The sequence below is a fragment of the Papio anubis genome, chromosome 14 (assembly GCF_008728515.1).
Source record: "Papio anubis isolate 15944 chromosome 14, Panubis1.0, whole genome shotgun sequence".
Taxonomy (NCBI): Eukaryota; Metazoa; Chordata; class Mammalia; order Primates; family Cercopithecidae; genus Papio; species Papio anubis.
The window spans coordinates 91,100,466-91,165,466 of NC_044989.1; the positions used below are offsets into that span (position 1 = coordinate 91,100,466).

The window sequence follows — 65,001 nt, forward strand, 5'->3', positions numbered from 1 at the left end:
ATATGACCAACATGGCGAAACCCCGTGTCTACTAAAAATACAAAAATTAGCCGGGCGTAGTAGCACGCACCTGTAATCCCAACTACTCAGGAGACTTGCTTGAACCAGGGAGGCGGAGGTTGCAGTGAGCCGAGATCATGCCACTGCACTCCAGCCCGGACGACAGAGCTAGACTCTGTCTCAAAATAAATAAATAAATAACAAATTAATTAATTTAATTAAATTAAAGTCTACTATCCGAGGTAATGGACGAAAAAGCCTACGGAAGGGCAACAACGGCGGCGCCTGCGCAGAGCCGAGGCGAAGATGGCAGGGAGGGAGCGGGCTTGCCCAGAGTCGCGGAGGGCGGCTCGGCGCATGTGCGAGGTGGGTGGGGCTGCGCGGGGCGGAGCCTGTGGCCCTGGTGCGGGTCTGGGTCCGTCTTGTCGCGTCCGAGTTGTCACTCTCTCGGGTTATTACTCTGTAGCTTCTCGGCTCGCGAAAGGGAGGATCTGTCTGGGTCATGGATTTTGAGAATCTTTTCTCAAAACCCCCCAACCCGGCCCTCGGCAAAACGGCCACGGACTCTGACGAAAGGTGATCCCACATCTTTTCATCCTTTGAATGCAGGGGCTCAGCGGGACTCCGCCTCTTAGTTTCTTCAGGATTGGAGGCCGTCCGGAACCACGTCCGGGCCGCGTCGGGAGAGCCCGTGGGGAGCACGTGGGCCGGCCGGACGCCACCGTCTGACCTATAGAGGTCGTGCGGGGTCCGGGTGGGAGCAGAAGCTGAACCCGGGGCTCAGGCGTAGGCCGCCACGGCCGGGGCTACCGAGAGCCTGGGCGGGGGAGCGGGGTGGAAGCGAGAAGGCTCCAGGATGCGCCCCTTTCTCTGCACAGCAGCGGGTTAGGAGCCCGCTTCTGTGGTCCGGTAGCGTCTGTCTTTACTATTGCTTGTTTCCACGAGACCGTAAACTCCCAGAGGACACTGATTGGACCTTTTTCACTGACACATGCTAGGCTCTTTTCTGTAGAAAGGACGAAACCACAAGTTTATTAAAAGGTAAAGAATAGGGAATACTCTGCCATTAGTCCACCGATTGGCATGGAAAGACCCTAAAGACCACAATAAAGCAACAGACATCATTTGGACTTAATATTTCCATTAGGTTGGAAAAGCAAAGGAGACTTTTGGTCAAATGGCCCTAATTTGTAGATTTCATTTTTGGAGCAGTGCATAGTGCTTACACCCAGATGTTCACTTTTTATTCTTTGAATTTGAAATGCTAAAAACTATCTTTGTTCTTAAACCTACGTCTTTTATTTCCCTCAACTGAGATATATTTCCAATTATGGTTGATTTTACCTCTCGATATTGCTCAGCTGTTCACTCTATCTCAAATTTTAACTTATCATCCAGAGCTTTACCTCGTGCTTTACATGAAATCATTTAATCCTCAAAACAAACTTAAAGATGATGCTGTCTTTGTTTTACAAATGGGAAAATGAGGCACGGAGAGGCTAAATAACCTGCCGAGATTGCACAGTGTAAGTGGAAAAACTATGTCCAGGACCCATGATTTTACCACCAAGCTTCTCATGCAAAATGACTAAAATAAAATAAGGCCTATAAATATTGGAAAGAGACAAAGACTCTAATTACTTGCAGATGATATAATTTACTAAGAAAAATAACTGGAACTAATTGATACGTTGTAAAATATATAAGAATTCATCACCAAAAAAAAAAAAAAAAAGATAACATGTAAAAATCCCAACAGCAGCTATCAGTTTGAAAGTGTATTGGACAAAAATTCCATTCCTAAAAACTTGACTGCAATACATAAAAGACACTTGGAATTTTGCCAAAATGATGGGTGAAGGATGGTATGGAAGTATGGTGAGCTGTCCATATTATTTGCCCATTTTTCTTCTTTTTGGTCTTTTTCAAATTCTAGGATCTCTTATCTGAGAGTACTTTACTCCCAATTGTCATTTGTCTTTGCCTATGGCATTATTTTTCAAGGTATAAAGGAATAGGGATTTTGTGGTTTTGTTTTATCCAGTCAAATGAATCAGTCTTTTCTCATATGGTTTCTGGTTTTTTTCCTAGTAATTTGTGATGGGAGTACTTATTCATTCAAAAAATCGTATTCAGCTCCTGCTATGGCCTTGGGGATATAGCGGTAAATGAACAAGAGATGAAAATTTCTGTACTAATGAATTTACGTTATTAGGGGGAGGGGGAGACAAACAATACATAAATATATCGTATTTAAATACCCTGAGAAAATGAATGAAGGCTAAGGGGAAAATAAGTACTGGTGGGGTGGTAGGGAGGGGGCAGATTTTTTTATTTTTTTATTTTTATTTATTTATTTATTTTTTGAGACGGAGTCTTGCTCTGTCGCCCAGGCTGGAGTGCAGTGGCGCAATCTCAGCTCGCTGTAAGCTCCACCTTTCGCTTTCGCACCATTCTCCTGCCTCAGCCTCCGGAGTAGCCAGGACCACAGGCGCCTGCCACCACACCCGACGAATTTTTTTGTATTAGTAGAGACGGGGTTTCACTGTGTTAGCCAGGATGGTCTCGATCTCCTGACCTCGTGATCCACCCACCTCCATCTCCCAAAGTGCTGGGATTACAGGCGTGAGCCACCGTGCCCGGCCAGGCAGGTGTAGATATTTTAAGAAGGTAGATAAGGAAAGCCTCACTGATAACGTTGGTAAGTTTTAAAAACCTGTGTAGGGACCTGAAGGAGGTGAGGGGGTTTCATAGTCTAGAGGAGTGGAGAGGAGTCTGTGTAAAGGTCCTCAGGGGAAGTGAGCTTGGTGTGATTGCGTTAGGGGAGCAGAGTGGCCAGAAGGACAGCTGGGGTGGAGTAAGAGGGACTTGGAAGTCTGCGAGGTATTGGGGTAGGGTTATGGGAGCCCAATCATGGAGTAACTGGTAGGTGCCAAAATAAGGACTTTGGCTTTTACTCTGAATGAGACAACAGACCATTGGAGGGTTTTTCAGCAGAGTGACATTTGAAATATTTTAGCAGGGTCATTCTAGTTGTGTTGAGAGTAGAATGTAGGGGTGCCAGAGCAGCTCGGATTGTTGTATTAGTGGCAAGAAGTGGTCAAATGTGGGTATGTTGAAGATAGAACAAACTGGATTTCCTCCGAGATTGGATGGGGATGTAAGAGAGGAATCAAGATTGACTTTAAGGTTTTGGTGGGGATCTTGAGAGGGATAGCGCTGCCGATTTAAATAGCAAGAAGGATTAAGCTTCAGAGAGAAGAGTAAGAGTTCAGTGTTGGATGTTTTAAGATTACATATGTCTAGTAGATGTTCAGGTGGTTATGTTGAGTAGGAAGTTAGCTCTGTTTGGTTTTAAGAGGAGGAGTTTGGGTTAGAGACTTGGATATTGAAATCAGCTACATACGGATGATATTGATAGTGATGATATAGAAAGTGATAGCCTAGAATGAGAATATAGACACAGAAGAGAAGAGGTGAGAACTGACTTTTAAAGTTCTGAAGATGAGGAACCAACAAAGGAGACTGAGAAGTTGTAGCTGTGAGGAAAGAAGAAACTAGAAGAGCCCACTATCTCTGAAGCTAAGTAAAGAACATGTTTTACACAGAAGAGGTGGGTCAACTCTGTCCTATCCTGCTCATAGGTCTAATATGGGTGCTGAGTATTGTAGACCTTCATAGTGAAAGTAGACATCTATTTAGAATGGGCAGTGTTGAATAATAGTGTGATTGTAGGGCACATACTTGGGAGCCCTGCCTGCCTGCTGGGGCTCAGATCTCAGCTCCACCATGTATTAGCTCTGTGACAAGTTACATATCCTTTCTGTGATTGTTTTCTCATCCGTAAAATGGGCTTTTAGTATGTATGTCATAACACTGTTGTTTGTGATAAGTGTTACGTGCATGGAGCAGCATCTGGCACAGAGTAAGCATCATTCAAGTGTTGGATGATGCTGTTACTGCTATCGAGGTCATTATCGTCATTATTCCTCTGCCTAAGGAGAGGTGGCCTCCTATTCCATGAGGTGATTCATTACTGGAAAGTATAGCAATAAAGGTTCACAAGTATTTGGGATTTTTGGTTCTTGTAATGGTGGCTTCGGTAGAAGGCTCACAACTTGGTACCTCATCTGATGGATGTAACTCAGGAGCTCTGAGTCAGTGTAAACTGTTGAATTGGACAAAGCTGTGAAGCCTGAACTCCTGTAACTTTGAAAGAAGAGCCAGAGAGCCACTGTTCACATTCTCCTTGTGCTGTCAGTGCTTTCCCTTTGTAACATGTTTCCTTGAGACGGGACATATTGCCCAATTCCTTGCCTTTATCTGGTGTATAACTCATATTTTAATTCACAGCTTTTCCCAATCTTGTGTTCAGTAGTCACCACTTACTAAGACACTATTTTCTTCAGCTCCCTGTATCTCTAGTATCAACCATTATTTAGATACACCTATACATTTTATTGGCTTCTTTGTTCACCAGTTTCTTTTATTTCCCATCCCTCTTGGGTTCATATTTAGTTTCGCTGGAATATCCTCAAGTAATTGTCTCAGACTGTTATATATATGCATGGTCAACTTCTCAGTCCTGTAAATCTAAAAACAGTTCTTCTTTTCGTCTTTACACTTAAATGTGTTTGTCTCGCTCCTAATCTCAAAAGGCACTCTGCATTCTGCCTAAAATACCCTTCTCCCTCACATTCCTCTCTCTTCTTTGTTGGCTAACTCATAAGTATCATTTAGGCTCTGAATGCCTCTGGTCCCCAAGTCTGGGTCGTGTTCTGCGTATATGCCCCTGTACTTACGTATACCATATTGAAATAGCTTTATTTTTTTCTCCCAAGCAGGTAGAAAGCTCTCAGAAGACAGTGACAGGGTCTGTATTTTTCATTGCTGTAGTCCAGGGCCTAAGGCCTGGAGCCAGTTGAATTAATGGAATGATGGATGAATGAATGATTTATATAGCTGCTAATGCTTGAACATTAAGGTGGTATAATCTAAAATTTTAGTTTGATAGGTTATTCGTAAACATATATTGACATTTATTGGTCAACATAATTTTGTACATTACGTGGAGTATTTGGTGTGGAATTTGAATTTGTAATTTCTTTGAGGGTAAGGTGAAGACAAGCCAAAGCAGCGAATTGTAACACTGTGGTATAAACTCTTCAGGTTGAAAAAACCCTTTTGTGTTATTTGATATTTTTGCAGAATCGATGATGAAATAGATGATGCAGAAGTTGAAGAAATACAAGAGGAGAAAATTAAACTGGAGCACGAGCAAATTCCCAAAAAAGTAAGATTAAGTTGACAACTGTTTAAGTTGAAAACACATTTTTTTTTCTCAGTTTCACATGGAACAACAAAAAAAGAAAAAACAGATAGAAATGGATATGAGAAATTAATGAAGGATCCTACTTGTCTCATTTTAACCAGCATTCGGGACCCAGTTACTTGTATCAAAGAAACCTGGTTATATTTTTTAAAGAAATTATTATTCAATAACATTATTGTCATTTAACATGACCTATTTTTAATAATTGCCTTTATTTTGGTTTTTGTTGTTTCCAAAATGGATTGTAAACAGTTTCAAAAGCTTCTTTCAAGTTGGGTTGACATTTTTGAGGGTTATGATTTGTTAAGTTAACCAACCTTAGTGATTTATATAGCTTAAAGCCCGTATTAGTTCATTAGGGCTGCTATAACAAAGTACCACAGACCAGGTGGCTTAAGCTGGGTGTAGTGGCTCATGCCTGTAAATGCCAGCACTTTGGGAGGCTGAGGTGGGTGGATCATGAGGTCAGGAGTTTAAGACCAGCCTGGCCAATATGGTGAAACCCCGTCTCTACTAAAAATACAAAAAAAAATTAGCTGGGCATGATGGCATGCGCCTGTACGCCTGTAGTCCCAGCTACTAGAGAGGCTGAGGCAGAAGAATTGCTTGAACCCAGGAGGCGGAGGTTGCAGTAAGCCAAAATCCCGCCACTGTACTCCAGCCTGGACGACAGAGCGAGACACCATCTCAAAAAAAAAAAAAACCCCAGAACTTTATTGTCTCAAGGATCTGGAGGCTGGAGGTCCCAGCACAAGGTGTTGGCAGGGTTGGTTCCTTCTGAGGGCTGTGGGGAAGAATCTATTCATTCCTCTCCCCAGCTCCTGATGGAGTGCTGGCAGTCTTTGGTGCTGGCTTGCAAAAGTATCATCCTGATTTCTGCCTTCATATTCACATGGTGTTCTCCCTGCATGCCTGGGTCTGAATTGTCTGAATTTCCTATTTTTTGAGGCAGAGTCTCGCTCTGTCACTCAGGTTGGAGTGCAGTGGCACGATCTCTGCTCACTGCAGCCTCCTTCTGGAGTCAAGCAATTCTCAGCCTCCCAAGTAACTGGGATTACAGGTGTGCACCACCACGCCCGGCTAATTTTTGTATTTTTTGTAGAGACAAAACGTACGTGGGTTTTGCCATGTTGCCCAGGCTGGTCTCGAACTCCTGGGGTCAAGTGATCTGACCACCTCGACCTCCCAAAGTGCTGGGATTATAGGCCTGAGCCACTGTGCCCGGACAAATTTCCCTTTTTTATAAGGAACTCAGTCATTGAACTGGGCCCACTCTAATGACCTAATCTTAATTAATTACACTTGCAGTGGCCCTATTTCCAGAAAAGATCACATTCTGAGGTATTAGGGATTAGAAGTTCATTATAAGAATTTTAGGAGGGCACAGTTCAACCCATAACACAAATAATGTGTGTTCCTGTCTTGCCCTTCTTTTCTGTTTTTGAACATGGAGAAACCCCATCTCTACTAAAAATACAAAATTAGCCAGGCATGGTGGCAGGTGCCTATTACTCGGGAGGCTGAGGCAGGAGAATTGCTTGAACCCGGGAGGCGGAGGTTACGGTGAGCTCATATCGTGCTATTGCACTCCAGTCTGGGCAACAAGAGCGAAACTCCGTCTCAAAAAAAAAAAAAAAAAAATTGAGTTTTAACACACTATGGAAGAATGGGTTAAATTGTCACCGAGACTCATAAGACAGAAATATACTTTTAATAGTATATCTTTTACTTAGCTTGCTTATTTATTCATTTATTTATTTATTTTTGAGATGGAGTCTCTGTCGCCCAGGCTGGAGTGCGGTAGCGTGCTTGGTTCACTGCAACCTCCTCCTCCCAGGTTCAAGCAATTTTCCCACCTCAGCCTCCCAAGTAGCTGGGGCTACAGGCATGTGCCACCACACCTGGCTAATTTTTGTATTTTTAGCAGAGATGGGGTTTCACCATGTTGTCCAGGCTGGTCTCAAACTCCTAAGCTCAAGTGATCCGCCAGCCTTGGCCTTCGAAAGTGCTGGGAGTACAGGTTTGACCCACCATGCCCAGCCTCCTTAGCTTCATAAAAGAATACAGGACAGAAGATAAAGCAGGTACAGTATCTTCATCTTCTTAGAAGCCTCTGAGCTACCCAAGTAAGCAACTTCTTTTGCCCTCTGGGGCCTGTGTGGCTTCCAAAGATGAGAGCCAAGGTTGACAGCAAGAAATTGCAACTTCAACTTCCCACAAGTTTTCTCTACTACTTGAGTCACATAGGCCTCAGTCTTTTATGCCCACTTTTAGCTCCTCCAGTCTTTGTATTATATGTTATAACCTTGCACAGCAGACAGGCAGAAACAACATTCTACAACTGTCTTACGTAGTTTCCACAAAACAGTATTGTGAGAAGATGGACTCCTAGGTTATTCCCAACCAGGCTTGCTTCCGCACAGGCTCTTCACTCACAAGTACGTAAAAGGTCAATACATTATCAAATAAATATCACAGCTAATTAATTAACTTATTTTTGAGACAGAGTCTTGCTATGTTGCACAGGCTGCAGGTAAAGTGGCGAAATCTTGTCTCACTGCAACCTCCACCTCCCAGGTTCAAGCAGTTCTCCTGTCTCAGCCTCCCAAGTAGCTGGGATTACAGGTGACTGCCACCCACCTTGCCTGGCTAATTTTTGTATTTTTAGTAGAGATAGGGTTTTGCCATGTTGGCCAGGCTGGTCTCGAACTCCTGACCTCGAGATCTGCCCGCCTTGGCATCCTAAAGTGCTGGGATTACAGGTGTGAGCCACAATGCCCGACCACAGCTTATTTAAAAGAGAACACCCAGGTAAACACTTCGCAAGTTAAGAAAGAGCATTACCTCAGAGATATTGAGGGTTTGATTTCATACTACGACAATAAAGCAAACATTGCAGTAAAGCTAGGCACAGGAATGTTTTGGTTTCCCAGTGCATATAAAAGTTATATTTATACTATACTGTAGTCTGTTAAGTGTGCAATACCACTATATCTTAGAAAACAGTATATATCTTAATTAAAAATTCTTTGTTGCTAAAAAATGTTAACAATCAGCGAGTCATCATTTTGATGGCAGGGGGTCTCGCCTCAGTGTTGATGGCTGCTCAGGGTGGTGATTGCTCTGGCAATTTCTTAAAATAGGACAGCAGTAAAGTTTGTCACCTCAGTTGACTTCTCCTTTTACAAAAGATTTCTCTGTAGTATGTGATGCTGTTTGATAGCATTTTACCCACAGTAGAACTTCTTTCAAAATTGGAGTCAATCCTCTCAACCCCTGCCACTGCTTTATCAACTAGGTTTATATAATATTCTAAATCTGTTGTCATTTCAGCAATGTTCATAGCAGCTTCACCAGATACAGATTGCATCTCAGGAAACCACGTTGCTCACTCATAAGAAGCAGCTCCTCATCTGTTCAAGTTTGATCATGAAGTTGCAGCAATTCAGTCACGTCTTCAATCTCCACTTTTAATTCTAGTTCTCTTGCTATTTCCACCACACCTGAAATTACTTCCTCTACTGAAGTCTTGAACTCCTCAGTCATCCCTGAGAGTTGCAATAAACTTTCAAACTCCTGTTAATGTTGACATTTAACCTTCTGCCATGAATCACGAATGTTCCTAATGGCAGCTAAAATGGTGACTCCTTTCTAGGTTTTCAATTTACTCTGCCCAGATCCATCAGAGAAATCACTTTCTATGGCAACTATAACCTTAAAAAGTGTATTTCATTCTTAAGTAAGATTTGAAAGTCAATTCCTTGATCCATAAGCTGCAGAATGGATGTTGTGTTTGTGGACATGGAAACATGCATCTCCATCAGAGCTCTTAGGTGACGGGGTGCATTGTCAATGAGCAGCAATATTTTGAAAAGGGTATTTTTTCTGAGCAGTAGGTCTCAACAGTGGGCTTAAAATATTCAGTAAACCATGCTGTAAATGGATATACTGCCATCTAGGCTTTGTTGCTCCATATATAGAGCACAGGCAGAGTATATTTAGTGTATACACTTAAGGGCCCTAGAATTTTCAGACTGGTAAATGAGCATTGGTTTCACCTTAAAGTCACCAGCTGCATTCGCTCCTAACAAGAGTTAACCTGTCTTTTTGAAGCCTTTTAAAGTATTTTATTTGTATAAATTTACAGGGTGCAAGTGCAATTTTGGATTACATGCATAGATTGTAGTGGTGAAGTCAGGGTATTCTTTGAAGCTTTGAAGTGAGGTATTGACTTCTCTCTAGTCCTAGGTAACATCTTCTTCCAATATAATGCTGCTTCATTTACTTTGAAAATCTGTTGTTTAGTGTAGCCACCTTCATCAATGATCTTAGCTAGATCTTCTGGATAATTTACAGCTTTTACATCAGCACTTGTTGCTTCATCATACACTTTGTTTTTTGTTTTTGTTTTTTTTTTTTTGACACAGAGTCTTGCTCTGTTGCCCAGGCTGGAGTGCATTGGCATGACTTGACTCACTGCATCCTCTGCCTTCTGGGTTCAAGCGATTCTCTTGCCTCAGCCTCCCGAGTAGCTGGGACTACAGGTGTGCACCATCATACCTGGCTAATTTTTGTATTTTTAGTAGAGACAGGGTTTCACCATGTTGGCCAGGCTGGTCTTGAACCCTTGACCTCAAGTGATCTGCCTGCCTCGGCCTCCCAAAGTGCTGGGATTACAGGCGTGAACCACTGTGCCTGGCCTATCATGCACTTTTACGTGATGGAGACATTGTCTATTCATAAACCTCAAGAACCAACCTCTGCTAACTTCAGACTTTTCTTCTGTAGCTTCCTCAACTTTTTCCACCTTCACAGATTTGAAGAGAGTTAGGGCCTTGCCCTGGATCAGGCTTTGGCTTAAGGGAATGTTGTGACTGGTCTGATCTTCTATCCAGACCAATACAATTTTCTCTGTACCAGCAATAAGGCTGTTTTGTGTTCATATCATTAGTGTGTTCATTGGAGTAGCACTTTTAATTTCCTTCAAGAACCTTCCGTTTGCATTCACAAGCTGGCTATTTGACTTATGAGGCCTAGCTTTCAGCTTGTCTCGGCTTTTGACATGCCTTCCTGGCTAAGTTTAATCATTTCTAGCTTTTGATTTCAATAGAGACATATGACTCTTCCTTTCACTTGAACACTTAGAAGTCATTGTAGGGTTATTAATTAGTCTAACTTCACTATATTAGTGTCTCGGGGAATAGGGAAGCCTGAGGAGAGAGGGAGGGAGAGAAACAGGAGACAGGATGGTTGGTGGAGCAGTCAGAACACATGCAACATTTATTGATTAAGTTCTCCATCTTATGTGGGCATGGTTCATGGCACCCCTTCAAAAATTACAGTAGTAGCCAGGCGCAGTGGCTCACGCCTACAATCCCAGCACTTTGGGAGGCCGAGGCGGGAGGATCACAAGGTCAGGAGATCGAGACCATCCTGGCTAACACGGTGAAACCCCATCTCTACTAAAAATACAAAAAAAAAAAAAAAATTAGCCGGTTGTGGTGGCGGGCACCTGTAGTCCCAGCTACTCGGGATGCTGAGGCAGGAGAATGGCATGAACCCAGGAGGCGGAGCTTGCAGTGAGCCGAGATTGTGCCACTGCACTCGAGCCTGGGCGACAGAGCAAGACTCCGTCTCAAAAAATAATAATAATAATAAATAAAATTTAAAAATTACAATATTAACATCAAAGACCACTGATCACAGATCACTGTAATAGATATAGTAATAACAAAAAAGTTTGAAATATTGTGAGAATTATCAAAATGTAGCACAGAGACACAGTGAGCACATGCTTTTCGAAAAATGGTGCCAACAGACTTGTTCAACGCAGGGTTGCCACAGACCTTCAATTTGTAAAGAAATGCGTTATTTGTGACACACGGTAAAATGAAGGACATTAAAATAAGATATTCCTATAACTTTCTTTGTAGATATCTCACATCTTATATACCTTTTGTTATATTTATTGCTAAGTGTTTAATGAAACTATTGTGAATAATTTTTTAAAAGTATCATTTTCTGGCTGTTGGTTTCTCAGTGGTTGGCATACACACATATGTAGGGATGCATGGAAGACAGATTTTTTGAGTTCTTGTTCACATTTCTGAAAATATCTTGAATTTATCCTCATTGTTGATAGATAGTTTGGCTGAAATAGGATTAAGTTTGAGGTTACTGCTCCTTTGTCTTCTACTATCCAGTGTTACAAAGGTGAAGTCTTACCAATTTCATTCTAATATCTTTGTAAGTATCCCTTTTTTTCTGGAAGCTTTAAGGCTCTTCTCTTCATTCTTGGCATTCTTAATTCTATGAGATTGTGAATCTTTTTTTATTCTGCTTAGTGCTATTGTGGTGAGATTATTTACTTACATCCTTTTATACGAGACAGATCTCTTACTTTTTATCTCTTTTTTCTTTATATCCCAAGATATTTCCTCTGTTTCTATTTATCATCATTTCATAAATTACAATTTAACTGAGATCTTATTCTTGTTTTGATGGCTAACATTGTTTTTGAATACATTTTGAATATCTTTGTGTATTTTTTAATTTTCGAGTTCTTTTTCTCAAATGATGGTTGCTTCTTCTGGATCTGTTTTTCAGTCATTTTCTTGCTTTTTTGTTATGTTCTGTAGATCAGGGATTGGTAAACATTTTCTATAAAGGACAAGACAATAAATCTTTTAGATTTTTAAGCCAAGAAGCAAAATTGAGGATGTTATGTAGGTACTTATATAATGAAGGAGACAAAAAAAATTTCCACAACCTTTGATAGAATTCAGTACATAATAATAGTCGTTTTTAAATACATACTGAATAATCTTTTTGGTTCCCCCATTCCTACTAAATAAAATTAAAGGCCAAAACCAAGGTAAACATAATCTATCACAGGAGTCAGCCAACCTTTTCATAAAGGATCAGTTAGTGAATCTTTTCACCTTTGTAGGCCATGTTGTCTCTGTCACAACTAAGACAGTATGTAAATGAATGGATGTAATTGGTGTTACAGTAAAACTGTATTTACAGAAACAGGTAGTGAAGCTGAAAGTTTGCCAACCCCTGATCTTTCAGTCCAGAAGTTATATTTACAAGTTTATTCTATGGTGTTAGTGGGAAAAAGGCACTCTTTCTTGAAGACTTGGAGACAAGAAGTTTGGTGGCCTGAAGATATTAGATTGGTTGGTAGTCTTGTCTGGTGTAGTGAAGATAAGGTGTAATTGAGGCCATTGTTAGATCAAGAAACTTCCTCAGCTTGTTTGGATTCTTTAAGCAGGGAGCAAGTTCATTTTCTAGGCTTATAATTAATCCTCTGGTGGAACAACTCCTAACTTTGAAGTTAAACATCAGAAGTAAACTATTGCCAGGCACGGTGGTTCATGACTGTAATCCCAGCACTTTGGGAGGCCGAGGCAGGCGGATCACTTGAGGTTAGCAGTTCGAGACCACCCTGGCCAATATGGTGAAACCCCATCTCTACCAAAAATACAAAAATTAGCTGGGCATGGTGGTGCACGCCTGTAGTCCCAGCTACTCGGGAGGCTGAGGCAAGGGAATCGCTTGAGTCTGGGAGACAGAGGTTGCAGTGAGCCAGGATCGTGCCAGTGCACTCCAGCCTGGGCAATAGAGTGAGACTCCATCAAAAAAGAAAAAAAAAAGTAAACTGTTAAATCGGACCACCTAATATATTTTATAATAGCGAGTCTTCTGTTTTGTTTTTTGTTTGTTTGTTTTGAGTTGCTTCTTAGTTATCATGTGAAAGCAAATAAGGGACCAGACCCCAAAGTATGCTTTGAAACAGAATCATTGTCCACTGTAATGATAGGCATGCCATTTATTCCTGACATCAGAATAAGAGCCCTTTGATCCTTGGTCATTTTTTTAAAATAAACTTTCTGATTAAAATGTGTCATACATACTAATTATAATTATACAGTTTAATATCCCTGTGTCACGTAGACACATGTGTAACCAATACCTGAAAATTTTTATGCAGAAATTGCTTTAAGTCATCTGCTATGATCAGCTTGGGCTCCTCTAGGATTAGCTCCCACACCTGGGTTCTTCACCCTTCCGTGGGCACTTGCAACAACAGAGTTAGGAAACTTTCTGAAAGTGAAGTTAACTTGATTATAGAGAACAGGGTAGTTCTTTATTCCTTGTCATCATTGTTGCTACCACTCCTGTAAGTTATAGGAGAAAGACTAGGCTTTGGTAACTTAGATGTATCTTAAGTGTAAGTGGGTTTTCATATGGACCATTACAGTTTACTTGGTGTTTTACAAAATGATAAGTTATTGAAGACATTTAAAAGTACTGTCGATGCAAAGGCAGAAATGTAATGTGTGAACTGTAATACTGTAATCCTCTCACAGCAAATAATTAAGATTTGGGGGTTTAGATGTTTAATTCAGTCAAATGCATACAATGTACAAATTTAGAATCTTCCCTCAAATCATCTTTAAGGATAGATATGTCATAGTGGTTTGTTAGTTTGTTTTCAATTCTGGAAATGTTCAAATATATGAGTGGAGAGAATAGTGTATGAACCCCATGTACCTATTACCCAACTTCAACAATGACCAGTTCATAGCCAATCTTGTTTCTTCTGTATGGCCAGATTGTTTTGAATCATGCTAGGTTTTTAAAATTGAAGTTTTAATTTTTACTTAGTTTAGGCACTTTGGAAACTCTGCAGTATCACCAAAAAGTTCGCTGCATAGAAAATCAAGAAGTAAGGACTATGATGTGTATAGTGATAATGATACCTGCGGTCAGGAATCAGAAGATAATTTTGCCAAAGAGCTTCAACAGTACATACAAGCCAGAGAAATGGCAAATGCTGCACAACCTGAAGAATCTACAAAGAAAGAAGGAGTAAAAGATACCCCACAGGGTAAGAGTCAAACTATTTTATCATTTAAAGTTTATCTAGAGAAGCAGTCACAGTTGTCCATATATGGACAGAGGATTTTTCCTTGCACTTTCTCTCATGGTAAGACTGTGGTTTTCATGGATATTTATACCAGACATGAGCTTGCATGGCCAGAGACCTCATCTGAGACCTGGCCACTTGGTGCATTAAATGCTTAGTTTGTAGGAGGATGGAGGATGGAGGCGGGTTATCAAAGGCCATGTCTATTTCTAAAGGGAGAATGCTAAAGCCCTGGCCTCTGCATGTATGAAGGATAGGATATCCTGTTTGTATTGTTGTCATTTAAAGAGGAATTGACTGGAATGGTTGTATGTCCGACTGTAACTCAGAAATATATTATTCTGGATTACTAAAATGAGATTTAGCCATAAATATGAGGGTAAATGGCAATTATAAATGAAATTTTTGGCCAAGCATGGTAGCTCACGCCTGTAATCCCAGCACTTTGGAAGGCCAAGGTGGGTGGATCACTTGAGGTCAGGAGTTCGAGACTAGCCTGGCCAACATGGTGAAACCCTGTCTCTACTAAAAATAAAAAAAGTAGCAGGGTATGGTTGCACACGCCTGTAATCCTAGCTACTCTGGAGGCTGAGGCACAAGAATCACTTGAGCCCAGGAGGCAGAGGTTGCAGTGAGCCGAGATCGCACAGTGCAGTCCAACCTGGACAATAGAGCGAGACTCTGTCTCAAAAAAAATTAAAATTTTAATGCTGTCATTTTTTTGTGAGCCCAGGAGTTCAAGGCTCCAGTAAACTGTGATTATGCCATTGCAGGATGGATGGATAAATGCAGGGATGGATAGATAAATAAATAAAAACTTAATCTATTTAAAATGTTTTCAGTGAAAAATCTGACAGTAATATATGAGGTCATTTTAAACACTTAAAGCTTTTACTGTTACAGTTCCTAATTAGATCCATCATACTCTGAACACTTCAAAAGGATCTGCCTTAGAGCTTGTAAGACTGATTTTATTATCTTACTTTTTTCTTGACAATACCTTATATATTTTTTAAAACAATGAATGGAGAATCCAGGGTGTATTATCATAATTCTCTTTTTGGTCCCTTAATCCCAGAGCTTCTAGAAAGACTGGTCAGTATCACGCCAGTTTTCACTTATTGAGGCTTAGAGAAGTTTCCTCAATTATTGTAAATCACACTTCTTTTTTCCGTTTGTTTTGAGACAGGTCTCACTCTGTTGCCCAGGCTGGAGTGCAGCAGTGCAGTCATAGCTCACTGTAACCTTGAACTCCTTGGCTCAAGCAATCCTCCTGCCTTAGCCTATAGTCCCAGAGTAGCTGGACTACAGGCATGCACCCACCACACCCAGCTAAGTTTTTGTAGAGACAAGATCTCTAGGCTGCCTAGGCTGGCCTTGAACGCTTAGGCTGGCCTTGAACTCCTAGCCTTGAGCAGTCCTTCTGCCTCAGCCTCCCAAAGAGCTGGGATTACAGACATGAGCCACTGCACCTGGCCCCGTACTTCTTAAAAGTAAACTGCTATTGTAACTTTATGTCATTTTTTAAATTAATTTTTTACTTTTAGCTGCTAAACAAAAAAATAAAAATCTTAAAGCTGGTCACAAAAACGGCAAACAGAAGAAAATGAAGCGAAAACGGCCTGGCACTGGAAACAAAGGATCAAATGCTTTGCTGAGGAACAGTGGCTCACAGGAAGAGGTATAAGAACATATGCTTCTAGGAATTCCTGGCCCCTGCATGCTTTTGGACTTTATCTTACACTTCAGTGACAAGAAGTGCTGTGTGATATGGAGAGGTGGAAGCATCCTACAGAATCAGGGTTTTCAGATGAAGATGTCCTTTTACTATCACTGGGTTCTCCGTGTTCTTCCTTCTTATTGCAGCTTTCTTTTTCCCACTAATTAGCTGCCAACACTACTTTAAAGCCTTAGTGTTCTCACTATTGTTCCTGAATATATGCACACAAGCTCCTTGATTTTTATTATTTTTATTATTATTCTGAGATGGAATCTTGCCTTGTCACCCAGGCTGTTGCAATCTTGGCTCACTGCAACCTCCACCTCCCGGGTTCAGGCGATTCTCCTGCCTCAGCCTCCTGAGTAGATGGGACTACAGGTGCGTGCCACCACGCCCAGCTAATTTTTGTATTTTTAGTAGAGACAGGGTTTCGCCATGTTGGCCAGGCTGGTCTTGAACTCCTGACCTCAGGTGATCCACCTGCCTCGGCTCCCACCACCCGCCACCTCCCTAAGTGCTGGGATTATAGTCATGAGCCACTGTGGCCAGCCTAGGCTCCTTGATTTTTTTTTTTTTTTTTTTTCCTTAGTATTATACTATCAATGACTCTGGAAAAATGGGAAGCCAGAGAAGATCAAATAGTCATGAGGCATTTCAAAGGTCACTGAGTCTTACAAATTTTTTACTATCTAAAGTCCCTCATCCTGGCTCCTTCTGGAAATTAAAAATGAGTATTTCTGAGCATTGGCCTTACCAAATCTCCCCACCTTCCTATATTTTGATTTTGTTTTTTAGAAGTTCCTTTTCCTTGGTCTGTAGATGTAATCAGGGTAGAATAATAAGTACCTTTTCTGGATTCCACTTTTCTGAGGGCTTTTAACTGGATGGCAACCTTTTTTATTACACTTGGTTATAGGGGACAAGGGTAAAGGGTGGTAAAATATTAGAAATGCCAAATATTCTAGATTGAAAAGCATTTATATACAGTCTATCCCCTGCCTCCACATTTTATGAATGAGGAATCTGAAGCCCTACGGTTCAGATAACTACCCATAGTCACACAGGGCCGAGCCAGGACTAGGATTTTGTTTCCCAACACCCTGTCAGTATTCTCTTTTGATTTGATTTACATGGCTCAAATGATTATTCAGCCAAAGCTGACAGCCCTCCTACACAAGGAACAAATTCTAAACATACATAGTAGAATTTAGTAACATTACCAAATAAAACAAAAGATTTAAACTGGCAGATATTTATAAGACATAAATTTGATGGTGCTAAGTGGAAATTTGACATTATTGTAAATGACTGTACAGTCAGCTCCCTTGTTTGCACATACTGTATTCCTAAGACTGTATTCAGAAATTTGGTATACAGAAGCTATAAGCTGTAGCATAAGTTAACATGTAAAAATTACCTTATGTTTCTGAAGAGCTTAAATGCATTATAAAATCTCCTTCCTTTTTTTAATATGAAAATCTCCTTTTATACCTTTATCACCATCTTTGATGGTGTATTGCTACTTGTATTTGTTAATTTGGGCTGATAAGTGTGCCTAACTCACACCCAGTGAGCATCTCATTGAAACTATAGATTCTACTGCTTTTGGTTCACTCTGATTTCCATCTTTGTTTCTATCACTGTAAAGATCTTTGTTCTTAGACTTCATTTTTTAATCATAAATATTATCACTTTCTTTTAAAAAAAATTTTTTTTTTCTCCCTGAGACAGAGTCTTGTTCTGTTGCCCAGGCCGGAGTGCAGTGGTGCAATCTCGGTTCACTGCAACCTCCGCCTCCTGGGTTCAAGAGATTCTCCTGCCTCAGCCTCCAGAGTAGCTAGGATTACAGGCATCTGCCACCATGCACGGCTAATTTTTGTAATTTAGTAGAGATGAGGTTTCACTATGTTGGCCAGGCTGGTCTTGAACTCCTGACCTCAAGTGGTCCACCCACCTCAGCCTCCCAAAGTGCTGGGATTACAGGTGTGAGCCACTGCGTCTGGCCCATTTAAAATTTTTTTTTCATTCAGTTTTACAAAATAAGGGTAATGTATAATAAAATATACAAATCAATACAAACACTGATATTCAATGATGGAATGCTGTTGAAACTGACAAAACATTCATTTTTAACCTGGTGTACTGAAATCCAAATTTTACATATGAAGGCCAATTTAGAAGAATCACCCTTTAAGGCTTTGAAGTTGGTTTAAATAATTTTGTGTAACAGAATAAAATATTTAATTTTCTGTTTCTTACATTTAGTTTTTTGTTTTTGTTTTTAAAGGATGGTAAACCTAAAGAGAAGCAGCAGCATTTGAGTCAGGCATTCATCAACCAACATACAGTGGAACGCAAGGGAAAACAAATTTGTAAATATTTTCTTGAAAGGAAATGTATTAAGGTATAAAAATGTGTAAGCAAAAATCTACTAAAATGTAAAACTGCTCTTTCTGTTTGATACTTATCTAATTCATACCTTTAGGTTTTTAAAGCTGTTTCATTCTGGAAAAAATTCAGTTAGAAAATTTTAGTGAAGTATTCTTTCATGTTTAAAAAAGTAGCCAAGCCTGTAATCCCAGCACTTTGGGAGGCCAAGGTGGGTGGATCACCTGAGTCAGGAGTTCAAGACCAGCCTGGCCAACATGGTGAAACCCTGTCTCTACAAAAATTAGCCAGGTGTGGTAGCGCATGCCGGTAGTCCCAGCTACTTGGGAGGCTGAGGCAGGAGAATCGTTTGAACCTGGGAGGTGAAGGCTGCAGTGAGCTGTGATTGCGCCACTGCACTCCAGCCTGGGCGACAGAGCAAGACTCTGTCTCAAAAAGAAAAAAGATAATTTTTTTTTTTAGTGAAGTATTCTTTTATGTTTAAAAAAGTAGCCAGGCCAGTAATCCCAGCACTTTGGGAGGCCGACGTGGGTGGATCACCTAAGTCAGATAATTTTTTGGGTTTGTTGTTGTTGTTGTTCTTGTTGTTTTGAGACAGAGTCTCAGTCTGTCACCTAGGCTAGAGTGCAGTGGTGCGATATCGGCTCACTTCAAGCTCCACCTCCCGGGTTCATGCCATTCTCCTGCCTCAGCCTCCCAAGTAGCTGGGGCTACAGGCGCCCGCCACCACTCCTGGCTGATTTTTTTGTATTTTTAGTAGAGATGGGGTTTCATCGTGTTAACCAGGATGGTCTCGATCTCCTGACCTCATGATCCGCCCACCTCGGCCTCCCAAAGTGCTGGGATTACAGGCGTGAGCCACCGATAATTTTAAAAAATGCTTAGTATTTAAAAATGTTTGGGGCTTAAGAGAATTTTAAGCAAATATATGTGATGTGGTTATAATTTATTAACAATTAGAATGTGCTACCTCTAAGACTTTGGTTCTTTCTGGAATCATTTGCTTATTTAAAGTTTAGTAGGAATTAAATCATAATGACTATGAGAAATAATGGCTTTTCCTTGCTCCTTCTTTTGGCTTAGGGAGACCAGTGTAAATTTGATCATGATGCAGAGATAGAGAAGAAAAAGGAAATGTGTAAGTTTTACGTACAAGGATATTGTACCAGAGGTGAAAACTGTCTGTATTTGCATAATATCCTTTATCACAAGATATAGTGACTTTATTCTTTATAAATATTTACATGAACATTTTAAATGTGCAAAATTTTTAATGAAACCAGTGTTTTAGCTATACCAAAATGATAGTATTCAAGTCCAACTTAGTATCAAAGTGATTAAATTGTACATGGATTTTTTCATAAGCAAGAAAAGAGGAATTCTTTAGAAAATCTCTCAAATGATGATTCTTTCTGTTCAACATGGGTGATATAGAGGGTCCATGAGACCTCTTCAAGTCCCAGAAAGAATATCACAATTTCTACTGTGACATTGACTAATTGAATCTATATTCAAATAAGCTACTTCATAAAAAGGCAGGGATTATGTAATTTGGGAGTGCCTGTTTTCTGTGTATTCTGTACTGTGTAGAAATTAATTGTCCCTTAATTTGTAGAATAGCCTTAGCTCTTCAGTGCAAATGGCACAGACAAGTTATAAAAACATGGAATATAAACATTTTAGGTTAATAGCACCTTTAGTCATCACAAAATTTTTTTTTCTTCAGGCATTCAGTATAAGGAGTATCAAAATGTAATTTGAGGATTGTTTTCCTAGAAAACAATATTGAAGTTATATAGATTTATTCTGTTGTAAACAAGTCTAATGTACAAAGGATCCAGATTTGTAAGATATGTTGTTTTTGACTTTGATTCCTTCACCCCCAAAGGAATGCTTTAAAAATGATCACATTTATCAAGGTATTTAAAATATATACCCCTTTCATATATGAAACATGCCTGTACTCTATTACAAGAATGGATATGAAGGAAGAAAATGTCCTGTGATAGCCATTAAACTTGATTTATGTATGTAGTCTTTCTAAAATTAGATTTTTTAACGTATTCCAGTTAATTTATTATCTCATACTTTAAATAGAGAAATCTAGTTTCTACTAGTAGGAAAGGTCTTTTTCTTTTCTTTCTTTTCTTTTTTTTTTCCTTTGCTCTGTTGCCTAGGCTGGAGTGCGGTGGCACAATCTTGGTTCACTGCAACCTCCGCCTCCCAGGTTCAAATGATTCTGGTGCCTCAGCCTCCTGAGTAGCTGGAATTACAGGCATGCCTGCGCCATCATGCCCAGCTAATTTTTTTTTATTTTTAGTAGAGGCAAGGTTTCGCCATGTTGGCAAGGTTGGTCTTGAATTCCTGGCCTCAAGTGATCTGCCCACCTCAGCCTCCTAAAGCGCTGGGATTACAGGCATGAGCCACCGCCCCTGGCCACAAAGGTCTTTATTTAGGAAAAATAAAGTCATTAAGTTAATAACATTATTTCAGTTGGATTAAAATTGTTCTTTTCCTTAACACTTGGGTTACATGAATATCCTTGTAAGTTTTACCATACAGGAACAAAATGTTATCAGGGAGAATATTGCAAGTTTTCTCATGCTCCACTGACTCCTGAAACACAAGAATTGTTGGCTAAAGTAAGTATACTTTTTAATAATCTTTTGTTTTTTCTTTTTTAAGGAATATGTTTGAACTAAGGATGAGAATTTGAAGATAATTAAGGAGAGTGCCTCTTAGGTTAGCATATGGGATATATTAGGACTGATAAGAATTCAGCTTAAATATTTTTCATTTGTATATGTTTCCTTGTAGCTGAAAGGAAGATGTATATTCATTGCTGATTTAAGTTGAATGATGTAAAATCTTCAGTGTAATTAGCCATTTTAATAGCTAAGCTAAGCTAAACAAAGCAAATCAAATAAGAAAAATAGTACGCCTGTTATAAAGATTCTTGGAAGGAAAGTTACAAGTTACAGGTTTATAAACATTTTAGAATTACATCAGATAATAGTTAAGTAGTAATTTCAAAATGTTTTTTTCAGATATTCTTGCAGTCTGTGAGAAAAGGTTATCGAAAAGTTACAGTCATTTGTATTCTTTCATTTCTCATGTTAGTTGGAGCTAGTCTTTTAAAAATTCAATCTAAGTATACATAAAAATTTAAAAGATTCTTGAAGCCAACCATACGATCTTGTGGCAAAATGTTCCCTTGAGCATATGCAAATATTACAAAGTCAAAGGTGCTTATTTATAGATATTTTTAGGTTGTAAAATATGAATAGTTAATGTGGAATTAGAAGTTGTACCAAATATTCCGTTGTTTATTTGTATGAAATAGATATGGAAAAGTGATATATATAAAATAAGTTTTTCAGTTCCTGTAGTAGTAGTAAATAATATTAGGTGATTATTAGGATGAATTTGATTGGAATCATTTGAAAGTTATGAGTATGACAGTATACCTGAATTAGACATAAATGCATAAAAATGATTATGTGATTTTTTTTTTTCATATTAGGTTTTGGATACTGAAAGGAAGCCGTGTAAATAAAATAGACATAAAAAGGTAAAATTAGAATTTACCACATTTATTTTTTTCTTGTCTAAACATCTCCAGAAGTTGGCATGTCAACCTCAATAGGGTTCTCAAATAGAAGTATTTTTCTTCTTCCTCCCCCAGTAAAAAAGAATTATAAAATATTTGATATATTTACATACCTATGTGGATCGACATCAGCCTGCTTCCTTGTGTGGGCTTGTCTATCAGGTATATTTTTATTCTTCTCTTGTATTTCTTTGTACATTTACCAAATACATATAAGTCACAAAACAATATATTTAGTTCTGCTTATGTCTGGATTTTATTCAGACTATCATACTCTCTGTATTAATTGATGACATGGCTGTTTCACTCAACATTATTCATTCATGTAGATGCATGCAGCTGTCATTCATTTTTACTCCTATATAACATTTCATTCTATGTTTATGTTAGTTATTTAGTCATTCTATTAATGAATGTTTAGGTTATTTTCAATTTTTAAAAATACAAACTCTTTTTGTAAGTATCCATATACATACCTCTTGGTATGAATGTGCACAAGTTATCCACAGTATGTGCCAAGGAGTAGAATCATATCATCATAAAATATAATATAATATATCAGTTTTTTCTCAAGTAGTTATACCAGTTTATACTCCTACAAACTGTGTAGAAGAAATCCTGTCATTCTATACTTGCCAATATTTTATATTGTCAGTACTTTAACCAATTTAGTGGATGTAAAAATAGAATCTCATAACTTAATTTGCATCTTTTCTTATGCTTACTGGCTTTTGAGTTTCATCTTTGGTGAAATGCCTGTTAATGTCTTTTGCCTATGTTTTTATTGGTCTGATTGTCCTTTATACATTGATTTTTATATATTCCTTATATAATTCTTTGTGAGTTATGTGTGGCAGGCCTTCTCCCATTTTGTGGACGGTCTTTTCTTTTCTTTCTTTTTTTTTTTTTTTAGGCATCTCAGGGAGTAGAATTACTTATTTTGGGAATCTTTTTGTTTATGGCTAGTTTTATGTTTTGTGTCTCGTTTAAGAAATTATTCCCTATCGTGAGTCTGTAAAGTAATTTAACTTTCTTTTTTTAAGTTTTGGAGCTTTGCCTTATACATTTATATTTTAATCCATTGGGAATTGTATTAACAGTTGGTACAGTAATGGTGTTTAGCAAAAACAACTACCAGGTTCTCAGTAGTGAATAACACAAAGTGCTTATTTTTTATGCATATGTAGATTGGCTGGGAGTTGGCTGATCTCATCTGGCCGTGGTTGGGTTGGCTCTGTTTCATATGGCAGATCTGCTAGGACAGTTCTTATCTAATTTTCCTGGGACCAGTGGGCTAGCTAGGGCATGTTCTTCTCATGGTGTTGGCAGAAACTCAAGAGGGCAAAGCCCTGTTTACAGCACATTGACTTGGCTAAAGTAAGTCATGTGGCCAAGCCCAAAGTCAAGGAGAAGGAAACTGTACTCCACCTTTTGTACTTTACATGTGGGAGGAACTGTTAGAATGAATGAAAAAAGAGTATAACTATAACTCTAGGGAGAAAAGAAAAAATAATAGTAATTGACTCATACCTTTCTTTTTTTTGTTGTTATCTTTTTCCCATATGGATAACCAATCTCCCAAGTATTATTTAATTAAAAAGCCTGCTTTCCCCCACTAACCTGTAATGCCCCTTTTGGTATATGTCAAGTTTCCATCAAGTGAAGATCTGAAGGTCTGTTTCTGGGATGTCAGTTCTCCATTTGTCTTTTTTTTCTCCAGCATATACTATCTTAATTACTGTAGCAACACTTGTTTCTATCAGTCATTTTGATTATAGCTTTTGCAGTAGGAGTGACGCTGTATCTCACTGTAGTTGTAATTTTCATTTCTCTAATGACTATGAACATCTTTGCATGTGCTTATTGGCCATTAGCCAGTTTAGATCGCTGCTCATTTTAAAATTAGGTTGCTTTCATATTGAGTTTTAGGAGTTCTTTACATATATTGCATACAGATCCTTCATTAGATACTTTATTTGCAAATATCCCAATCTGTGGCTTGTCTTATTTTATTATCTTTTGAAGCATGAAAGTTTTCATTTTGATATCGTACAGTTTATCAGTTTTTTCTTTTATGGATCATGCTTTCTGTGTTGTATCTCAGAATTCATTGCCTAACACAAAGTCACAAGATTTGCTCTTAGGTTTTCTTCTAAAAATGTTCTAGTTTTAGCGCTTGTGTTTATGTCTATGATTCATTTTGAGTTAATTTTTAGGAATTGTGTGAGTTAAGGGCAAAATTTTTTTACATGTAGATATCCAGTTGTCCCAGAACTTTTTTTTTTTTGAGACAGAGTCTTACTCTGTTGCCAGACTGGAGTGCAGTGGCACAGTCTTGGCTCACTGCAGCCTCTGCCTCCCAGGTTCAAGTGATTCTTGTGCCTCAGCATCCTGAGTAGCTGAAATTATAGGCATGCACCACCACGTCTGGCTACTTTTTGTATTTTTAGTAGAGACGGGCTTTCACCACATTGGCCAGGCTGGTCTTGAACTCCTGACCTCAGGTGATCTGCCCACCTTGAACTTCCAGAGTTCTGGGATTACAAAGGTGAGCCACTGTGCCTGGCCACCAGCACCATTTTTAAAAAAGACTGCCCCTTCCCTCTGACTTGCCTTCACGCCTTTGTCAAAAATCAACTGACTATAAATGTATGGATTTATTTCTGTACTCAGTTGTGTTCCATTGACCTCTATATGTGTGTCCTTATACACTATCACAGTGTCTTGATTACTATAACTTTGTCCTAAGTTTTGAAATAAGGAAGTGTAAGCTGTCTAGCTTTGTTCTACTTTTCAAAGATTGTTTTGGCTACTCTGGATCTTTTGCTTTTCCATATAAGTTTTAAGATCAGCTTGTAAATTTCTGCAAAAAACCCATGCCGAGATTTTGATAGGGATTGCATTGAATCTGTGGAAAATTGCACATAGAATTCTGATCTATGAGCGTGGAATGTCTCTCCATTTATTTAGATCTTCAGTTTCTCTCAGTTTTGTAATTTTCATTGTACAAGTGTACAGTGTACACTTTTTTGTTAATTTATTCCTACATATTCTGTTTGATGCTATTGAATGGAATTGCCACTTAAACTTTGTTTTTAGATTGTTCACTGGTAGTATGTAGAAACAGAATTTATTTTTGTTGTTGATCTTGTTTCCCAAGACTTTGTATTCATTTATTAGCTCTAGTAGGTTTTATTTTGTGTGTGCATGTAGTCCTTAGGAATTCCTTAGGAATTTGCATGTAGGATTATGTTATCTGAGAATAAAGATAGTTTTACCTCTTCCTTTTTTTTTTTTTAGTTTTATCTCTTCCTTTTTTTTTTTTTGAGATGAATTCTTGCTCTTGTCCCCCAGGCTGGAGTGCAAATGGCGTGATCTTGGCTCACTGCAACCTCCGCCTCCCAGGTTCAGGTGATTCTCCTGCCTCAGCCTCCCGAGTAGCTGGGATTACAGGCACCTGCCACCAGGCCCGGCTAATTTTTGTATTTTTAATAGAGATGGGGTTTCATCATGTTGGCCAGGCTGGTCACAAACTCCTGACCTCAGGCAATCCACCTGCCTTGGCCTCCCAAAGTGCTGGGAGTACAGGTGTGAGCCACCATGCCCGGCTACCTCTTCCTTTCTAAACTAGATGCTTTTCATTTCTTTTTGTGCCTGATTTTACTGGCTGAAACCTTCTATACAAGGTTAAATAGAAGTGAGAGCAGATAATGTTGCCTTTGTCCTGATATTTGGCAGAAGCATTCAGTCTTTCACCATTACATATGATTTTAGCTGTAGGTTTTTATAGATACTGTAGTTCAAGGAAGTTCTCTCCTATTTCTAGTTTTTTGAGTACTTTTATCATGGATGAATCTTGGGTTTTATCAAATGATTTCTCTGCATCTGTTGAGATGGCCATATAATTTTCCCCTTACTTTATTCACATGATATATTAGTTGTAAAACAAATCTTACATTCCTGAGATAAACCCCACTTGGTCATGTTGTATATAATTTATTATTGGATTTCATTTGCTAATATTTTATTAAGGATTTTTGCATCTTTTTCATGTTTATGAGGGGTATTCATGCGTAGCTTTCTTTTTGTGTGATGTCTTTTTCTGGCTTTCATATCAAGGTAATACTGGCCTCCTAGAATGAGTTGAAAGGTGTTCCAGCTTTCTCTATTTTCTGGAAGAATTCATGAAAAATTGTTATTATTTCTCCTTTAATTCACCAGTAAGATAACTGGGCCTGAGCTTCTTTGTTTTATTTATTTATTTATTTATTTTTGAGATGGAGTCTTGCTCTGTCGCCCAGGCTGAAGTATAGTGGTGCAATCTCGGCTCACTGCAAACTCCGCCTTCTGGGTTCACGCCATTCTCCTGCCTCAGCCTCCCGAGTAGCTGGGACTACAGGTGCCCACCACCATGCCCAGCTAATGTTTTTATATTTTTAGTAGAGACAGGGTTTCACCGTGTTAGCCAGGATGGTCTCGATCTCCCGACCTCGTGATCTGCCTGCCTCAGCCTCCCAAAGTGCTGGGATTACAGGCGTGAGCCATCGCGCCTGGCTGCTTTTTTTTTTTTTTTAAATTAGAAGATTTTACATAACAGATTCAATTTCTGTCCTTGTTATAAGTTTATTCAGATTTTTCTTTTTTAGAAAAAAACAGCTTTGGTAATTTGTATCTTTCTATTAATTTCGCTATTTCATCTAAGTTGTCTACTTTGTTGGTGTAAATTTGTTTATAGTATTATCTTATAAACCTTTTGAATTCTGTATCATAAAAATATTTCCTTTTTTTTTTTTTTTTTGAGATGGAGTCTCACTCTGTTGCCTAGGCTGGAGTACAGTGGCACAATCTCAACTTACTGCAACTTCTACCTCCTGGGTTCAAGTGATTCTCCTGCCTCAGCTTCCCAAGTAGCTGAGATTACAGGTGTGTGCCACCACACCTGGCTAATTTTTGTATTTTTAGTAGAGATGGCGTTTCACCATGTTGGCCAGGCTGGTCTCGAACTCCTGACCTCAGGTGATCCACTTGCCTTGGCCTCTCGAAGTGTTGGGATTACAGGCATGAGCCACCATGCTCACCCTGTTGTCCAGGCTGGAGAGCAGTAGCATGATCTTGGCTCACTGCAACTTCTGTCTCCTGGGTTCAAGTGATTCTCCTGCCTCAGCTTCCTGAGTAGCTGGGACTACAAGCACCTACCACCGTGCCCAGCTAATTTTTGTATTTTTAGTAGAGACCGAGTTTCACCATGTGGGCCCAGCTGGTCTCGAACTCCTGACCTCAAGTGATCTGCTCGCCTCAGCCTCCCAAAGTGTTGGGATTACAGGCATGAGCCACTTTGCCTGGCCAGCTTTGTGATATTGAGGCTTTTAATCTATGAATATGTTGACTGTAGTCTTTTTTTAGACATAGGGTCTTGCTCTGTTGCCTAGGCTGGAGTGCAGTGGCACAATCATAGCTCAATTTAGCCTCGAACTCCTGGGCTCAAGCAGTCCTCCTACCTAAGCCTCCCAAGTAGCTGGGACTGCAGGTGTGTGCTACTACACCTGGCTAATTGTTGTCTGTAGTCTTTCAAAATGTCTTTTGATAACATTTTATTATTTTCCCCAGTGGGTTGCATATTTTTTTTTACCAATTAACTATTTTGAGGTATACAGAACAGTCAATAAATTGCACCCATTTTAAATGCACACATGCAAAATAAAACCTACTAGAGTTAATAAACAAATTCAGCAAAGTCTCGGGAAACAAGATCAATACATAAAAATAAATTCTGTTTCTACATACTACCAATGAACAATCTAAACATGAGGTTTAAACAACAATTTCATTCAGTAGCATCAAACAGAATAAAATAGGAATAAATTTAAAAGGTGTACACTTGTACACTGAAAATTACAAAACTGAGAGAAACTGAAGATCTAAATAAATGGAGAGTATACAGTTCAATGAGTTTGGACACCAGTTTTGACATGAGTGTATAACCATGTATCTACCCCCACAATCAATAAATAGGACATTCCATCACCCCAGAATGTTCCCTGTGACACTTTACTACAACTCATTCTCCTTCTCTCGGACCTCAGGCATTCACTGGTATTCTTTCAGTAAGTATCTATTAGTTTTGCCTGTTGTAGAATTTCATATAAGCAGAATTCTGTAGTCTACACTCTTGTGTCTTTTGCCCAGTATGGTGTTTTGATGCTTCCCTTTTTTATGTGTGTATTAGCAGCACACTTCTCTTTATTACTGAATTGTGTTCTTTTGTATGGATATACTGGTTTATTCATCTGTTGATCGACATTTGAGTGTTATAAATAAAGCTTCAGTGAACATTTGTGTTCAAGTCTTTGAGGCAATGTAATTTGAAATAAAAGCAGTGATAGTGTATTTTTGTCCTGGGTTTTAAAAGAGACTGCTGTTAATATTTTCCCCACTGAATACAATGTGTCCTGCAATTTTCTGGTAGAAACTCTATCAAGTTACTGAAATTCTCTTCAAATTGTAGTTTGATAAGAGTTATTGGGCTTTTTGTTTCTTTGTTTTATAATCATGAAGAGATGTTGACTTTTTTGGAATGCTTTTTGATGTGACCAGAGTTTTTCTTTTTATTCTGCTAAAGCGACAGATTATATCTATGTATTTAAAAATACTAATCCACCCTTACATTCCTGATATAAACTAAATTTTTAAATATAAATGTGAAGTTTTCAAATATCATTAATATTATATGAAGACATCTGGCATAATATTAATGGTATCTTAATAGCTGTAAAAATCTGTAGTTATGTTTACCTTTTTATTCCTTTTTTTTTTGAGACAGGGTCTCACTGTCACCCAAGCTGGAGTGCAGTGGTGTGATCTCGTCTCACCACAACCTCTGCCTCCCAGGCTCAAGCAAGTCTCCTGCCTCAGCCTCCCGAGTAGCTGGAATTACAGGCATGTAATTTTTGTATTTTTAGTAGAGACAGGGTTTCACCATGTTGGCCAGCCTGGACTCAAACTCCTGACCTCAAATGATCCACCCGCCTTGTCCTCCCAAAGTGCTGGGATTACAGGCCTAAGCCACCATGCCTGGCCTTTATTCCTTATGTTGATTATTTGTGCCTTCTGTTTTTCTTGATTAATTAGCCTGGAGTTTCATAGTTACATTATTCTCTAGAAAGAACCAACTTTGCTTTCCTTAATTCTATTTTATACTAATTTTCTATTTCATCAATTTATCTTCTAGATTATATCAGTCCTTTTACATTGTTTGGGCTTATTTTGCCCAAAGATTGATTGTTAGCATTTCTTCTTTCTTAGCACATCTAAACCTATAAATTTCTCTTAATGTACTCTTTTACTTATATCCCCAAAGTTTTTAAATTAAATATTCTTATAAAAGTAATATATGCAGATAGTTTAAAAAGTCAAGAGGTTATACAAGAATCGTGGAAAAACAGCAGTCCTTCATATCATGATTATTTTTGTAGATGCTGGAAAGCTTTCTGCTAAATTCAACACTCATTTCTTATTTTAAAAAAACACTAAAGAAAATAGGAATAGATGGATACTTTAAAAGTTTTTTATTGTGATAAAATACACATAATATTTACCATCTTAACCATTTGTAAATGTATAGTTAAGTAATGTTCAGTTCATTCGTATAGTTTTGAAACCATTACCACCACGTATATCACCAGAGCTCATGTTTTTAATCTCAAAACTAAAACCCTGTATCCATTAAACAAAAACTCCCCATTTCCTCTTGTCTTCAAGGCCTTGACAACTACCATCCTGTTTTCTGTCTCTTGTGATTTTGACTACTTTAGATATCTCATATAAGTGAACTCATACAGCATTTATCCTTTTTGACAGACGTTTCTGTCACCACCATCCTATTTTCTGTCCCTTGTGATTTTGACAAATTTAGGTATCTCATAGAAGTGAAATCATATGGTATTTGTCCTTCTTGACAGACTTACTTCATTTAGCATAATGTCCTCAAGATTCATCCATACTGTAGCATGTCAGAATTTCTTCTTTCTTTAGGGCACAGCCTCCTGTTGCCCTGGAAACACCCAAACAGAAGGGTAGGCAACTCCATCCACCCCCACCTCTTGTAGCCAGACAGGCCAGGCCACACCTGCTAGAGCTTCCAACCCAGTGGTCCCACTTCTACTTGAACTCTGCAGGCAGGTGCAAACCCCATGTTTACCCAGGAAGTACACGGACAACAGATTAGGGCTGACCTAGCAAGGATACAACTTGTCTGTCAACTGAGGTTCCTGTCTGAGGGAGAGCCCCATGGCCAAGAACACTCAACAAAAGAAACACGGCCACAGAGACAGTAATCAGAGAGGGCTCCTCCAAGACCCAGGAGCAGACTAGAATCTAAGCCAGTCAACTGAACCCATCTTATACTGTAATCAAACCCCTAAGGTTATCAAGAAGAAAAAAGCAAAAAATCCATCCAAAGGACAGCAGCTTCAAAGATTGAAGAACATCAGCCCATACAAATGAGAAACAGCCAGCATAAGAACTCTGGCAACTCAAAAAGCCAGAGTGCCTTCTTACCTCCAAATGACTGCACCAGTTCCCTAGTAGTGGTTATTAACTATGTTGAAATGGCTGAAATGTCACAAATAGAATTCAGAATATGGATAGGAACAAAGATCAATGACATACAGGAGATAGTCAACCCAATCCAAGAAATCTAAGGATTACAATAAAACAATACAGGAGGTGATAGACCAAATGACCATTATAAGAAAGAACTGAGTTGACCTGATAGAGCTGAAAAACAGACGAGAAGAATTTCAGAGTGCCATCTCAAGTTTTATCAGCAGAATCAACCAAGCTGAAGAAGGAGCTCAGAGCTGGAAGACTGGCTCTCCAAAATAACTCAGTCAGAGAAAAATAAAGTAAAAACAATAAAGAAGACTGTATTAGTTCCTTCATGCATTGCTATAAAGAAATACCTTAGACTGGGTAATTTATAAAGAAAAGGAGTTTAATTAGCTCATGGTTCTGCGGGCTGTACAGGAAGCACGGAGGCTTCTGCTTCTGAGGAGGCCTCAGGAAACTTACAGACATGGCAGAAGGTGAATGAGGAGCCAGCATGTTGCATGACCAGCAAGAGAGAGAGAGTGGGGAGGAGCTACACACTTTTAAACAACCATATCTTGTGAGCACTCACTCACTCTTGCTAGGACAGTACCAAGGGGGATGGTGCTAAACCATTCATGAGAAATCTGCCCCCATGATCTAGTCACCTCCGCACCTTCAGCATTGGGGATGACAATTCAACATGAGATTCGAGCAGGGACACAGATTCAAACCATATCAAAGACTGAACAAAACCTCTGAGAAATATGAAATTATGTAAAGAGACCAAATCTGTGACAAATTTCTGTCCCTGAAAGACAGGAAGAGAAAACAAGCAACTTGGAAAGCATATTTCAGGATATCATCCATGAAAATTTCCCCAACCTTGCTAGAGAGGCCAACATTCAAGTTCAGGAAACACAGGGAACCTCTGCAGAATTCTACACAAGAAGATCATCCTCATGACACATAGTCATCAGATTCTCCAAGGTCAAAATGAAAGAAAAAGTAGTTAAGGGCAACTGGAGAGAAGGGGCAGGTCACCTACAAAGGGATTTTTTTTTTTCTTGAGACGGAGTTTTGCTCTTTTTGCTCAGGCTAGAGTGCAATAGCACGATCTCAGCTCACCACAGCCTCTACCTCCCAGGTTCAAGTGATTCTCCTGCCTCAGCCTTCCGAGTAGCTGGGATAACAGGCATGCGTCACCATGCCTGGCTAATTTTTGTATTTTTAGTGGAGACAGGGTTTCTCCATGTTGGTCAGGCTGGTCTTGAACTCCCAACCTCAGGTGATCCACCTGCCTTGGCTTCCCAAAGTGCTGGGATCACAGGTGTGAGCCACCGCTCCTGGCCCTACAAAGGGGTCTTTAGGCTAACAGCAGACCTATCAGCAGCAACCATACAAGCCAGAAGAGATTAGAGGCCTATATTCAGCATTCTTAAAGAATTTTCAACCAAGAATTTTATATCCAGCCAAACTTAGCTTCCTAAGCAAAGGAATATTAAATCCTTTTCAGACAAGCAAAGGCTAAGGGAATTTGTTACCACCAGACCTGCCTTACGAGAGGTCCTGAAGGGAGTGCTAAATATGGGAAGTAAAGACCATTACTGGCCACTACAAAAACACGCTTAAAAGTACATAGGCCAGTGACACTATAATGCAGCCACACAAACATGTCTGCATAATAACCAGCTGACAGTGTTATGACAGGATCAAATCTACATGTGTCAATACTAACCTAGAATGTAAATAGGCTACACACTCCAGTTAAAAGGCACAGACTGGAAAGTTGAATATAGAAACAAAACCCAATGGTATGCTGTCTTCAGGAGGATCATCTCACGTTCAGTGACACCCATAGGCTCAAAGTAAAGGAATGGAAAAAAGTCTACTAAGCAGATGGAAAACATAAAAAGACAGGAGTTAGCTATTCTAATTTCAGGCAAAACAGACTTTAAACCAACAAAGATTTTTAAAGACCTATGAAGTGACTTAAATAACCACACAGTAATAGTGGGAGACATTAAACACTCCACTCACAGTATTAGATCATTGAGGTAAAAAAGTAACAAAGATGTTTGGGACCTGAACTCTATACTTGATCAAAATGGACCTAGGGGACATCTACAGAACTCTGCACCCAAAAACATCAGAAGGTACTCATTCTGTGCTCATGTGCACATGACACATACTCCTGTATGTGCTCATCTGCATATGACTCATACTCTAAAATTGACCATACAACCAGGCATAAAATAATCCACAGCAAATTAAAAAAAAAAAAAAATCACCCCACTCACACTCTCAGACCGCTGTGCAAGAAAAGTAGAAATCAATGCTAAGAAAATCGCACAAGGCCAGGCGCGGTGGCTCACGCCTGTAATCCCAGCACTTTGGGAGGCTGAGGCGGGTGGATCACCAGGTCAGGAGATCGAGACCATCCTGGCTAACACGGTTAAACCCCGTTTCCACTAAAAAATACAAAAAAATTAACCAGGCGTGGTGGCGGGCACCTGTAGTCCCAGCTACTTAGGAGGCTGAGGCAGGAGAATGGCATGAACCCAGGAGGCGGAGCTTGCAGTGAACCGAGATTGCACCACTGCACTCCAGCCTGGGCGACGGAGCGAGACTCCGTCTCAAAAAAATAATAATAAGAAAGAAAGAAAGAAAATTGCACAAAACTATACAGTTACATGGAAGTTAACCTGGTCCTGAATGGCTTCTGGGTAAATAATATTGTAAGTAGTGTTGTGAAGACTTTCCTTTATGTTTTCCTCTAGGAGCTCTTAACATTTACATCTTTGATCCATTTTGTGTTAATTTGTTGTCTAAGACAATGGTCCAGCTTCATTATTTTGCATGAGGAGATCCAGTTTTCCTAGCACCATTTGTTGAAAGACTGTCCTTCCTTAATTGAATGGTCTTGGTGCTTTTGTCAACAATTATTTACCACAGATGTGAAGGTTTATTTCTAGCCTCTCCACTCTGTTCCATTACTCTATATGTCTGTCTTTTATGCTGTTAGCACACCGTTTGATTACTATCACTTTGTATTGAACTCAGGAAGTGTCAGTCCCCCAAATTTGTTCTATATATATATACACATATATATATATATATATATATATATTTTTTTTTTTTTTGGCTATTCCTTCAGATCCCATGTGAATTTTAAGATGGATTTTTCTGGCCGGGCGCGATGGCTCAAGCCTGTAATCCCAGCACTTTGGGAGGCCGAGACGGGCGGATCACGAGGTCGGGAGATCGAGACCATCCTGGCTAACACGGTGAAACCCCGTCTCTACTAAAAAAATACAAAAAACTAGCCGGGCGAGGTGGCGGGCGCCTGTAGTCCCAGCTACTCGGGAGGCTGAGGCAGGAGAATGGCATGAACCTGGGAGGCGGAGCTTGCAGTGAGCTGAGATCCGGCCACTGCACTCCAGCCGGGGCGACAGAGCGAGACTCCGTCTCAAAAAAAAAAAAAAAAAAAGATGGATTTTTCTATATTTGGAAAAAACAATCGATTTGAATCTGATAGAGATTGCATTGAATACATAGATTGCTTTGGGTAGTAATAACATCTTAACAATATTGTCTTACAGGCCATTAACATGGGATATCTTTCCATTTATTTATGTGCCTTCGATTTCTTTCAGCAGTGTTTTATAGTTTTTATTACACAAGTCTCACCTCCTTGATTAAATTAATTCCTAATTACCTTTGGCCCTTGAACAACAGAGGAATTATGATTACTGAACTGTTGTGCAGTCAAAAATCTGCATATAACTTTTCACTCCTCAAAATCATAACTAATAATAGCGTACTGTTGACAGGAAGCCTTACCAAGAACATAAACAGTCGATTAACACATAAGTAGACTCATATCTATATATATATATATTTTTTTTTTCCGAATTGTAGTGAATCTCCAAAAAATTTTCCAAAGTATTTATTGAAAAACATCTATATATAAGTGGATTCATACAGTTCAAACTTGTGTTGTTCAAGAGTCAACTGTATTCTATTCTTTTTGGGTATTGTAAATGGAATTGTTTTAATTTCCTTTTTAGACTGTTCATTGTTCTGATTATTGTGTGTTGAGGTTTTCTACATAGAAGATCATTGGGGGGATACTTTTTTAACATGATAAAATATTCTATACCTTAATAGGAATGCACCATACTCAATAGGGCAAACAGTACAGGCATTTCCACTAGAAGAGTCTGTGTTCCATTGAGACTGCCTGGTTTCTAAACCTTGAGTAGAGTTTCCTTCTAAAAACATCTGCCTTTGGGGTCAGGTTCATTTAAGAATGTCCTTGATGAAGCAGTAACAATTATTAATGTTATTAAACCTCACATACAGTCTTTTCAATATTATGCCTAACAGAATGGGAAGATATGCAAAGTACTTCTGCAACTGTATTCCTAAGAAAAGTACATGTGCTGTGCTATCTGAGTTGCAAGCTGAATGAGTTGTTTTTCATGACTGCTGTTTTTACATGAAAGAACAACTGAGAGCTGGGTGTGCTGGTATAAACCTGTAATCCCAGCTGCTCTGGAGGTGGAGGCAGGAGTTTGAATTCAGGTCCAGCCTGGGTAACACAGTAAGACCCCATTTCTACAAAAACAAAAACAAAAACAAAAAACACACAACAAACCAGACACACATACAAACACAAACAGAAACACACAAAACTGAGTCAGGGCAGTTTTTTTTTTCAGATATAGGTGTTTGACAGGAACTTTTTCAGAAATGAACAGAGTGACTGTCACTTTGAGGAGGACAACTGAAAATATTTGTCTTCAATGATAAAATTCAAGCTTTTAAGCACAAATTACAGTTTTAGAACATTTGCTCTGTCCCTGTGAGCTTGAAAGCTTTCCTGTACCTAAAGACTGTTTTGGCAAGGTTCATTGGTGATATTAACGAATGTGACTTTTAAAAAACACTGTACTATATAATGAAACGTAGAAGATCCGCATAGATTAGTAAACTGATATTTTCCACATAAACAATGCACAATATGACAAAATTATACATGCATAAAGCACCCATCCACCCTATAAAGACCAATGGATTTTAATATAACAGTATAAAAAGTGCATTGATGCGGTTTCAGATTTCATACTGCAACTTGAAAATTTGTTTCCATTTGCTTTTAATATTCATTCACCTATCACTTTATTTTTAGTTTTTTTTTTTTTTTTTTTTTTTTTTTTTTTTTGAGATGGAGTCTCGCTCTGTCACCCAGGCTTGAGTGAAGTGGCACGATCTTCTCTCACTGCAACCTCTGCCTCCCGGGTTCCAGCGATTCTCATGTCTCAGCCTCCTGAATAGCTGGGATTACAGACATGTGCCACCACGTCTGGCTAATTTTTTTGTATTTTTAGTAGAGACGGGGTTTCACCATGTTGGCCAGGCTGGTCTCAAACTTCTGACCTCAAGTGGTCCACCCGCCTTGGTCTCCCAGAGTGCTGGGATTACAGGTGTGAGCCACTGCGCCTGGTCTATTTTTAGCTTTTCTGAATAATTTTTAGGTTTGTTTCTTGTATGGAACATATGTAGTTGGGTTTTGCTCTGCAGACTGAACCAAAAATCTTTTTCTTTTGATAAGTGGATTAAGATCATTCACATTTATTAAAATGACCAAATGTTTGGTTTAGTTTCTGTCATTTTATTGTTACTGTTTCTTTATAATGTGTTTTCTTTGTTTTCTATTAAATTTTTCTTTTTTCATCTCATTTTTTGTTCTCTTTCTGCTTTTGTCTGATAATGTTTATCATGTTTCCATTCAAATTTATTCTTTCTTGTAATATACTCTTAATTTGTAATGTTATTTTTTTCTTGTTTGTCATTTCTGAGGTTAGTCAATTCTTGTCTCATTATTTATATATATATTTTTTGCTTCAGTTCTAGTCTTAGTTTTTGAATTTCAATTCAGAATGTTCTTTAATTTTCCCAAAGAGGGGTATTTAATTCAGTTTGGATTTTTGCTTAATTGTTTTCTTCAGCTGTATGTTTTTTGTTGTTGTTTTGGGAGGTGAGAGCTGGGAGTAAGGGCGGCTAAGCTGGTAATTTTCATGAGCTGATGTGTTTTTGTTCTCTGTTTTCTTCTGTAGGTAGCATTGTACAGATGAAGAGTACTTAACACCCATGCCTGTTCAAGACTGTTCAAGACTGGTGATTTGGAGTAGTTTACAAGATTCCTCATTCAGAGTGCCCTCTTGTGTGACTGGGGTGATGTGCAGCTTCCATAATGGATGGGACAGAGAGCTGGGATCTAATGTACAAGTGAAGGGCTTGGTCTTCACTGAGACATTCCAGCCATTGGAATAGGAGAGGAGCATATATGGCAGAGATGCTGGCTGATGGGTAAATATGATAGTAAATTGTAGAAAACTCTTCTGATTGATTGGATTTCCTTAATAAAATAGGAAGCAAGGTTAGGCTGAGTGAGGGTGGGTGAAGAGGTAGAGGAGGTTTGAGGAGAGAGAACTGCTCGGAAGACATTGGTAGACGGACCATAAAAACAGAGTTGGTTCTCTTTATGACATTAAATAGTTTCACAACATATTTTTAATGGTTGTTCGTTTTAGGGCTTAAATTACGGTTCTATGATTTTTTTAAACCAGTTTCCTATTGTTAGACATTTATTTCCAGTTTCTTACTATTATAAATAAAGTGAAACAACATCTCTTACTATACCATTTCTAAATTTGGAGTTCCTAACTTTTCTGTTGTTAAAATATAAGAATATTTATCTTTCTCATTGGTTTATAAACTGTAGTCATATTATACACTTGTGTAAATTACAAACTTTAGGAGTGTGATGGTATCATTAACACAAGATTCAAATACAAAATGTTCCAAGTACAAATAATAATGAGATTCTAAATATGCAGTTTTATATAGTAATATTATTATTGGACAAATACTATGAAATGGAAACTCGTCATTATATTGTTTTATTGCTGGGAAAAGTAATACTATTACCAACTTGCTGGACATACAGAGTACACCAAAGCTAGTGATACTTCTTAGCCAAGTCCTATTTGAAAGTAGGAATCAAAGTTATTTTCGTTGTTATCTAATCCCGCTAAAGCAAGAAAGGGAATTGCATCAACTCCAAGCAAAGGTTTATCAGACAAGACCAAAGAAAGCAGGAAACAAGGGTAAATCCTAGACCCTTAGAAGCAGGAAACTGAAGAATGAAGAGCAAGTCATCTCTCAGTGCCCTTTTGCTGTCTGCCCCCAGGTTGATTGGTTCACTTCCCAGCTGTGGCTCGGGAGGAGGGCAAGACACTTCTTATTCAAGTCTCATAACAACCTTATAAGGTGGATAATGCAATTCATTGCATAGAAAGGGAGTAAATAGGAATACTTAATTTTTTAATTTTCATGAGCCTTGTCAATACTTGTAATTAATCTTCTACTACAGTCTAGCAGTTTATTTCCTAATATTACCTCATGTATAGTTTGATACTTATGAAGTATAGATTTTGTATATAAAGTTTATATATAAGGAAAAAAACAAATCTTATATTTCTGAGGCAGCACCCATCTCACTTGTAGACTTAAAAGAGACAGCAGAGATTTGAGGGACTCAGAAGTCAAATAGAGTAGGTTAAAAACCTCTTCTTTTTCAAATACTTGTTTTAAGAAACAAGCATACCCGTGTCAGTGAAATATCTTAACTTGTGTTGAATCAAGTTAGGAGAGAGACATTCTCATGAATGTGTCCTGTGTTGTCAAAGCAGCTGCTAGCCGGTGGGTCTCTCCTACCTGGGTTATGGCAGCACCTCACAGCCAGCTGCTGGCCTCCATTCTCCCCTTTCCTCTGTACAGTTTGCTCTGGTTCCTCAGAGCAGATTTCTGAGTATACTGCTTCAGCCATGCCCTCACTGTGTCGTTCCCTGAACCAAGAGCCATTCGTCCCAAGAGCCATTCGTCCAAAGTACTCTATCAACTAGCCATTGTAGCCATACCAAGCCGGGCTTCCTACTTCCCTCTGCTCCCCTTGGTTTCCTCCTGTGAAGTAAATCTCACTGACCCTTGATGCCGCTCCAGGTATATATAATATATAATATATATGTGTGTGTGTGTATATATATATATTATATAGATATGTAATAAAACCATAGTCTAAAAAATTCAAACCAGGAGAAATAAAGCAAGAAAATTATATGGGAAAAATCTGCACAGATATATTTGGCCAGCATGGTTATCATGGCTCGATTAAATTTATCCCTGACCGTCTTTAAAGCCAAAGCAAACAGGATAAAGTGATCAACTACTTACCTCTCAATATCAGAAAGGAGGCAGGAGGCAAAACCTCTCTTAATTTCATAAAAACAATTCTTATGTGGGTCTTCATTATGGAAATCACAGAATAGAATGGACAGAATTCTGATTTCTAAAATTCTGTGTGACACGTTTCATATGGGTCTTTTTATGATCAGTTACTAAAAGCCACATAATAGTAGAACTCAATTTTTTTTTTTGACAGTCTCACTTTGTTGCCTAGGCTGGAGTGCAGTGGTGCGATCTCGGCTCACTGCAACCTCCGCCTCCCAGGTTCAAGTGATTCTCCTGCCTCAGCCTCCCAAGTAGCTGGGACTACAGGCGTGTGCCACCATGCCCAGCTAATTTTTTGTATTTTTAGTAGGGACGGGGTTTCACCATGTTAGCCAGGATGGTCTTGATCTCCTGACCTCATGAGCTGCCCACCTTGGCCTCCCAAAGTGCTGGGATTACAGGCATGAGCCACCGTGCCCAGGCAGAATTCAGTGTTTATCTGTTGGTGAGATAATATAGGTCAGGTATGTAGCCTTTTGGTGTTTTGACTTGATCCAATCTTAGAACTTCAGGAATTCAGACCCAGAGATGTTAAATGACTGTCTCCTGTTTTAATAGTTTTCCTGACTTTCAGCATAATTGTCTCAGTTCACTGACTAGTTTCTTATAAGCATAACCATTGGGGGTGTTACATGCAAGGATTTCTTCAGGCCGGGTGCAGTGGCTCATACCTTTAATCTCAGCATTCTGGGAAGCCAAGGCAGGAGGATCACTTGAGTCCAGGAGTTTGAGACCAGCCTTGGCAACATAGCAAGATCTCATCATCTTTACAGAAAATTTTAAAATTAACCAGGCATGGAGGTGCACATCTTGAGTCTCAGCTACTTAGGAGTCTGAGGTAGGAGGATCACTGGAGCCCATGAATTCAAGGTTGCAGTGAGTTCTGATTGTGCCACTGCACTCCAGCCTGGGCGACAGAGCCTTGTCTCTTTGAAAAAAAAAGGTGATTTGGTGATGTGCCTAATGAGCATGGGACTCTTCCTGCCAATTAGAAGCACAGATACCACATTTGGAGTTTGGTGAGATCAGAATATCTCAGGTTGAGCACCTGCTGAACGCTAGGATTGTGTCTATGCATTTTAAATCTATTTTTCATCTCTATTACAATCTTATAATAGCGATTATGACACCAGAACGGAGGCAGCTGTCTTAAGATTTCAAGGGGTGCTAGCTAAGATAACAGAGAAGAAAGTTGGGAAGAAGCTGGATCCTTGATAACAGCTGAGCCATGGACTTAACCAGTCTTAGAGAGACCCCCACCTTCAGATTTCATGTCATACCACCTGAAATAATGTATTTTCATTATTGTTCAAGCCATTTTGATTTGGGTTGTCTACTATGGTACCTGCAGCCAAAGGGAAACTAATAAATGTGAACCAAGAAGCAAACCTACATTCTTCTTCCCAAAGTCCATGTTTCTTCCCCTCACCAACCTCTTCACCAAAAACTACATTCATTGTATTCAGCTCCTGCAAAGGGCACACATTAAGAAACAGGTTTAAGGAAGTGTTACACACTGAATGTATGCATCCCCCGAAATTCATGTGGTGAAATCCTAACTCCTAGGACTAACTATTAGGAGGTAGGGCCTTTGGGAGGTGATTGGGTTTTGAGGGTGGAGCCCCTCATGAATGGGATTAGTGCCCTTATAAAAGAGGCCCTGGGGAGCTGTCTCCCTTTTCCACCATGTGAGGACACAGCAAGAAAATGGCTGTCTACAAAGCACGACGCAGACCCTCACCAGACACTGAATCTACCGGCACCTTGACCTCCCCCAGTCTCCAGAACTGTGAGGAATAAGTGTCGTTGAAGCCACCTATTCTATGGTATTTTTGTTACAATAGCCCAAATGGACTAAGAAATGAAGAGAAATTAAGATGGGAAGGGCTATTTTCATAACAAGGAGCAGAAAACTAGAAAGAATAGATACATTTAGAGGGGTTAAGAGGAAAGGGGAGAATGTATATGTTTGGGTAGGGAGGGACAAGATGCCCAACTCATCTTAAAAGTGCTGTTGATTCCTGAGAAATTTGTAACACTCATTTACATTATTTAAAAATAAACTAAGAAATTCAAACTTGTCTCGGAGGCATGAAAAAACAAAAAAAGACCTGTTTTTAGTTACTATATGTTATTCTGAACTATACATTATTTAACGTCTCTGAAACTGGAATATATTTTACAATTGATAGACTGACATTTTAATTAGCAGGTTATTGTTTTCTTGGTGGTACATAAGAAATGGTGAATCTTACTGATTCAATGACATTTAGATTCTATTAAATGTAATTTTTAACTGAAGTTGTACATAGTTAAATAAAAGTTTACTGTGAAATAAAGTTTGTTATGGAGTTTATTATGGATTAATGAATTATAAAAGCATAATGAAGGTTTTTTCAGTGAAAAAGAGTGGTTCTCTGCCCCCTCCTCCTTTCTGTAGGCAGAGTTCTAAGATGGCTCCCAAGATTCCTCTTTTCTGGTGTACATGACCTACATAACCCCTCCCCTGAATGTGGGCATTATTATGAATATGATGGATTTCACTCCCATGATTAGTTTTTATTATATGGCAAATATGAAGATTTGACATTTGATGCAATTAAGGTCTCAAATCAGTTGATTTGGAGTCTTAAAAAAAAATGGGAGAGGTTATCATAGGTAGACCTCGATGAATCAGGTGAGCTTTTTAAAGAGACTAGGCCCTTTCTGAAGTCAAAGATAGGAAGCATCAGAGAGATTCTGCTATTAGCCTTGAAGAAGTAAACTGCCATGTATCTAGGACTTGTGGACAGCTGCTAGTAGCAGAGAGCAACCCCCAGATGACAAGAAGTGGAGATTTCAGTCTTATCAGCCACTCAATCTACCAGCAACCTGAATGGGTTTGGAAGAGGTGCTCCAGGCTTATTTTGTATCTTCCCACCGTAGCCCTCAGATCAGCCATTTCTCCAAGCAGCCCAGATTCCTTTTAGTTGAGAATAGTATTTGCAAACCAGTATCTGGTCGCTAGATGTGCTCATTACTACTGAATGTCGCTGCATCTAGTGCCTTCTTAAGACACAACTAGGGAATATGTGTATTGTGTGTATAAATGTACACACATTTACATCTATATTTCAACGTATATTGGAAACTATGGTTTCACACCAGCATCTCGAATTCCAGTCCAATTTTCTACCTCTCCATACTTTTTTTTTTTTGAGACAGAGTCTCACTCTGTCATGCAGGCTGGAGTGCAGTGGCGTGCTCTCAGCTCACTGCAACCTCTTCCTCCTGGGTTCAAGCAATTCTTCTGCCTCAGTGTCCCGAGTAGCTGGGATTACAGGCACGTGTCACCATGCCTGGCTAATTTTTGTATTTTTAGTAGAGACGGGGTTCGCCATCTTGGCCAAGCTGGTCTCGAACTCCTGAGCTCAGGTGATCCACCTGTCTTGGCCTCCCAAAGTGCTGGGGTTACAGGCGTGAGACACCGTGCCCAGCCTATTACCTTTCCTTTTTTTTTTTTTTTTTTTTTTAAGACAGAGTCTCACTCTGTTGCCCAGGCTGGAGTGCAGTGGCACGATCTCAGCTCACTGCAAGCTCCGCCTCCCGGGTTCATGCCATTCTCTGCCTCAGCCTCCCAAGTAGCTAGGACTACAGGTGCCTGCCACCACACCCGGCTAATTTTTTGTATTTTTAGTAGAGATGGGGTTTCACTGTGTTAACCAGGATGGTCTCGATCTCCTGACCTCGTGATCTCGCCTCAGCCTCCCAAAGTGCTAGGATTACAGGCATAAGTCACTGCACCCGGCCCTACCTTTCCTTATTTTTAACAACTTTCTCCAACAGTGAGAATTCTGGATCCCAGTATCTTTAATATACATATTCATTTAATTGATTACGAGCTCCATCGCCACTGCAGCTACCCACTGCTACCCCATCTCTGAGTGAAGGATCAGACTCTGATACTCTTCTGGGCTTTAGGCATACTGAGCCATGTCCCTGCCACCACATTCTCCACCTCACGTAAAGACACTGCCCTCACTCTGCTTGGGCTCCAACACCTTATGTCAGATTGCCATCACCAGTCCAGATTCCTCCCCATCCCTTTCAGAATTCAGTGCCCTATATCTTGCACATATTCCCTCCTCACCCTGCCCAGGCTCAGATACCCTGTGTCCTCCCCAGGCTCAGACACCCTGTGCTGGGCTGCCAGCATCACCACTCCCCACACAGACATCTCTCATTCCACTTGGTGCTCCGGCTCCACTTGGTATAGATTCCACCTTTAATCCTACTTCACCCTCATCCTCCAACACCCCAGGCCACGCTGACCTGTGCCGACGTCCTCTTCACCCTCTTTTGGCTCTGACACCCTTTTTTGGGCCACTCTTCTCAGCAGATGGCCTCCTCACTCTGCTTGGGCTCTCACACTCTGTCAGGTGGTCATCCTGTGAAGACACCTGTCTTCCCTATGTGGGGTTCCTGCATTCTGGGTCAGATTGCCGTCTTCCCTTTGTGACTTCAATTTTTGTCTGACTCCATTATCCTCACCCTGCTCAGGCTCTGGTGATAGCCCGTGCTTGATTACCCTCTCATGTTGACATTCTCAACGTAGCCATGTTCTGACACACTGTGTCTCTGTCTCCCCTTTCTCACTCTGGGGATGCCATGCTCTGTGGCCCATTAAATTATTTCTTCATTCCCTAAGTTTATGGTATATTTCTTTATTACTTCTAATTGTCAAAGTAAGCCTATGAGGTAGATGATGTCATTGCCATTTCACAGCAGAAAGCTAACGTGGTTGAGTTTTTCCCAGGGTAATTCAGCAAATGATTGAGCTGGTATTTGAACCCATGTCAGTCAAACTCAGAAGTTCTGAAGCACTCTTCATACTAAAACACCTCCAGAGAAGCAGCCGGAGGTACAGATAAAGGGGGTAAGGTAGCCTGTTTCAGGAGAAAAAGCACCATGTTTTCATTATTATCTTGTGTTTGAATCCCATTTTCTTCATTTTTAAGCTGTGTGCCATTTGGCAGTTAATCTTCCTGAAACTTAGTTTCTTCATCTGGAACATGAGCTAAAAATAAAATTTGTCATGCCTACATTATGATTTTGATTTGAGGTAATGGATATAAATACACTGAAAAATTTAAGGGACAATACAATGGAAGTTGTCTAATATGCATTTTTAAGGGAACCAAAAGGAATCTCGGGGAGGGTGTGGATTGTCCAAATCAAATGCCACATCATCATCACCTTTTTCTGAAATCAGCCATTCATTCAAGATAGGTCCAGAGGGTTAATTTGGGTCCTTTGGACTAGAAATATATTTATGTTATTACAAATGAAATGATCCCCAAACGTCAGAGGAATTTGAAGTTGTCACTTTTAAGATATGATTTGTTTCAAGAAGTTTTGCCTGGAAATATAAATTTTGGAGTTATCAGCATGTACATAATATTAAAAACTATCAGACTGTATAAGATTATATGGAAAGTGAGTGGACATAAAAAGAGAGAGAATAGTAATCCAGTACTGAACCACAGGGTACTCCGTAATTAAGAGTCTGAGGAAATAAGGAGGACTCAGCAAAGAATACCAAACAGAAACGGCCAGTAAAACAAGAATGAAGAAGTGGGGGGATCAAACAGAGTACCAACAATAAAACATAGACCTAAATTCAGACATAATAACTCAGTTACATGTAAATGGTCGAAACTTCAAAAGCCAAATCCAGTCTACTATGTGTGGAATGCAATGGCGTGATCTCGACACACTGCAACCTCTGCCTCCAAGATTCAAGCGATTCTCCTGCCTTTGCCTCCCAACTAGCTGGGATTACAGGTTCCTGCCACCATGCCCGGCTAATTTTTGTATTTTTAGTAGAGACGGGGATTTCACTATGTTGGCCAGGCTGGTCTTGAACTCCTGACCTCAGGGGATCCTCCTGCCTCAGCCTCCCAAAGTGCTGGGATTACTGGCATGAGCCACCGCCTCCAGCCCAGTCCACTATGTGTTTTTGTAAATAAAGTTTTATTGGAACACAACTATGCCCATTTGTTTACATGTTGTCTATGGCTGCTTTACCAATACAACAGACTTTAGTAATTGCTACACAGGATGTATGGCTTGCAAAGCCCAAAATATTTACTTTCTGCCTTTACAGAAAAAGATTGTCAGAAAAGATTTTTTTAAAATGACCCAACTATATGCTGTCTACAATAAAGTCACTTTGGTGAAAAGTAAAAGGATGGGAAAAAATACAACATGCAAACATCAAACAAAAGAAAGATGGAGAGGCTATATTAATAACAAAATAGACTCCAGAGCAAAGAAAATTTCAAAAGATAGAGTCACTGCATAATAACAAAAGGGGTGACTTGTTACGACATTACAATCCAAAATGTGTACACATCTAAAAACCGTGAATCAGAATATGAAGCAAAAACTGGTAGAACTGAGGCAAGAAATAGACAAATTTACAATTATATTTGGTAACTTCAACACTCCTTTTTCTCAGTAATCCATACAACTAGTAGACGGAACAAATACATAGAAGAACTGAGCAACACTATCAGTTAACTTGGTCTAATTGACATTTATTGAATATTCCTCAAACAAGAGTAGAATACACATTCTTTTTTTTTTTTTTCTTTTGTTTTTTTTTTTTTTGAGATGGAGTCTCTCTGTCACCCTGGCTGGAGTGCAGTGGTGCAATCTCCACTCAATACAACCTCTGCCTCCTGGGTTCAAGCAATTCTCCCGCTTCAGCCTCCCGAGTAGCCGGCATTACAGGTGCCTGCCACCACACCTGGCTAATTTTTGTATTTTTAGTAGAGACAGGGTTTTGCCACGTTGGCCAGGCTGGTCTCGAATTCCTGACCTCAGGTGATCCACCTGCCTCTGCCTCCTAAAGTACTGGGATTACAGGCATGAGCCACCTTGCCTGGCCAAATACACATTCTTTTCAAGTGCTCATGGAGCATTGACCAAGATAAACCATATCTTGGGTCATAAAATAAAACTTAACAAATTTAAAAGTATTGAAATAATTCAAAGTGTATTCTCTGTACATAATGGAATTAGATTAAAAATCAGTAAGAAGGCTAAGCACAGTGACTCACGCCTATAATCCCAGGACCTTGGGAGGCCAAGGCAAAAGGATCACTTAAGCCCAAGAGTTTGAGACCAGCCTGGGAAACAGAGTGAGATCCCATCTTTACAATTTTTTTTTTAAATCCACCAACCATGGTTGTGTACACCTGTGGTTCCAGCTACTTGGGAGGCTGAGGTGGGAGGATCACTTGAGCCTGAAAGGTTGAGGCTGAAGTGAGTCGTGACTGTGCCACTGTACTCCAGCCTAGGAAACAGGGTGAGATCTTGTCCCAAAAAACACAGTCAATAAGAAAGATAATAGAAGGCCAGACACAGTGGCTCACACCTGTAATCTCAGCACTTTGAGAGGCCAAGGGCAGGTAGATCGCTTGAGCCCAGGAGTTTGAGACCAGCCTGCCAACATGGCAAAACCCGGTCTCTATAAAAATTAGCTGTGGTGGTGTATATCTATAGTTGCAGCTACTTGGGAGGCTGAGGCACAAGAATTGCTTGAACCCAGGAATCTCAAGTAAATAATCTAAAATGGATTAGAGCTAGAAAAAGTATAGCAAAATAAATCCAAAGCAAAATGAATGAAGGAAGTGAAGACGACCATAGAGATCAATGAAATTGTAAACAGAAAAATAATAGAGAAAATCAATGAAACCAAAAGCTTTGTAAGTCAAAATCAATTTTAAAAAGTCTGTTAAACCAAGTTCTTTGTAAAGGTCAGTAAAATTGGTAAACTTTTAGGCAAACTGATAAGGAGCAAAAGAGAGATGACAAAAAATACCAGTGTTAGGGATGAAAATGGGAATAGTACCAGCAATCCTGCAAGAAATGAAAGAGATAAGAGAATACTACAAACAGCTATATGCACACAAATTTGAGATTATAGATGAAATACACCAACTCCTCTAAAATCACAAATGACTAAACCCACGTAAGAGGAAGTAGATAACCTGAATTAGTCCTTGTAACTATTGAAGTCATAGTTTAAATTTTATACAAAAGAAATCTCCAGATTCAGATAGTTTCACTGACAAATTCTACCAAAATCTATTAAAAAAACCACAAATTCTACACTGTCTCAACATTAGGAATATGTCAGTTCTCTCCAAATTAATTCAGATTTAATACAACTCTCATAAAAATCCCAAAAGAATTTTTTTGTACATATAGAAAAACTCATTCTAAAATTTATATGGAAAGGCAGAGGGAGTAGAATAGTCCAAATATATTTTTTAAAAGAATAAAATTTGAAGACTCATGCTAGCTGATTTTAAAAATTACTATAAGCTATAGTAATGAAGATAGAGTGATACTGGTGAAGTGATAGACAAACATATCAACTTAATGGATGAGAGATTCCAGAAATAGGTCCACACAAATATAAGCAACTGATTTAATTGGTGTATTTAGACTGTTATTTACATTTAATGTAATTATTGATATGTCAAGACTTAAATTTGCCATTTTATTATTTATTTTGTTGTTTTTTGTTCTTTTCTTCTTTTCCTGCTTTCCTGTGAGTTACTTGAACATTTTTTAGAATTCCATTTTTATTTCTGTGTAGTATTTTGGAGTGCATCTCTTTGTGTAGTTTTTTAAGTAGTTACTCCATACATATATAAAATTTATGCATATGTAACAGTCCAAATATACTTAATATAATTGCTGGTAAGCTAGAATTTTATGTCTGACATTTTGTTATTGGTTTTCTGAGTGTCTTATGTCCTTTTTGTTTCTCTATTCCTGTATGAATGGCTTCTTTTGTGTTAAATATGTATTTTCTAGGCTATTTTAATTCCTTTGATATTTCTTTTACTATAGCCATTTGAGTTATTTTGTTAATGATTGCCCCAGGGATTACAGTTAACAATGTAAAACAATCTAGTTCAGATTGACACCAACTTAATTTCTATAGCAGACAATGAAAACCTGTTCCAATATGGCTTTTGTCCTTTTTCCCTCTTTTGTACTATTTTATTTATACCAATTAAATTTGTATACATTATAAACTCATCAACAAAGTTGTATAATTGTTGCTTTATGCAGTTGTCATTTAAATCAGGTAAAATTTAACAGTGTTATAAACAAAAAAATTTTTTTTATATTTACTTACATAATTTCCTTTATTGGTGTTCTTTATTTCTTTGTGTGAATTCAAGTTACTCTCTAGTGTCCTTTTGTATCAGCCTAATGGACTCCCTTTAATATTTCTTATGGGGTATGTGTGCTAACAATACCTTTTTGCAATTTTTCTGTATTTGAGAATGCCTAAGTTTCTCTTTTCTTGAAGAAGAGTTTGGCTGATATCGAATTCTTGGTCAACAGCTTTTTTTCTTTGATCTCTTTGAATATGTCCTCCCACTGTCCTCCGGCTTCCATAGTTTCTGCTGAGAAGTGACCTGTTACTCTTATTGAGGCTCTCTTATACTTGAGGGCTTGTCTCTTACTGGTTTAAAAATTCTTTTTGAAACAAATGGAGGAACATACCATGCTCATGGATAGGAAGAATCAATATTTTGAAAATGGCCATACTGCCCAAGGTAACTTATAGATTCAATGCCATCCCCATTAAGCTACCAATGACCTTCTTCACAGAATTGGAAAAAACTGCTTTAAAGTTCATATGGAACCAAAAAAGACCCCGCATTGCCAAGACTATCCTAAGCCAAAAGAATGAAGTGGAGGCATCACACTACCTGACTTCAAACTATACCACAAGGCTACAGTAACCAAAACAGCATGGTACTAGTACCAAAACAGAGATATAGACCAATGGAACAGAACAGAGCCCTCAGAAATAATACCACACATCTACAGCCATCTGATCTTTGACAAACCTGACAAAAACAAGAAATGGGGAAAGGATTCCCTATTTAATAAATGGTGCTGGGAAAATTGGCTAGCCATAAGTAGAAAGCTGAAACTGGATCCTTTCCTTACTCCTTATATGAAAATTAATTCAAGATGGATTAGAGACTTAAATGTTAGACCTAAAATCATAAAAACCCTAGAAGAAAACCTAGGTAATACCATTCAGGACATAGGCATGGGCAAGGACTTCACGTCTAAAACACCAAAAACAATGGCAACAAAAGCCAAAATTGACAAATGGGATCTTATTAAACTAAAGAGCTTCTGCACAGCAAAAGAAACTACCATCAGAGTGAACAGGTAACCTACAGAATGGGAGAAAATTTTTGCAATCTACTCATCTGACAAAGGGCTGATATCCAGAACCTACAAAGAACTCAAACAAATTTACAAGAAAAAACAAACAACCCCATCAAAAAGTGGGCAAAGGATGTGAACAGACACTTCTCAAAAGAAGACATTCATACAGCCAACAGACACATGAAAAAAATGCTCATCATCACTGGCCATCAGAGAAATGCAAATCAAAACCACAATGAGGTACCATCTCACACCAGTTAAAATGGCAATCATTAAAAAGTCAGGAAACAACAGGTGCTGGAGAGGATGTGGAGAAATAGGAACACTTTTACACTGTTGGTGGGACTGTAAGTAAACTAGTTCAACCATTGTGGAAAACAGTGTGGCGATTCCTCAAGGATCTAGAACTAGAAATACCATTTGACCCAGCCATCCCATTACTGGGTATATACCCAAAGGATTATAAATCATGCTGCTATAAAGACACATGCACACGTATGTTTATTGCAGCACTATTCACTATAGCAAAGACTTGGAATTAACCCAAATGTCCATCAGTGACAGACTGGATTAAGAAAATGTGGCACATATACATCATGGAATACTATGCAGCCATAAAAAAGGATGAGTTTGTGTCCTTTGTAGGGACATGGATGCAGCTGGAAACCATCATTCTCAGCAAACTATCGCAAGAACAGAAAACCAAACACTGCATGTTCTCACTCATAGGTGGGAATTGAACAATGAGATCACTTGGACACAGGAAGGGGAACATCACACACCAGGGCCTATTGTGGGGAGTGGGGAGGGGGAGAGATAGCATTAGGAGATACACCTAATGTAAATGACGAGTTAATGGGTGCAGCACACCAACATGGCACATGTATACATATGTAACAAACCTGCACGTTGTGCACATGTACCCTAGAACTTAAAGTATAATAAAAAAAAAATTATTTTTGACTTTCAACAGTTTGATCATGATGGGTCTAAGTGTGGATCTTTTTGTCTTTATCCTGCTTGGAATTCTTTTAGCTTCTTGGATGTGCATATTAGTGTTTTTCATCAGATTTGGGGAGTTTCCTGCCTTATTTATTCAAATACCCTTTCTGTCTTTTCTTACTCTCTTCTCCTTCTGAGATGATCATTATACATATATTGATATGCTTGATGGTGACCTCACAAATATCTAAGGCTCAGATAATTTTTCTTTATTTTTTTCTTTTTTGTTCCTCAAGCTGGACAATATCAATGACCTATGTTTAAATTCACTGATTCTTTCTTCTGCCTGCTCAAATTGTCTCTTGATCCTTCTTGTGAATTTGTTATTTCAGTTATACTTTTCAATTTAATATTTCTATTTGGTTCTTTAAAAATAGTTTCTATCTCTTTATCAATATTTTCTATTTGATGAGACAACCTCATACTTCCCTTTAGACATGGTTTTTCTTTAGTTTTTTTGAAAATATTTATAATAGCTGATTTAAAGTCTTTCTCTAGTAAGCTGATATGGTTTGGCTGTATCCTCACCCAAATCTCATCTTAAATTGTACTCCCATAATTCCCACATGTTGTGCGAGGGACCTGGTGGGAGATCATTTGAATCATGGAGGTGGTTTCCCCCATACTGTTCTCGTGGTAGTGAATAAGTCTCAGGAGATCTGATGGTTTTATCAGGGGTTTTCGCTTTTGCATCATCCTCATTTTCTCTTGCCACTGCCATGTAAGAAGTGCATTTTGCCTCCTGCCGTGATTCTGAGGCCTCCCCAGCCATGTGGAACTGTAAGTCCAATTAAACATCTTGTTCTTCCCAGTCTCAGGTATGTCTTTATCAGCAGCACGAAAACGGACTAATACATAAGCTCTGAGCTTCCTTAGGGATAGTGTGTATTGACTGTTTATGCATGGGAGCATACTTCTTTGGGCCCCCTTTGTTTGGTAAGTTCATAACATTTTATTGAAAATTGGACATTTTAAACAATATAATTTGTCAACTTTGTAAATCATACTACTCCATCCAGGGTTTACTTTTTTTCTGCTTATTGTCATTGCTGTTTGTTTAGTGTTTTTCCTGAACTAATTGTGTAAAGTTTGTATTTTTTTTATTGTGTATGACTATTAAAGTCAGCACTCAGTTAGCTTAATAGACAGCCCATGATTGGGCAGAGATTTTCTCAAATACCTGGAACATATGAGTCTTCCAGTCTTCATAGAGGAACTCTGTGTGTGAGTTGGAACATACCTTCAATATTCTGGCTAAGAATTTACAACTCTGCCTTAGGCTTTACTTCCTGCATGAGGAGTACCTCAGGCTGGCCTGAGATGAGAACTTAGGACCCTTTCAGGTCTTTCTTGGGCATGTTCTCATCCCTGCACATGCATGGTCTTCTAGATTCCCAGGGATGTGTCAGAACTTTTCAAAGCCCCCTATAGATATTTCATTTCCCAGTTTTTTGTTTTTGTTTTGTTTTGTTTTGTTGTCATCAGCCTCTTGTTGGCTCTGGAGGTAACAACACCTCCAGCTGCAATATTAAACAATTGCTACTGATTGTTTTTGACAAATGTTAAGGTTGTTCACACAGAGTGAGCTCTTGAGTCTAAGCCTGGAGAAGGTAGCTTTTCAGTAAGCTGTGAGATCAAATAGTGAGTTTGGGAGGTGGGGGGAGGGGTGGAGTTTTTGAGGAGCTCCAAACTTGTTCTACTCACTCCAGTGACTAGTAGGTACTAGTTTTCATAGCTGTTAAGGTAGCAGGGCTTTTAGGCTTCAAGGCTTGTTCTGTGGAGCTGGGGAGAGGAGAATGACATTAGAGAAGTTAAAATGCCACAGGCATTTCACCAAGATTCAGCTGTTTTACTTGAATAAATTATCTTCAAATTGTTGCTAGCCTTCAGTTAATTTCCAAATTCTGAAAAAGTTGATTTTTGACTGTTTTCACAGTATTTTTATGTCTTTCATAGAGGAGTGGATTTTTGAAGATTCTTACTCTGCTATTCCAGAGGTAGAAACCTTAACTCACTTTTAAGTATGGTTTGAAATCACAATATCTTTAAAAAAAAAAAAAAAAAAACCTGCACTTTAAAATATATATATTTCTAAATATATTTCATATCTATGTATGTATATATAAGTAGAAGTATATATAAATAAACTATATATGTATTTATGACTGGTATGAAAATTGAACATGTCATCTTCTAGTACTTTTATTTCAAAATCCCCTTTCCCTGCCTGGCATGTCCAGGGACTCATCTTCCTGCGGAATGCAACTGCACTCAGAGGAACGAGACGGTAAACAATTGACAGATAAAGTGCACATGGCTGTTAGCAGGAAGCTCCTAGTTCATAAGAATTTGGGACCTTTACTCCATGCTCCAAATTTTAAGCTACCTTTTTAAGAGATTCCACAGAAGTGGTCTTATTTACCATTCCCATAAGTCTTAAATAAATACAAGCTTTGTATCCCAGCTGTATCCTACATCAAAATACTTCAAATGTATTTGCCTGGATGTGTTGCTTGGCAGGTATATTTGTTACATAATAATATAAACTAGACTTTAATCTTGGACTTCCTGAATGAATTTGTGATTCGGCCCCATATCTGCTGACACACCAGCTCTTTTCAGCCTCCCATATGCCCACAGACTGTAAGCCAATTTAAACTTCCTCGTGTAGCTGAACTCAGTTAGGTAAACCCGGAACCAACAGAAATGCTCCTTATTTCAGCCAAATACACATAAAACAGTCATTTCAGTCCATGAAGGAGGAAAGCCTGGTTGCTGTGAATTCCTTATTATCTCAGAGACTGAATGCCCGTCCTTGTGTAGCTGTGAAGGATTCTATGTTCTCCCTAAGTTGGGGAGATGATGTGAGTGGCTCCTCAGGAAACACAAACCTGCCCAACCTCCCCTGGCTCCTGCCACTCTGGATTGCTTGGAGTTCTGGAGGGCTATGTTCTTTGGGATGTGTCCTACACCTAATTCTGAACCGGGGGGGAATAAAAAGAAGAGAAAAAACACCCTTGACTTTTAAAATAGGATATGCAGGCCTTCTGCCAAGGAGCTGGAACAGCAAGGCAGGGAACAGGGTACCCTGGAACAAATGGGAGACTTGGGAGATCTTCACCTGGGAAGACACTGCTGGGGTCTACGGCCTTTGTTCTGTTTCTGTTAAATCTTGGCAAGGACCTGTGACAAGGCTGTGGTGTGGGAGCTGCGTGATGGTCCATGAAACAGTCTTCTGGGCCCACCCATGAATGGGCAAGGGTCTGTTTTTCAGAACTCTCCAGGTCAAATCACAGGATTTGTAAAGAGATTCAGGACAGCAGTAACTGAGCCCTGCCTCCTGCCTCAGAGGCCTCACTCACATTTCCTCTGTTTTCAGAGGCAGCCTTAGTGCACCAGGCAAGAGTCCATCTCGCCTTCCACCCTCCTTTGATCTCAGCAACCCGCACACTCCTTGTCTCAAATTGTCCTCCCTGACATTCTGGAAGCCGTGGAAGGGCATTTAGTGTACCTGACCCTTCCAAAGCTGTATTCTCTGCAAGGATCAAGCACATAAAAGGCACTTGCTCAATATTCATTAAATCATTAAAATTTAAAACATTTAAATGGGTGCTGCTTTTTTTCTATCCAACGATATGAAAAATGGTGACCTTTAAGTGAAAGAGAATAAATAGGATTTTAAAAAACATTTAAGGCTGGGTGTGGTGGCTCACACCTGTAACGCCTGTAATCGCAGTACTTTGGGAGGCCAAAGTGGGTGGATCACCTGAGCTCAGGAGTTCAAGACCAGCCTGGCTAATTTGGTGAAACCCCGTCTCTACTAAAAATACAAAAATTATGTGGGTGTGGTGGTGGGCACCTGTAATCCCAGCCACTTGTGAGGATGAGGCAGGAGAATAGCTTGAATCTGGGAGGCAGAGGTTGCAGTGAGCCGAGATCGCACCAGTGCACTCCAGACTGGGGGACAAAGTGAGACTCTGTCTAAAAACAAAACAAAACAAAACCAAACAAAAAAAAATTTATGCCTTATCCATGAAACAACATAGATGGAGGTTATGTGTCCTTCTGCTCAGGTAATTCAAGAATTCCCCAGACAAAGGCAGAAATGAAGGAGAATGGCCAAGTATGCAGCTAGTGGTTCCTTATACATAAGCCAGCTACATACATGCCATCCCTTATGTGACATTCCCATGAACATCTGAGGTGTCCTCCATGGCTCTGCACAGTTCCTTCTGAGCAAACCATACTCCTTTGTTATTTCCAAACTTGGGAATCTTAATTAGTACTAGCCACCAACTACCTAATAAACACTTCAAAACTGATCACCACACTCCAGTGGATCAGGGATTGCAGTTGAGGGCACTGGTTGCTTGAGTTGGGAGTTGATGTCTCTTAGTCAAAGACCACCAGAAACCCACATATAGTCAACAAAGTCAGGTTTACTATCTGCTGCAGCAAAAGAGATTGCATATGGCCGGAGGGCAGGTGTCTTTGTCTGTTTTCTGTTGCTGTAACAGAATACCACAGACTGGGTAATTTATAAAGAAAATGTTTAGCTCATGGTTCTGGAGGCTGGGAAGTTCAAGAGCATGGCACTGGCATCTCGTGAGGCCCTCTTGCTGCATCATACTACGGTGAAGGGCATCACATGGTAAGAAGGCAATAGCAGGAGAGCCAGAGAGAGCTCACTTCTATAATAAAGCCCTTCCCTCAATAATGAACCCACTTCTGTGATAGTGACATTAATCCACTTATGACTGCAGAGGCCTCATTAACCCATTAATCCATTCATGAAGACAGAGCTAACATTAATTCATTCATGAGGGCAGAGGGATTAATTTTCCAACACATGAACATTTGGGGGCACATTCAAACAGCAGCAGAGAGGAACTGGGGAACATCTTAACAGGAGGGAGTTAGAGACAGGGCATTTGAGACCAGAGAAAGTCATAGGATGATCCTGGGAGGCATGGGTTAGATTTTGTAAACTAGAGAGTTGCTGGAAGAGTCAGTCACCCTTGTCTGGCTGTGTGAGTGAGTGGATGTTAGGAGAGTTTATGCTTAGATGATTTGTGACATTCATGTTCTGAATGGGTGTCATTTATGGGTTAGTTCTAGAGCAGCCATGTTGAAAAGTTGTGGCTTCTGTTTCAATTCTTAGTTCTCCCTGACAGCCTTGCTGCCAACAGAGCAATTTTTCACTCCGTTGCTGGAAAAGTGTAGCAAATGAGAGAAATGGACACCAGGAAATGACTCTGCCCACCTTACAACTGTCTCTCACCATGCAGAGAGGGAGAGTTGCATGCAGGGATGCTAAAAGAGAAAAGACATCCTGGGCAATTTCTCAGATAGGGGGACTGCCTTGTCCTGGGAGCATTTCTGTGGAATTCCTGTCCATTTGTCTTTTGACTCACTTTTGATCTGGATTATAAATTTTTTCCCTTCTGTTTGTCTAAGAGGAAAAGGAAATGTAGGTCATGCATCCTGGTTCTTAGGGCAGAGCCTGACTTTAATCAGCATGCAGATGGAACCCACAGAGTCCTTCACTTGCTCTGTAATGTCACCTGAAGTTAATAAAATCAGAGCTTCCAGTTAGTTAGCCTGACTTACTGGTAGACTATAGAGGAAGGAGGCTTCCCTGACTTTACTGAGGGTGTATCTTAGTGCATTCAGGTTGCTGTAATAAACTACCTTAGGCTGGGTGACTAATAAACAACAAAAATTTATTTCTCACAGTTCTGGAGGTTGGAAAGTCCAAGATCAAGGTTCCAGCAGGTTTGGTGCCTGGTGAAGACCTGTTTCATGACCAATAAATGGTGCCTTTTTGCTGTGTCCTCACATGATGAAAGGTAGCAGACACACTCTCTGGGTTTCTTTCTTTCTTTCTCTCTTTCTCTCTTTCTCTCTCTCTCTCTTTCCTTCTTTCTTTCTTTCTTTCTTTTTTTGAGATAGTCTCACTCTGTCACCCACGCAGGAGTTCAGTGGTGCAATCTCAGCTCACTGTAACCTCCGCCTCCCGGGTTCAAGGGATTCTCCTGCCTCAGCCTCCCGAATAGCTGGGATTACAGGTGTCTACCACCACACCTGGCTGATTTTTGTATTTTTAGTAGAGACGGGGGTTTCACCATGTTGGCCAGGCTGGTCTTGAACTCCTGACCTCAACTAATCTGCCCACCTTGGTCTCCCAAAATGCTGGGATTATAGCATGAGCCACCACACTACGCCTTTGGGTTTCTTTTACAAGGGCACTAATCCCATTTATGAGAGCTCCACCTTTATAAACTAATCACCTCCCAAAAGCCCTAACCCTTAGAGATGAGGTTTCAACATATGAATTTGGGTGGTTGGGGGAGACATAAACATCCAGACCACAGAAAGGGGTAAGAGCTGAATCAGCTGCTGCAGGAATATTGTTAGGGAGGAGGCAGACAGCAGGCCTGGAAGAGGAGGTTTGCGAGAAGGAGTGTTTTGGATCCTGCAGATTCTGAGGAGAGAATGACTTTGATTTTGTTTGCAGTTCTCCAGGCAAATCCAGGGTTGGGATTAAGATTCTACAGTCCTTCCTATCCCTGGAGTCAATGAATCTCTTTATGAAATATGCTGATTGAGCCCCTTGTTTCGTCTTTTACTGCTGAAGTGAGTAGAATCATGTCATTACTAGTTATAAAATTAGTCAATGTCTTTTTCAGAAATAGAAAAAGATTACAATGTTTGAAAATCAGCTCCCTGAATGTCCCAGTATGACTCTGCCCTCATTGCAAAATGGCTTTCCTCTCTGGCTCTACATTTAGCTGCAATTACACTAATAAAGTCATCATCTTGCTCCAAGACTATTGGCAAAGAAAAGGATGGCTGAGCCGGGATGTGGACTGGAAGTGAAGTGACTGGTTGGCAGTTGGTGGCTGTCTGTGTTCCCTAGGATGGGGATGACCCCTTTCAGCCGTGTCAGGGGACTGATCCTCAGCTGGGGAGGTTGGGATACTAGGTGTGTTCATTTCCTAGGGCTGCCAGAACAAAATACCACAAAGCAGGTGGCATTCTGTCACAGTTCCGGAGGCTACAAGTCTGAACTAAAGGTATATACAGGGCCACACTTCCTTCGAAGGCTGCAATGATCCTTCCTTACCTTTTCCTAGCTTTTGGTGATTGCCACCAATCTCAGCATCCCTTTGCTGTGAAAGCATAACACCAAACTCTGCTTCCGTCTTTTCTCTCTCTCTGCATGTCTCTGTGTGTGTGTGTGTGTGTTTTCACTTATGGACGCCAGTCATTGCACGACGACCCCATCTTAAGTAATTACATCTGCAAAGACATTATTTCTAAATAACGTCATATTCATAAGTACTATGTTAGGTGTTAGGACATTGACTTGGTTTGGCTGTATCCCCACCCAAATCTTATCTTGAATTGTAGCTCTCACAATTCCCACATGCCATGGGATGGACCTGGTGGGAGGTAATTGAATCATGGGGGCAGGTCTTCCCCGTGCTGTTCTCATGATAGTAAATAAGTCTTATGATATCTGATGGTATTATAAAAAGGAGTTCCCCTGCACAAGTTTCCTCTTGTCTGCTGCCATGTAAGACATGCCTTTGCTTCACCTTTGCCTTCCGCTATGATTGTGAGGCCTCCCCAGCCATGCAGAAATGTGAGTCCATTGGACCTCTTTTTCTTTATAATTACCCAGTCTTGGGTATGTCTTTATCAGCAGCATGAAAATGGACTAATAGAGACATAAACATATCTTTTTGAGAGACACAGTTCAGCCTACAACACAAAGCCTATTAGGTTCCTCAGGCAAGAGGCTGGGACAGAGCTGAGGTTGGCCCTGCTGACTCTTCTATGATGCTGGAAAGGATATTCTAACCTCTGATACAGGCCATTCTAGCCTGAGTTTTGCAATTTAAGAAATCAGGCTGGGCGCTGTGGCTCACGCCTGTAATCCCAGCACTTTGGGAGGCTGAGGTGGGAGGATCGCACAAGCCTGAGAGGTGGAAACTGAAGTGGCATGAGAATATGCCACTGCACTCCAGCTTGGGTGACAGAGCGAAACCCTGTCCCCCCCTCCAAAAAAAAAGGAAGAAGAAATTAATTTGGGGGGAGGGGTAAGGCAGGTGCACGGAGTCAAATGTGACTATTCCTCAGTCCACTTCATAATCTTGCCATCCATGAGTGAGTGATCTTGTCATTTTATTTTCTCCCTTTCTGCCACGAGTCAGTCAGGATAGTTATGCTGGAGCAAAGGATAACCTTAAAATCGCTGTGACTTAAAACAACAAAGGACCATTTTTTGCTCATGCTTTTGAGGCTCATAGGTCAGCAATTCACTGTAATCACTCAGGCACCTGAACTGACAGGGCCACCTCTACATTGAGTGGAGCCATTGGCCATATGAGAGGAGAGAGAACTCTGAGGGTCCCAGCATCTGTGAGTTCCTTGGCCTGGAAGAGACTGGCACCATTTCTGAGCCAGCACTGGTCCCAGTGCCATGCGCTCCCATGAGGGCACAGAGTGCCAGCCTATCATGGGCCCAGAGGTGGGAGAGGAGGAACTATTAGGCCAAATTTGCTAATGTCTACCACAAATGCCAACTGTTTTGTGCCTTGTCCATCACCTTGCCCACAGGACAGGCTGGCACTGGAGCTGCCTCAGGGAGCATGCAGACAAGATGCCTGCTTTTGCGGAGCTGGGATCCCAGCAGGTCAGGTCTGTAGGGATGCTTCTGGCTACAAACAAGAACTCCATCTGAAACCTACTTAAATCATAACCACGTTATCTCACATAACAGGAAGTCCAGCATTGGTATGAGAAAGACTCCCCAGAGGACACTGTTCTTATCTCCCACAGCTTTCAAGCCCAGGTCTGGCACTCCCTGGGAGCTGAAGACAGGAATGAAGGAATGGGAGCAGTAAATTACCTTGCCACTCAGGGCCCCAGCAAGGCGCGAGGAACGAACTCTTCCTATGATGGAGGTTGGCCTGGGTCAGGTGGGCACATGAGTCTAAGAGGCAGAGATCTTTATCTGCAGAAACATGTCCGGCCACTCAGCCAACCATAAGAAAGGAAGGCAAGCTATTGTGTAAGTGCCACCCTGTGGCTGAGGTGAATCCTGGCATAAGTTAGCAAGGTATATGACAGAGCACACTTTCCCCCTAAAGAATGCATCTAAAGAGCTCCCCGAGCTAAGAAACTAGATTGCTAAGATCTAATTTTTCATTAAATGTGGTCAGATTCAGAAAATCCCATCAGCCCAAATCTAATTTTCATCATCCTAGTCTCTTGTTTGCAAGTCAGCTAATATTTCTGTGGTCCGGCCAATGCTGTGTTTTGTTGGCAATGCTCTTTGTGACAAAGGGTGGCCTAAGTTTACCATTAGACTTCCTCTAATAAGAACCAACTTCTCCATGAATCAAGTGCCAACTTCTCCATGAATTGGTCTTGACTCTTCCGGTGACCCCTTTCCCCCCAGCCTCTGAGCTTGGTGAGCCTGCAGCACCACACGCATCGGATTTTTCACTCTGTTTCTACCACTGTTCAAAGTACCCCCTTGTGACAGATGTGGAGATCTTCTCAACTAGAGGGTAAGTTTTATTTTAGGTAGAAATCATTGGTTTGAAAAGAACACCCAAAAGAATGCATGCAAAGGAAGACTGAAAGGACACAGGGCAATCTGATGAAACCCACAGACTGGAAGCCAGGTTGCATGAGGCACTGGAAACCCAAACAGGAAACCAGGAGTGGCATGTTGAAAATATGGCCCTAAAATCCTTTGAAACCTCTCAGCTCAATTCAATTCAGGAAGTACTCATGGGCCTATGTCCACCTCCCAGGACTCAGTGGCTTCTTGTAACTGCTTTGACCAACAGAGTCTGGTGGAGGTAACAATACGCGATTGGGTCCCAAAAGGCCATGCAGCTTCCACTTTGTTCCCCGGAACACTCATGCTAGGAACACGAGCCACTGTGTTAGAAGTCCAACTACTCTGAGGCCACCTGGCTCAGAGGTGGGTTTATTGGGAGTCTAAACATGTGCCCAAGGAGAGACATGAGGAAGTCAGACTCAAATGGATCACTTTCCACCAACCACTGCCTCAGCTTTACCAGGCTCTCCCTGCAGGGAGGGAAAGATGAACTTTTGTGACTCTTAACTTGTACATATGAAATTCTGTACGTGTTTATGAGCTGCGTAAATATTCCTGAATGTCTGCTGTGTTCTACACACTGTTTTAGGTGCTAAGCCACATGGAGAGCCCAAGGGTAGATGTTCCAGTTATCAGTCCTAGTCTTTAGGTCACCCCAGCCCAGGCAGACATGTAAGTGACCCTTAGGCAACCCCAGCCCCCAGGCATGGAGTCTTCCCAGCTGAGGGAAGCAAAGACACTGTGGAGCAAATAGAAACGATTCCCCTGTGCTCTCTCTGAACTCCTGGCCCACCGAATCCATGATAATTCATGATAAAATAATAGTTTTAAGCCACTAGGTGTTGGCATATTTTATGCAGCAATAAGAAGCAGAACACAAAATTAAGTCCTATCCTTCCAAGCCCCATGGTCTATCGTTTCCTTCCTTCCCACATCAACGTCATTGTTCTGTTTGTAGACAAGTTGTCTTTCCTTTGTGCCCATGAGCCCAATATGGCCATCTAAGGCTTTACATCACTACTTCATTCAAACACTCAGGAGTGATTCTGAGTCCTAAGGCCAAACTCCTACATGGGATCCAACTGTCACTGCACATGATTACAGTGTTCGCAACACCCAAGTGACGTGGATGATATACATTCGCCCCTCCACACCTGCAGGTTCTGCACAATCAACCAACTGCATATCAAAAATATTCAGAGGCTGGGCGCGGTGGCTCAAGCCTGTAATCCCAGCACTTTGGGAGGCCAAGATGGGCGGATCACAAGGTCAGGAGATCGAGACCATCCTGGCTAACACGGTGAAACCCCATCTCTACTAAAAAATACAAAAAACTAGCCGGGCGAGGTGGCGGGCACCTGTAGTCCCAGCTACTCGGGAGGCTGAGGCAGGAGAATGGCGTAAACCCGGGAGGCGGAGCTTGCAGTGAGCTGAGATCCGGCCACAGCACTCCAGCCTGGGCGACAGAACGAGACTCCGTCTCAAAAAAAAAAAAAAAAAAGAAAAAAATTCAGAAAAAAGGAATAAAAATAATATACATTTTAAAACATATAGCAACTATTTACACAGCATTTACATTGTATCAGATATTATAAGTAATCTATAGATTACTTAAATTATGCAAGAGAATGTGCATAGGCTCTCTTCAAATACTATGCCATTTCTGTTTTTTTTTTTTTTTTTTAATACAGAGTCTCGCTGTGTCACCTAGGCTGGAGTGCAGCAGTGCTATCTCGGCTCACTGCAACCTCCACCTCCTGGGTTCAAGTGATTCTCCTGCCTCAGCCTCCCAAGTAGCTGGGATTATAGGTGTGTGCCACCACACCCAGCTAATTTTTGTATTTTTAGTAGAGATGGAGTTTCACCGTGTTGGCCAGGTTGGTCTCAAACTCCTGACCTCAGGTGATCCACCTGCCTTGGCCTCCCAAAGAGCTGGGATTACAGGTGTGACCCACTGCACCCAGCCCTATGCCATTTTTCTATCAGGGACTTGAGCATCCATGGATTTTGGTATCCATGGGGGGTCCTGGAACCCATCCTCTGCAGATACCAAGGGATGACTCTAATTACATATATTACATATACATTTACTATATATACTGACAAACCCCTTTCACTGCTTTTGTTTTTGTAGCTCTCATCCCTCTTTGACATTACATTACATTTTTTCATTTACACATGTATTATCTATCTGCTTGCTAGAATGTAGGCTCCATGAAGTCAGTGTCTTTGGCAACCTTATCCATTGTAACTTCAGCAAGTAGAACAGTGCCTGGAACACCGCAGAAATTCAGGAATATTCATGCAGCTCATAAACACGTAGAGATTTTCACATGTATAAGCTAAGAGTCATAAAAGTTTATCCTTTCATCCCTGCAGTAAGAGCTTGGTAAAGCTGAGGCAGTGGTTGGTGGAAAGTGAACGACCCATTTGAGTCTGACTTCCTCATGTCTCTCCTTGGGCACATGCTCAGACTCCCAATAAACACATCAAGTTTACTGTGACTCTGCAGTGGTATTTGGTTGTTGGCTTATTTTCCTTTTGGTTTGGTAGTGTTGTAGGAACAATAATTTTTTAAAAGTGATTTTTAAAACCCATCCAGAATCCTAGCTAACTTTCTACTGCTCAAGTGCCCGTGATCTATTCAGCTTTCCTCTTGTCTCTTCCTGGTGGCAGCCGACTGATACCCAGACACCCAAGTCAGGCAGGTGGGCTAACTGTAGAACACCCCTCCACTCAGGCCTCTCTGTCCTTCCAAAGGAGGGTTTGGTGGGTGGGGCAGATGGGAGAACTGGAGGTGTCACTGGGGCCTTCTTTGATTCAGGAACAAGAATGCTCATACACTGCTGTTGGGGGCAGAAAGTAACGTAATTCTTACAGAGGAAAAATTGGCCCTAAAGATACAAAGGCAAAAATACCAAAAGACATATGCATATTGCTGCAATATTTCTAATAGCAAAGGGCGAGAAACAACCCAATGTCAATCGAGAGTGACTGGTTGAATAAACAATGATATGCTGTCATAATGGAGCATTTTATAATGGAAAACATACTATATGGTTCTATGGAGTGATAGCCAATATTTTAAGCAAAATAGAAGGGTCCAGGAAAGTGTGAAATAGCATGCTGTCATTTATCATTTGTTTATGTTGCTTAAATGGAAGGATAAAAGGGGAAAATTTGGTTACAGCAGAAGGAGGAAGGGAACCGGTCAGAAGATAAACTCTGAATACATTTTGTTTTGTAGATTTGACTTTGGAACCATGTTAATAGTTTATATACTTATAGAACAAAGTTAAAATTAAAAAGCAATCTCTAAAAATTTCAGGAAAATGAAGGAGGTATAATCAGTAAATCCTGATTCTAGTTTGGAGCATGCCACAGAGAGGGGAACCATTCCAAGTAACTTTACAATAGCAAGTTAACTGTCTGTCCCTAATAGCATAAATGTTGAGGACACAAGAATCGAAGAAAAAAACAATTTTAACTGTTTTTAGTTATCACATTTGTGTGTTAAGGTTGGCATTGTTCTTATAATAATTTTTTTAGATGTGTAGTTATTTTGGTGATGTTTAGAAGGAGGTTTTCAGAATGAGAGAAGGAGAACAGACAGAGGATCAATGAAGTTGCATTAAAAATGAAAACAAGGCCAGGCGTGGTGGCTACGCCTGTAATCCCAGCACTTTGAGAGACTGAGGCGGGCAGACCACTTGAGGACAGGAGTTTGAGACCAGCCTAGCCAACATGGCAAAACCCTGTCTCTACTAAAAATACAAAAATTAGCTGGGTGTGGTGGTGCACGCCTGTAATCCCAGCTACTCAGGAGACTGAGGCGTGAGAATCGCTTGAACCCGGGAGGTAGAGGTTGCAGTGAGCCAAGATTGCACCACTGCACTCCAGCCTGGGCAATAGAGCCAGACTCTGTCTCAAAAATAAAATAAAATAAAAACACTATGAAAAATAAAAATTTGCTGGGTGTAATGGCATGGACCTGTAGTCCCAGCTACTCAGAGGCTGAGGTGGAAGGATTGCTTGAGTCCAGGAATTTGAGGTTGCAGTGAGCTATGATTGTACCACTGCACTCCACCCTGAGTGACACAGAGAGACCCTGTCCCTATGCCAATTCTCCCCTTAACACAACAAAAAACCCACAGTAGTCCTGAATTAAATTGGAAGTATCAGCATGAACTCATGTAGTGTTTTATCTTAAAAAAATACTAATAATACATATTTCCTAGCTCTAGCCACTAAAGCCAAGATACGATGATGTAACCGCTACCAATGAGCACTCTGAGCACCCAGATCTTGATATCTAATTACCATTCCCCACTAGAAGGAACCAGGAATTGTTGAGGGAAAACAGCTGATTTCAGGGCTGGGGCAGAAAATATACAAGATGAAAATCTTATCATACAAGATAATTAGGAAACTATTAAAGACTACTAGGGTCATGCCAAAAGGAATCAGCCACCTTGAAGCAGCTCCCAAGAACCAAAGATAGAACAATTGGAGCAAAAACAAAGACAGTAACTGTAATGACTATTAATACACATGATAACAGACATGATAACATCAGGTATGTTTCAACCATGAGTTCATAATGTACGCAAAGAAGAAAACAACTCTCACAGGGCATATTGGAAAGATGCCTGTGAACCACCTCATTTTGAAAACTGAAAAATAAAGGGAGGAAAGCCAAGAATCAATCCTACTTTTCTCATACAACCAAATCTCAGGGTAACCATAACTGATGAGAGTAAGTTTCTCCTTATAAAGTAGGTCAGCTAATAAACAAAGAAAAAATCAATAGCACTGGAATATTAATTGCAACCACTACAGAAGTGATGGATCTGTGCAATCAGTGGGTGCTAACCTCCTACTAGAAGGATCTGTCACCACCAATGAAGTAGTCTTGCCAAAATAAACCTAACTAGAATCTAACTCTCTAGATTTGTAAGAAATAGAGATGCACTCAGAAAGACTCATACTATGAGAAATTCTACAATATAAATGACCTAATATTTTGTCTTCCAACAAACCTTCAGATTATTCCAGAATATGCTGAAGTGTAAATTCCACTGCTACAGATTTAGAAAAGACTTAAAAGGCGTATCAAAAAATTACAGTGCATAGACCTACTGCAAGTAAACAAAAAAAATAAGCCACTCAGAGA

General features: G+C 40.0%; 1 protein-coding gene across 1 annotated transcript; it reads left to right on the forward strand.

The window, feature by feature from the left end:
* The first annotated feature begins 379 nt into the window (after positions 1-379).
* On the forward strand, positions 380-37,475 carry ZC3H8 (zinc finger CCCH-type containing 8). Its single transcript, XM_003909128.5, has 9 exons — positions 380-576; positions 5,209-5,293; positions 14,006-14,228; positions 15,815-15,948; positions 18,275-18,391; positions 19,459-19,570; positions 20,908-21,017; positions 21,899-21,946; positions 36,694-37,475. The coding sequence occupies exons 1-8, from the start codon at positions 503-505 to the stop codon at positions 21,929-21,931; spliced, it is 888 nt and encodes a 295-aa protein (XP_003909177.1). The 5' UTR covers positions 380-502; the 3' UTR covers positions 21,932-21,946; positions 36,694-37,475.
* The last annotated feature ends 27,526 nt before the right edge of the window (positions 37,476-65,001 follow it).

Coding starts and splice junctions, on each gene's coding strand:
- ZC3H8 (XM_003909128.5), top strand. CDS start 503: ATGGATTTTGAGAATCTTTTCTCAAAACCCCCCAACCCGGCCCTCGGC. Junction 19,571..20,907: donor AAACTGTCTGTATTTGCATA/ATATCCTTTATC, acceptor CACTTGGGTTAC/ATGAATATCCTTGTAAGTTT. Junction 21,018..21,898: donor CACAAGAATTGTTGGCTAAA/GTAAGTATACTT, acceptor TTTTCATATTAG/GTTTTGGATACTGAAAGGAA.